Here is a 57624-nt window from a genome sequence, read left to right as displayed (position 1 = left end):
GCACCGCTAGGTCCCCCACCACCCCCTGCAGTATCCGAGGAAGAAAAGAATGCTTTCGAGAATCGGGCTAAAGTGTATTCTCAAGTTCAGTGTGCCATCCTATGCAGCCTAGAGGCAGAGCTCCAAAAACGTTTTGAGCTCCATGACCCTTTGTGATATGGTCAATGAGCTCAAAGTTTTCTTTGAAACTCATGCGGCTGTGGAGAGCTATGAGGCCTCGAAACAGTTCTTTGGCTGTATGATGGAAGAGGGCAGCTCCGTTAGTGAGCACGTGTTCGCTATGTCCGGACACGCGAAGAAGCTCAGTGACTTGGGGATTATCATCCCCAACAAGCTGGGTATTCATCGTGTTCTCCAATCACTGCCACCAAGTTACAAGAACTTCGTGATGAACTACAATATGCAGAACATGAACAAGGAGTTACCTGAACTCTTCTCCATGTTAAAATCTGCTGAGGTTGAGATACAGAAAGAGCACCAAGTGTTGATGGTCAACAAGACCACCAAGTTCAAGAAGCAGGGCAAACCTAAGAAGGACCTCAAGAAGGGCGGCAAGAAAGCTGCCGCGCCTCCTCCTGAGAAGCCTAAGGGTGGCCCTAAACCTGATACCGACTGCTATTACTGCAATGGGAAGGGGCACTGGAAGCGTAATTGCCGCAAGTACTTGGCTGATCTGAAGAGCGGCCTTGTCAAGAAGAAGAAAGGTATATCTGATATACATGTTATAGATGTTTATCTCACTGGTTCTCGTACTAGTGCCTGGGTATTTGATACTGGTTCGGTTGCTCACATTTGTAACTCGAAACAGGAACTACGGAATAAACGAAGCCTATCGAGGGATGAAGTGACGATGCGCATTGGAAATGGATCCAAGGTCGATGTGATCGCTGTCGGCACGCTCCCTCTACATATACCTTCGGGATTAGTTTTAAACCTCAATAATTGTTATTTAGTGCCTGCGTTGAGCATGAACATTATATCTGGATCTTGTTTAATGCAAGACGGTTATTCATTCAAGTCTGAGAATAATGGTTGTTCTATTTTTATGAATAATATATTTTATGGTCATGCGCCTGAGAAGAATGGTTTATTTCTATTAAGTCTCGATAGTAGTGATACACATGTTCATAACATTGATGCTAAGCGAATTAAATTGAATGATAATTCTACTTATATGTGGCATTGTCGTCTTGGTCATATTGGAGTGAAACGCATGAAGAAACTCCATTCCGATGGACTACTTGAGTCACTTGACAGATGCGAAGCATGTCTAATGGGAAAAATGACTAAGACTCCATTCTCTGGTATTATGGAGCGAGCTACAGACTTATTGGAAATCATACATACCGATGTGTGCGGACCAATGAGTGTAGCCTCGCGTGGTGGTTATCGTTATGTTCTAACCTTCACAGATGATCTGAGTAGATATGGGTATATCTATTTCATGAAGCATAAATCCGAAACTTTCCAGAACTTTCAGGAATTCCAAAGTGAAGTAGAAAATCAACGTAACAAGAAGATCAAGTTTCTGCGTTCTGATCGCGGAGGCGAATATCTGAGTTATGAGTTTGGCATGCATTTAAATAAATGCGAATACTTTCACAATTGACACCGCCGGGAACACCACAGCGCAATGGTGTGTCCGAACGTCGTAATCGAACTCTCTTAGATATGGTTCGTTCTATGATGTCTCTTACTGATTTGCCGTTATCGTTTTGGGGTTATGCATTAGAGACAACTGCATTCACTTTAAATAGGGCACCATCTAAATCCGTTATAACGACACCGTATGAATTATGGCTTAATAAGAAACCTAAGCTGTCGTTCCTTAAAGTTTGAGGTTGCGAAGCCTATGTAAAAAAGTTACAACCAGACAAGCTAGAACCCAAAGCGGAGAAATGCGTCTTCATAGGATACCCTAAGGAAACTATTGGGTATACTTTCTATCACAGATCCGAAGGCAAAATCTTTGTTGCCAAGAACGGAACCTTTTTGAGAAAGAATTTCTCACTAAAGAAGTGACTGGAAGAAAAGTAGAACTCGACGAGGTTACTGAACCTTCTCTCGTTGATCAGAGTAGCGCAGTACCGGAAGATGTTCCTGTACCGCCTACACTGGTAACAGAGGAAGCTAATGATAATGATCATGAAACTTCGAGCGAGGTAGCTACTGAACCTCGCAGATCGACAAGGGAACGTACCACTCCAGACTAGTATGATCCTTGTCTAAATGTCATGATTGTGGACAACAATGATGAGGACCCTGCGACGTATGAAGAAGCGATGATGAGCCCAGATTCCAATAAATGGCAAGAAGCCATGAAATCCGAAATGGGATCCATGTATGATAACAAAGTGTGGACTTTGGTAGACTTACCTGATAGCCGAAAGGCTGTCGAGAATAAATAGATCTTCAAGAGAAAAACAGATGCTGATGGTAATGTTACCGTCTATAAAGCTCGACTTGTCGCAAAGGATTTCCGACAAATTCAAGGTGTTGACTACGATGAGACTTTCTCACCTGTAGTGAAGCTAAAGTCTGTGAGGATTTTGTTAGCAATAGCTGCATTTTTCGATTATGAGATTTGGTAGATGGATGTCAAAACGGCGTTCCTTAATGGTGACATTGAGGAGGAGTTGTATATGGTACAACCCAAATGTTTTGTCGATCCTAAAAATGCTGACAAGGTATGCAAACTTCAACGTTCCATTTATGGACTGAAGCAAGCATCCATGAGTTGGAACCGACGCTTTGATAAGGTGATCAAAGACTTCGGGTTTATACAGTGCCATGGAGAGGCCTGTATTTACAAGAAAGTGAGTGGGAGCTCTGTAGCATTCTTGATATTATATGTAGATGACATATTATTAATTGGGAATGATATAGAACTATTAAGCAGTGTAAAAGGTTATTTGAATAAGTGTTTTTCAATGAAAGACCTTGGTGAAGCAGCGTACATTTTAGGCATCAAGATTTATAGAGATAGATCAAGACGCCTAATAGGGCTTTCACAGAGTACATACCTGGACAAGATTCTAAAGAAGTTTAGAATGGATGAAAGTAAGAAAGGATTCTTACCGATGTTGCCACGTAAGGTCTTGAGTAAGACTCAAGGTCCGGCTACGGCAGAAGAAAGAGAGAGGATGAATCAGATCCCCTATGCCTCGGCAGTAGGCTCTATCATGTATGCCATGCTGTGTACTAGACCGGATATAGCACATGCTGTTAGTTTGACTAGCAGATATCAAAGTGATCCAGGAATGGAACACTGGACAACGGTCAAGAATATCCTGAAGTACTTGAAAAGAACTAAGGATATGTTTCTTTGTTATGGCGGTGACCAAGAGCTCGTTGTAACCAGTTACATCGATGCAAGTTGGAACACTGATCCTGATGACTCTAAGTCTCAGTCTGGGTATGTGTTTATATTGAATGGTGCTGCAGTAAGCTGGTGCAGCTCAAAGCAGTGCACGGTGGCGAAGTCTTCAATAGAATCAGAATACATAGCGGCTTCGGAGGCTTCATCGGAAGCGGTATGGATGAAGAGGTTCATTGTTGAGCTTGGTGTGGTTCCTATTGCATTGGACCCACTAGTCATTTATTGTGACAACATGGGTGCCATCGCCAATGCACAAGAACCAAGGTCACACAAGAAGCTGAAGCATATCAAGCTGCGTTTTCATTCGATTCGCGAGTACATCGAAGATGGAGAAGTAAAGATTTGCAAAGTACACACTGATCTGAATGTAGCAGATCCGTTGACTAATGCTCTCCCTAGGGCAAAGCATGACCAACACCAGAATGCCATGGGTGTTAGGTACCTTACAATGTAATCTAGATTATTGACTCTAGTGCAAGTGGGAGACTGTTGGAGATATGCCCAAGAGGCAATAATAAATTGGTTATTATATATCTTTGTGTTTATGATAAATGTTTATATACCATGCTATAATTGTATTAACTGAAACATTGATACATGTGTGTTATGTAAACAACAATGAGTCCCTAGTAAGCCTCTTGTATAACTAGCTTGTTGATTAATATATGATCATAGTTTCGTGATCATGAACATTGGATGTTATTAATAACAAGGTTATGTCATTATGTGAATGCTGTAATGGACACACCCAATTAAGCGTAGCATAAGATCATGTCATTAAGTTCATTTGCTATAAGCTTTCGATACATAGTTACCTAGTCCTTTCGACCATGAGATCATGTAAATCACTTATGCTGGAAGGGTACTTTGATTACATCAAACGCCACTGCGTAAATGGGTGGTTATAAAGGTGGGATTAGGTATCCGGAAAGTATGAGTTGAGGCATATGGATCAACAGTGGGATTTGTCCATCCCGATGACGGATAGATATACTCTGGGCCCTCTCGGTGGAATGTCGTCTAATTAGTTTGCAAACATATGAATGGTTCATAAGAGACTACATACCACGGTACGAGTAAAGAGTACTTGTCATGAGACGAGGTTGAACGAGGTATAGAGATACCGATGATCAAACCTCGGACAAGTAAAATATCGCGTGACAAAGGGAATCAATATTGTATGTAAATGGTTCATTCGATCACTAAGTCATCGTTGAATATGTGTGAGCCATTATGGATCTCCAGATCCCGCTATTGGTTATTGGTCGGAGAGAAGTCTCAACCATGTCCGCATAGTTCGCGAACCGTAGGGTGACACACTTAAGGTTTGATGTCGTTTGAGTTGATATGGAATATGGAATGGAGTTCGATGTTTTGTCCGGAGTCTCGGATGGGATCCAGGACATCACGAGGAGTTCCGGAATGGTCCGGAGAATAAGATTCATATATAGGAAGTCATTTTACATGTTTGAAAATGATCCGGTGCATTTATGGAAGGTTCTGGAAGGTTCTAGAAGGTTCTAGAAAAGTTCGGAAGAAAGGCACTATGGAAGGTGGAGTCCCGGAGGGACTCCACAAGCTTGGCCGGCCAACCCTAAGGGGAGGAGTCCCAGGTGGGCTCCACCAAGGGTGGCCGGCCACCCCACCTCAAGGAAAGGTGGGAGTCCCACCTTGAGTAGGACTCCCCCCTTTAGTAAGTTTCCCACCAAAGGTAGGTTTTGGTGTTGGGGTCTTATTCGAAGACTTGGGAGACAAGACTTGGGGCTTCCACCTATATAAGGAGGAGCAAGGGGAGGGGGCCGGCCAACCTAAGACCACTAGTTGGCCGCACCCCCCTGGCCGGCGCCCCAAACCCTAGCGACTCCCCAAACCCTAGCCGCCTCCTCCTCCACCACAACTCCCGCAGCGCATAGGCGAAGCCCTGCCGGAGTTCTCCACCACCACCGCCACCACGCCGTCGTGCTACCGGGATTCCGAGGAGGATCTACTACTTCCGCTGCCCGCTGGAACGGGGAGAAGGACGTCGTCTTCATCAACACCGAACGTGTGACCGAGTACGGAGGTGCTGCCCGATTGTGACACCGTCAAGATCTTCTACGCGCTTTTGAAAGCGGCAAGTGATCATCTTCTGCAACAACGAGATCTAATCTCGTAGGCTTTGGAAATCTTCAAGGGTTAGTCTCGTGATCCCCTCGTTGCTACCGTCTTCTAGACTGAATCTTGGCTTGTGTTTCGTTCTTGCGGTAGGAAATTTTTTGTTTTCTATGCTACGAATCCCATCATTGATCCCCCATGATTCTTGCATTTTCTTGAGGGAAAAGAGAGAGGAGATCTAGATCTACATCTTCACCAATCAAATCCCTCTCTTTGTGAGGGGAACCCATTAGATCTAGATCTTCAAGAAATTTGGTGTTCTCCTCTTGTGTTGTTTCGCTCTTATTTCTCCGATAGCTTTAGTAGTTTTGGTTAAATTTGAGAATGAATTTTTGCCATTGCATTTGGTGCATCGGTTTGAGTTCTCCGCGGTGATACGCGGATGTGAAAGTTTGTGAGTATATCTCTTCGGGAGCTTGTTCCTCCTGGATCCTTGAACCCTATTCGGCTTGGTGATATTATTGGTGTTTTTGGGGCTTCCAATTAAGCTATAGAGATTCCTCAAGTGTGAGGCCTTTGTGGCGATTATTGGGAGCCTCCAATTAAGTTGTAAAGATTACCCCAAACTTTGTGCGGGTACGGTGACCACCCGTAAGGTTCCATAGTGGATTGATGACTTCCTTTTTGGTGGCAAGGCTTGAGGAGAATACATTGGGGCCTTGTGCCTCCACACTGCTTCAATTGAGAGTACCACTCGCAAGAGTGTGAACTTCGGGATACATCATCGTCTCCGTGTCACCTCGGTTATTTTTATATCCGAGCTCTTTACTTATGCACCTTAATTTGTGATAGCCTTCGTGCTTAAAGTTATATATCTTGCTATCACATAGTCACGTGTCTTGCTTAGCATAAGTTATTAGTGTACATAGGTAAATCCTAGTTATATATGTTTTGCGTTTGACAAATTAAACGTTGTTTTTTTTCGCATTTGTTCAAGCCATAATCGTAAAAGCTTTAAACTGTCTATTCACCCCCTCTAGGTAGCATCTATGTCCTTTCACTAACCCCACACAACTAAAAAAAATCCCAGTTGCAACCCTACTTGCAAGTTGCAACTATAATAAATAATGATAAAACTATCACATGTGCTCTGTGTAATAATCTGATCGGCGACGGAACCGGTAGACCTCAGGGTTCACAATTTACTGATCGAACCACTTGTTTGTCTGGTTCAAGGGCTGGTATTTAAAGCTACAAAAATAAGACAAGTTTTATAACTATCATATATGTACATGATACAGTACAAAAACTTTCCGTTTCTAGTTCTAGCACAAAGCAATACTGGTTCAGTTGGTTAATGTGTGAAGTCTGTGACGCTGCCTAGCGGCAGGTGCAGCCGTGCAGGGATTGAATCCCACCAGCGCGTGATATTTTTGGAACGTGGAAATTGACATGTGAACACGATATATATGTGTAACAGTTCAGATCCAGGTAAGGTCTAAATTAGTTGGAAAGCATTCAATTCCATAAATTACATACTGGATCAATTAAAATTGGCCAAAATTTCGCCTTAGCAATTGAAAGTACGGGCAGTACATGTTGAAACAGGGAGTAGCAAAAAGAAGGTAATTTGCTTTTTTTCCCCCTTTATGCGAACTACTACAATGCCAAAATGAAACAGTCAAACAATTGACATAGTAATTTCCAATGTTGCAGAACGAATTCCTTTTCTTATTTGTGACGCCCCGTTGTATTTTAATGTAGTTATGAGAAAACTAAAAAAAAATAGGTTCTTACTATCTTTATAATGAATTTTGCCATTCCCATCTCTATAACAAATAAATAAATAGGCAATATAATACTGAGACAAAAGGAAGACGAATGGAATTTGTTCTAGGCGTACGTGAACAGCTAAGTCCTCTTCCGATACGGGGATTTGTGGCTCATAATGTTTACCATTAATCCAGATTTTTATCCCTCCCCAGATGGAACCTTGACGAAAATAAGGCATCCATTCCTATTGTGAACAGATTCTCAAGCGGGATCAGTCCAAGCAACTACTCCCTTCGCTCAAAAAAGGAAGGTGTAAAAATTGAGTCAAAATTTAACATTTTCTAAGTTTGGCTAATATTATTGGCAAAAAAAAAAAAAATCAATAGTGGCGAACACCAAATAAATATCAATAAATTCACACTAAAATATATCCTCACAATGTATTGACTTAATATTATTAATGTTTTCTTCAATATATTTCGTCAAACTTAGTAAGCTTTAACTTTTAACTACATTTGTATGCCTTTTCGCTACTATAAATATGTCATGGTATTGGTTGTCAATTTGTTTTTTTAGAATGGAGCTATATTACTACCTTTTCTATGCTTTACTTGAAAAGAAGCAACCAAAATTCACATTTCTTTTTCTCGAGGAGTATAAGAGGCCACATCACTCTGCAAGGAAACTGAAAATCCTACACCAATAAAATCGGCTGCCGGGGACCAAAGATATTCCTGCCGTCTCTTTCCCTTCTTTCTTCCTATAAAATTTCTCTCTAACAAAGAGAATGGAGGAGAGAGGGAGGTAGAGAAGCAGAACCAAAACTAGGGGACAAACACAAGGCCGAGAGGCGGAGCTGTCAAGTGTCCACTGTCCCTGTCCTCCATCTCTCGCCGGCCGGAGAAACCCGAGGCCCTAGTCACGTTCGGCGCTCGTGGCAATGGAGATGATGAAGTTTCTCGGCGCGTGCTTGCTCGTGTTCCAGGCGGCGGCGGTGCTCGCGGACGACGGTGACAAGCAGGGCGCCGGCCTGCTGGACGCTGGGAGGCTGGAGAAGTTCGTGGACGAGCTGCCGGACATGCCGGTGCTGCGCGGCTACGGCGTGGGGGAGGGCGGCATGCTCGTCGCCGGCGAGCTCACCGTCGGCATGTACGACACCATGTGGGTACGTTCGTCTACGCGAGCCTTGTTTTATTTCCCTCTGCCTCTCCGTCTTCTTCGTCAGCGGCGCGACTTGGATTCTACTGTTGTGCATGTCAGTGTACAACGGCCGTGACGCGCGCCATTGTTCGATCGGTGTCCCATTCTTCAGACGTCTGGACTTTTAGCGTTTCTTCAGAGATATCCTACCGCCCTTTAGGGAAACTGCTAGTCAGTAGTACATGCATGTTCGGTCAAAAAAATAATGCATGCTCAGGTCATCAAATTATAGATTTGTAAAACAAGTTGGGAGTTGAGTTTCTTCAGGCATATCCTGCCTTTCACAAGGGCTCGGCAAGACTGCAAATACTGGTCACTCGTGTAGTGCATGCATGTTCAGTCAAAAAAATAATAATGCATGCATGCTCAGCTCAAATTCGTATTTATTTTTATAATACATAGTAGGACTTGTTTTTTTTTTTTGCTTAGAGTTTGTGAGCCTGATCATGCTTTAGCATAGTTTGTTGGCTTGATCACGTACACTTGCAGCAACCACCAACCTCACTAGTTTCCGAGATGCCGTCGCTGAAATAACAAAGGAACCAAATAATGTCTTTTTTGGGTCCTATACCAAAAAGCACACTGGTTTTTGTTCTTAAGCTTATCAGCTCATCACGAATTCAAAGCCGCTACTATTTATAAGTTTGCATCAAAGGGAAAGCAAGAAGCCCCTGCGCTGTTACACAAAGTGCAGAAGGGGACCTCTGTTCTATAGTGGGAACCCAAACTAAGAGCACCTCCAAGAGAGTTGCCTTTTCGAGTGTGTTTGGGGGTTTTGCCAATCCACCTTTGGATTGGCAAATATCCAAAATATAGCAAGCTTGCTAAATTTTGTTTCCTGGGAACCACATATAGCAATGCTTTTGGAGCAACATTATTTTTTAGCTCAGATTGCTAAAAATGCAGTCTTTAGGAATCTAGGTTAAATGTACCAATGCTCTTGGATACTCCCTAATCTGAGCTAAATCCATTGCTCAAAGAAAAGCCCAAGATGGTGAATTGGTGATGCCAAATTCAATTTCCATGTATAATACCACCACCAGTATCAGTTCGACTCATCCTCTGAACTATTCCACTTCAGGACTTGGCTTGATCTTGTTTCTCACACGAAATTCAGCATGTGTGTCCTAGTCCACGGATTCACATCTCAGTGGATCGCACTAGCATGCCACCCCTAGCAACGGCTGACCTCCAGTAGTAGCACTGCACTCATGTTGGGAAATGTGGGCAGTCTAGCTCATGGGCGGGGCCCGACCGACTACCTTATCGTCTTTGGAGCCGAATGGCAGACAATAATTCAGAGCTTTTTGGAGATACATTACAACTTGCTTTTGATTTCCGTAGCCAGCTTCAGCTGACTTTCTGGGCGGCAGCGTCACCACATACTAGGAATCAACATCGGCACCAGTCAGATCATCGCTCTGTGTGATCTCTGCATGGATTGAGGCAGCGACATCTAGCTAGGTTCTTCCTTTGTTTTTGATAAAGAATACATAGTAATACATACCAAGATGATAGCAAATACATTCACCATCTGCAACAATATAATATCTAGACATCAAAGATGCACATAGCTAAAAAAAAGAAGTAAAAAAGAAAAACCCCACCGAAGTGATGAGAGGCTCACGACAACATGACCAAACCATCACATCAACAACATCTGGACTTATGTTCCACAAAGCGACCCCTCTAGGAAGCGCAAGTGATGTTGTCGCCCTGTGACATTATGGGTTTTCACCTGAAGAGGTCCAATCTTCAGATAATGATTTTAACAAGGAAGTAACTATTGAGCCGCCACTGCTAGGTACAACCACGGAAGGTTAGGCCTAGGTTTTTTTTCCCCTGAAAACTAAGACCCGGAGCTCAAGGAGCACCACAAAGAATGAAGTCACCCTATGTTGGCGACCCCACATGCCGAGAAAACCATTGCAATTTGCCAATCGTACGGTTCACAATCTTCATGTGCAAGGTTTAAAGTGGCCATCGCCACAAAAATGAACATCATAGACAGGTACTCCCATGGACAACTGACAGTAAGTGATCTCGACTCGACATGTGCTTGCGAGATGATAACTTTGGAGCCTAACCAATCTTCGAACACGTTTGCTTTGATAATCCCCACGTCAAAACCTTCATAACCGTGGAAGTACCAATGCTGACGTATTGGAAGTGTCAACATTATGAGGTTGACCGATGCCACTTGCCCAAGCACACAACCTTCCATGGCATAGGCAACGTATCCACATTGAGACACGTGTGTGGAGAATCAGGGGCAAGAAGCAGCGTCCTCGCGGGCGCAAGCCATCCGAAACCATACACGGGAATCATAAGGCTGCGCCGACACACAACAGGTAGTCGGCAGAGCCGAGACAACCCAACATATGTCGAGATCCAAGAGATCCATGAACAATACATGGCCGCGCAATCTCGGTGTGGGTCACCGATGCGATCTAGGGTAGCAGGTCGAGGAAGAAGTAGCCAAGCCAAGCCGCCAATGCCGCTGCCCAAATGGCCACCACTAGTAGCCGCTTGCGACGCCGCCTCCTGTAAACCACCGCCCTTGGCCACCAACGTCCCACACGCAGCGGTTACCACCAGCAGAGGACCCCCACCCTTTGGCGACGGGTGGGGGTCGAGCGACGGATAATTTTGCTAAGCCAATGATATGGAGATTGTGCAATGGTGCTAAATTATCCTTTTTTTTTGTTAACTACTCTGTACTTGAGAAGGCATGATGGACACAGACCGGATCCTAACAGTCCACTGCCGCTAGGTTCTTCCTTGAACGAGTGATTACTATCTTACCACGTCCAAGAATCTTTGGAGCCGAATGGCAGACAATAATTCAGAGCTTTTGGGCGATCCATTTCCGTAGGCAGCTTTAGCTGACTTGGTGGGCAGCAGCGTCATCCGGCCCGTCGGCATCGCAGTGACCTCAATCTAGGAAACATGACCGTCACCATCAGCGCTAAAAGGAATTTGCGGTTAAATCTTGAGCTTGAATTGGGTAAGGCAGAATTAATTAAATGTAGTTGGAGCGAGGAGAAATCAAATGTTTTTTTAATTCACTATTCCCTCCATACCGGTTTACAGGACAATTATCTATTTTGAGAAAAATTTAACTACTGATTTGATCAAAAAAATATAAGATATATATCAAAAAAATTATAGTATTAGTTTTTTTTTTTGAATATGAATCTAATGGTATAATTTTATGACATATATCTTAGAAGTCGTTTGGTATCCATCATTTGGGTCTGGAATCCTGGAATTTCATAGGTGGGCTGTTTGCTGGTTGCCATAGAATTTGCCTGTCATTTCATTGAGGAAATCCAGCAAAATGATGCCATGGGTAAACACGATTCCGAGCTGAGACCTGTCATTCGCGTTTCTCTATGGAAGCCATTTACAAATTCAATATTGAATTCTGCTGTCATTTACAATTCCTGTGGCAACCAAACAAGTGTCCATTTTCGAAATTACAATATAAATAAAATTAATACATGTATTTATTTCAAAATGCTACAAATAAAAGGAAAGTCTGGCTTCCAAACGACTTCTTATATTTTATTGATCAAATTTATAGTTCTCGAAATTCGTATTGCCCTGTAATCCGTATGGAGGAAGTAGTTATAGTCTGAAATTTGACATTCTGAAATACTGCTTCTGAATTTGTAGTCTCCAAATTATGAACTTTTTTTTTTGCGGGTAACCAAATTATGAACTTGACCGACTGAATTCCCTCGATTTTTTGGACAGAAATTCCACCGCGATCTTCCGGCGACTCGGGTCTTCGCCTTTGGCACAAGCAAGGAGACGGCCACGGTGCCAGGCCCGACCATCTTCGCCACCCGCGGCGTCCCGACGCACATCACCTGGACCAACCACCTCCCGCCGCGCCACTTCCTGCCGTGGGACCGCTCCCTCGCCACGGCCCGCCCACGCACCGGCGTCCCCACCGTCGTCCACCTCCACGGCGGCGTGCAGCAGTCCACCTCCGACGGCCACTCCATGGCGTGGTTCACCTCGGGCTTCTCCTCCACCGGGCCGCATTTCTCGTCCCCGTCCTACTCGTATCCGAACGAGCAGCCGCCCGGCAACCTCTGGTACCACGACCACGCCATGGGCCTCACCCGCGTCAACATCCTCGCCGGCCTCCTCGGCGCCTACCGCGTCTCCGACCCGGCCGCCGAGGCCAGGCTCGGCATACCCTCTGCCGGCGGGGAGTTCGACCGGAACCTCGTGCTGTTCGACCGCGACTTCACGAGGGACGGAGCCCTGTTCATGAACGCCACCGGGAACAACCCCACGGTGCATCCGCAGTGGCAGCCGGAGTACTTTGGGTCCGTCGTGGTGGTTAACGGCAAGGCGTGGCCGTTCCTCCGCGTCAGGCGGCGGCGGTACCGGTTTCGGATACTCAACGCCAGCAACGCGCGCTTCTTTAAGCTCTCGCTCTCCGGCGGCCTCCGGTTCGTGCACGTGGGGTCGGATTCCGTGTACCTCGCGAAGCCGGTGGTTACCGACGAGTTCCTGCTCGCGCCCTCGGAGATCGCCGACGTCGTTGTGGATTTTGCTCAGACTGCTAAAACCAGCGGCGCGGTGGTGCTGCGGTCCGACGCGCCCGCGCCGTACCCCGGCGACCCGGGAGAGAAGGCCAACACGGTGGCGGTGATGAAGTTTGTTGTGGCGACGAAGCCGGAGGAGCACGACCCGTCTGCCGTCTCGGCAGTGCTGATGCCGCGCTACCCGATGCCGGACGTGCGGGAGGCGGTACGGACGCGGCGGATCGCCATGTACGAGTACACCAAGAACGGCACCGACGAGCCGACGCACCTGTACCTGAACGGGCGGGCGTACACGGACCCGGTGACGGAGACGCCGCGGGAGGGGACCTCGGAGCTGTGGGAGGTGATCAACCTCACCGACGACAACCACCCGCTGCACGTGCACCTGGCGGTCTTCGCCGCGCTGGAGCAGCGGTCGCTGCGCAGCGTCGACGAGTTCAGGGAGTGCATGCAGGGGAGCGCGAGCGGTGGCGCCGGCGGCCGGAACGACGCGGAGGCGTGCGGATTGCGGCGGCACCTCGCCGGGGGGAGGAGGCACGCCGTGCCGAGGCAGGAGCGCGGGTGGAAGAACGTGTTCAAGGTGCGGCCCAGCACGGTGACCACGCTGCTGGTGAGGTTCAGCCCGCTGGAGGAGGGCAGCGGCCGCTTCTCGTTTGACGTCACCGCCGGCCCGGGCTACGTCTACCATTGCCATGTAAGCATCAAGAAAATACGTACCTGCATTTTTCTCGACATGATCATTATGCGCGCGTCTATTATAAAACTTGTTAAAATTTTGTTGTACATTTGGGATGCAGATTTTGGACCATGAGGACAACGAGATGATGAGGCCGATGAGGATTGTGCGTTAGCTCCATCAAAGTGTGTGTGAAGTAGACTTTAATTGTGGCTTGCCAGGATATTCCATAGAAAAGTTCATCCCTTGCTTGAAGTACCTTAACTTTACTAATAATCAGTAACAAGGCAGTACGTAGGTTATGAATATTTGTCAGGTAATAAGTCGCTCTGATCTTCCAACTGGTGTAGCATTTCACTGCTGCAAGGCCTTTCAGTGTCCCTCTCACCTAGCATGTAACTGTAGCAGCAATAATCTACTTTTACAAATCAAATTTTGCATCATGTAGTGTTTAATATAGGAACTTGTCATTGATCATTTGAAAAAGGCATGCTTCGCTTACCAGGGAGCCTAGCTATTGATGATTATTAATAGATCGGTGGAATTTTCGCAAAAGTATAAACTGATGGAAGAATCCAATTGATACATTCCTTGGTTTGATTTACCTGGGCATCCCTTTATCACTTAAAATTTTACAGGATGCTAGGTAGTAGGTACCTATTGTATCAATGCTACACAAAGAACTTCAGTATCATTTTAGATGTGCTACCCCAGTTTAGCAGCATACCAGCCCCACAAACTGATACTATTAATAGAATCAAGCCGGGGGTGATGTTTTGGCATATGGGAGCGTATGCTCCCTTTATTTTGAAATACATGTTAGACATATTTTAAAATGTCAAAAAATTGAAACATTTGCACGTACCTCTTCATGTGCTACGCGCTGACAAAGTTGTTTCATGAAAAATCGACATGTCATGTGGCGTGTGTAAAAAAGACAAAATTCGGTGCTGAAACAAAGACTTATCAGAAGATAAATTTTTTATTTTTTGCTTAGACTAAAAAAAATATCATTTTTTCGTGAAACTTGACGAATACACATATATTATGAAGATGTACATGTAATTTTTTTGTCAAAATTTATTAACACTTAGAAATATGTTTTTATGGTAGAGGGATCATACGCACCCGGGAGCCGAATTGAGTTTCTGAATCAAGCCATCTTACATAATTGCAAACATCTACACATAAAAAACACACATATTAACTTGATAATTATAATCTGTACACGTACCCATATGCAAGGAGTAACTCTTGATTCACAACTGTAGGAAGTAGAAGATAAAACAAACTTCACAGGTTCTATGATGCACTCAGGCCTTCATATGGTTACGGAAGTTCAATTACAAGAATTTTCCATTGAACCAAAGAAGTGCAGAAAAGTTAGATACAGAAAACCATTAAAGAAAAATAGTTGCATCACGCTTCCTCCGCAAGGTTGTTTTTCGCTGCTGTTGAGCAGAAGAAGGGACATGAGTGTAACGCTCCCGTAGTCGCTCCGTGTCGCCCCCGCGGCGACAGGGGCGACCCCTCCTCCTCCCTGCCTCAGCCCTCCTCCCCCGCCCCTCCCCGCTGCCGCCGCCGGCGCGAGCCGCCGGGCAAAGCCCGCGCGGTGCCGGCGGCGGTGGCTCTTCTCGGCGCGACCTGCTGCGGGCCTCGCGGGCGGTTCGCAACGGCGTCGGCGCCCCTCCTCCTCCGGTCGGCGCGGGGTGTGCCTCCGGATCCCGGCATGGTGGCGGCGCAGCACGGCGGCCCAGCCACCGGTGTTGGCGCGCCCTTGACGCCGGGGCGGCCGTGGCCAGGGGTGGCGGCGGCGGGCCCAGGTCTGGGCCGGCGGGCCTAGGTCTGGGCCCCATCTGGGCCTTCGCGGGTTGGAGGGCCAGATGCGGCTGGAGCTGCTGGGTGTGGTCTCCTCCCTGGCTAGCTGTGCTGGTGGCCGGCGCTGGGGCTACCTCGGCGACCGGTGCGGTCCGAAGCCCTGTCTAGCTGCAGTTGTCCTTTGGCAGGGGCAGGGACATCTTGCACGGTTCTCTCGGGTTGCTCCGCTTGACAGAATCTGGGTTCGTTGGCTGTGTGGGTGGCGCTTCATCGAAGTGGCGGCAATTCTCGTCGCCACAAGTTGCTTGTTTCCCCGGCCAGTCGTGACGCTCATGGGGACGACGCGTCCCGGAGTTGCGCCTGAAGGACTGCTTGGTCCGCGAGGTTTGGCCTGCAGGGACGCTAGCGTGCGTGACGGTGTGTCCGCGAAAGCACCGCAAGGCTACGGCCATTGCCGGCCATGGCGACGTCTTTGGATGTCGTTCACCTTGTTGGAGGGTGGCCATGACACACGTCCTGCCGCTGGTTGCCTCCCCTGGGGCACTGTCTACGACCTTGCTGACATGCGTTCTCTCCGAGGTCCTCCTCGGAATACCTCTAGTCGATGCCCTGCGTCTTGCTGTCACTTGCTTCATATAGAGGGTGTTCCTCCGGTTTGCGCGGCCTCTCTCGTGCCTAGGGTGGCTGTCGGAGAGTGTGTCGTGGCACCGGGGGACAACGGTGGTTCTAAACAGCCGGTGGCTGTCCTGATGGCAGGTGCAAAGCCTTTGGCTTTCCTTGGGGTGGGGTTAAGACTTCCGCGAAAGCATTGCACGGCTCCCCCCGTGCCGACAACGGCGACGCTCGTGAGCGCCGTTCCCCTTCCTGGAGGCGTTGTCGTGAAGTTCTTTCCACCTTTGAACTCTGGAGGCTCGTATGCTCACTTGCGCCGTTAGGCCTTGTTTACTTGTCTGGTATTTTTGGGGTTGGGAGGGTAAAATATCGGCCCACGCTCGAATCCCGAAAGTTACCGGATGACCCGTTTACTTCTTTGGTTTTTTTGGTAACATTCCGGCCCATCCCAGATCTTCCCGACCCGGTAAGCTTCACCCTCCGGTTTTCTCAACCACGAGGTCGACCCCGTGTATTGGCTCGTGAAAAGGGGAGACGAGGCGAGGCAACGGCGGCGACGGCGGCGGGGAAAGGCGACGGCGGTGGGGAAAGAACGCACAAATCACAACGGCAGCGTCGAGGTACTCCTCTGGCGATTGGTCCCCGGTGAATCCTCGCGCCTCCTCCCCTTTTCCCCTCCTCCCTAGGTTTTCTTGGTGTCGCCGCCTCCGCGACGGAGCTCGAGGACGGAGGTGCGTGGACGCCGCGTGCGGTGGGAGGGAAGGGAGCAGCAGCGGCCGGTGCCGCGCCCGTGATTTTTCTGATTTGTGCAGTCCATAGCTCGATGCTGAGACGTAGTGCTTTCTCGGGATATTTTATGATTTGCCACACTTTTCTTGAAAGTGTCTATTATTTGCCACATGACCACCACATGCCAGTGACACATAAAATGGCAAATGATAGAAGTGCAAAGAAAAGTGTGGCAAATTATAAAATCCCCCTGCTTTCTCTTCGTGAATTCAAGATGTGCTGTTAGTTTTGCCTTGCTTGATTCTGGTGGGCAATGATTTAAGTTGGCAGGGAGTAGAGATTTTTTTTGATCCGTCTCCATGATTCTGCTATGCGTTCTACTCCAGAAGCTTAGGATTAGCTAGGCCTAAATTCCCATGGATTTCCTGGGAAATGAATAGAAGGATGATTGATTCTGTACGGAGTGAGATTGCAAATAAAATTTCTAGGTTAGGTTCGGTCTATGATTATTTTTTGGTGCAGCCTCCTTGCCAAATTTCTCCATAACCGAGCGTGTACCTGGATTTAGCATGCTTGGACTACATGAAGTTGTGTTCTGTAGTTTCTTCATGAGAGTACAGCAGTAAATCTTCTTGGGAAAAAAATGTGACAGTATGTATCTTCTGAACATTGTCAAGTAGTTCAATTCAGAGGCACCTTATCTAGAAATGCATCATCAAACACACGCTGTCGAAAGATGGTCTAACAGCTACGCCTCTATAAGACTACAACTTGAGGGTGTCTACACAGTTTCCTCAGCTAGGCTGCCGAGACACTGATTTTTACAGGAATGATTTTTCTATGTCACTAGCTACTTTTTAGTTTACTTGTTAGATAATAGATAGAGGTGTAAATGAAAGATGTTGCTCAGCAGCCTATGTATGCATGGCCCCCTGATTGTTTCTGTCAATGTTTTGTACCTGTACATATTTTAGCTAATCAACTTCTGTAGAGTTAAATTTAATGGATACCTGAAATTTACATGAATCCTGAATAGTAATGCACCAGTGCTATTCACCGTCTGTCTGTGCTAGTCTGTAGCTCCTGTCTGTAGTAGTATTCAGATAGGATAGGTTGGTTGGTTCGTTTGTTGCGGTTGAAAAATCTGTAGGCTAGAAAGCTAGTGTCTTAGCAATGAACGACAACTCTGATCAAAGATTAGTACCCATTCCACTTTTCTTGAGTAGCATGCTCTCACATGACCACTTGTTCCGTTCCACTGTTCTTTGTTTTATTTTACCTACCTTTTGCACATTATATCCAATTCTGCATATGTAACAGTAATCTTGGTTAGCTAGGCTTGATTGGCTTGTTTAATAGTAATGTGTTTGGGCTGGAACATGCGGCTTCCAAGTAGTACTAATTAGTACTAGTGCAGGAGGATCTGCCCAGCTAACAAAGGGTAAAGACTAAGGAGCATCTGTACATGATGGCGGTAGCATTGGATAAATTTTCAGTAGCATTTAACAGGATTTCATACTGCCTTCGTGTTCTTGCTGTTGGCTAATTGGTTTCCATTTTGAGTTTTAGTGCTATGCATATGTTGCAACTAGAACATTAAACCTGTTGTTTCTTTTCCCCAAAAAGAGCCTCAGCTTGTTGACCCAGCAGTTCATGTGACTGTTATGTGCAACTGATTAAGTAGCTTTTTCTTTTTTTGATAGATACCTGCACCTTGGCCTATTGTTGGATTGGATCAGCCACCTCCATCTTAGGAACTTGTGAGAACTCCTGTTTTTGGTATGAATCATATTTACTGCTTGTACTTGATGTGAAACCATGCAATCTAGCTTTTGTATTCTTATTGTCTGCCTTTAATTGCTATTATTTTAGTGCTATAATGAATACACAAAGACTAGAGCTTATTAGGAAGAGGAGAGAGGAAGACGACGAGGAGTTCATGTTCTTACATTTACCAATATTGCACTATCACAAAAGGAGTAGAAGAGGGAAAGTAGAGAGAACACAGCGGCATAGCTCCAGTGGGCACACCCAAGTTCAACTTGAAAAAAGCTGCTCTTGGTGTGAGAAAAACTCCACCGACCAATAAGAAAAGGAAATCTCCAAAAGGTACTATTTGTGTATGGCTATATTGTGATATAGAGCAGCAAATTCTTTGATGAATCATGTCAAGTTTTGACTAACACCTTACTAATTTTGTTCAGCAACGAAAGCAAGAGCCCAATGGAATTTGGGGCTTGAGAAATCTCTGATCGATCTACTTCATGAGCATAATAATGACTATTACAGAGCACAAAATGGATGGAGTGGGGACACTTGGAATCGAATGACGCAATTATTCCAGGAACGTAATCCGCATGTGAACTTCGTCAAATCCCAGCTACAAGATAAAGAAAAGGAACTCAAGAGAGAATACAAGATGCTCAAGGAAGCTCGGATGCAAAGTGGCGCTGGTTGGGATGAGAAGACCTGCATGATAGTTGCTTAGAAGGCTTTGTGGGATAATCTAGAAATCGTAAGCTTCCGTTTCTCCATTCTTATACTTGGTCACAAGCTTCATAATAAGCTTAGACTCATTGTTTCCTCTCACTATTCTTTTGTAGTCCTTTCCAAGAATTGGGAAATTCAAGAGAAATGGCTTTCCTATGTATGATTCTCTTGGAGATCTATATGATGGTTAGTGCACTGATGTTAACTTGTGCAATTGCTATCATATTCCTGTAATGCTCGGAGATCTGTATTATGGTTACTATACTGATGTTAACTTGTATACATAGGCCAAATAGCTGAGGGGAATCACAATTTCACTTCAAGCTCTAAGGCATCTCAACTTGATGAAGAGTTCGAAGATGAGAGAGTGCAAGAAGCTGTGTCTGAATTTGATGAGGACTTGCAAATTCTGGATGAAGACCCTACTGAAAAGAAAGATGAGGGCACGGGAAGTTCAGCCAGCCGAGGTAATTCCCTTCAGTCAAGACTAAATATATATAACAAATTGTATCAAGTGTATATTAACATTTGCAATTGCTGAATCTAGTGAATGTTGGTGAAAGAATGGAGAAGAAGGCAATTGCTGAATCTAGTTCCTTGTAACAATCCTGTAATAACATTAGCTCGTTTAGTGGACATGGCATGGCCGCATGGGATTGGCTGGCGTAGTTGTAGTTATGGTCCAAATTGTACTAAATCTGCAAATGAATAACTTCACCATGCCTCTCTGAAACTAAATCTGTTCACTTCGTTTACCTGCAATACTGCTTGCACTTTATGTTCCAGGCAAAGCATATCTTCAATGCAACTTCCAGTACTAAATTAGAATGGAGGCAACCTGTACATTTGAACTATCCAGTACTAAATTAGAATGGAGGCAACCCGTCGATACATGTAGTGATGGTTTTGTAGTATGTGTTATCACATTGCCAAATGTCAATATCACCACCTTTTTTTCTGACTGTATCATCCGTGTCATGGCAACACTATTGTCTTGTTGGTGGTTTACAAGTGGTGGTTCAGGCTTCAGCTTCAGTATTTTGGTTTTACTAGTATCATGGGTTTGAGGTCTGATCCTTGGGCTACTGCATTTCCAAAAGAATTTTATCTACCCAATGCACTACAAGTTCCAGTGAAGCGTACAAGAATGATACTCCTAGAACTAACTAGCAATCGATGTAGTACAATACTAGTATAATTTGTTGGTTGTTATTGGAAGTTATTCTAGCTCTCAAGAATGATACTACTATGTCTGTGTTTCCTGTGTTGATTTGCACACTCACTATAAGCTCTCTGTAGATTCAATTCATGCAAAAAATAGACGGTCTCTGCCTCCTGCTATGTCTGATCCAACTCGGGAAAAGGGTCAACCTGCTAGCTATAGCCGATCAACACCCTGTTGCTAGCTGTGGTTTATTTTATTTAGCTGCTTGCACTTTATTTGTAAAATAGTTGATAGCACCAACCTTACTAGATGCTTAACTATGATGCCACCACCCTGTATTGTTCTAGTAGTTAGTGCTTGTGGCTGTCGATTCCTTTGCTCATTAGTTGCAGATACTATACATTTGAACTATCCGTAAGCGATGTATCAGTACTAAATTTTACCTCTGCATGTATTTTACCTCTGCATGTATTTTTAGCACAGTGCGCCGCCCACCTCGCCGCCCCTTGTGTAACGGCCCATGTAGGACCCCTAATAGATTTTCTTGTTCTTTTTGTTTTATGCATCATCATGACATAATGCATGCATCACATTCATGTTTTAACCAAAGTAAAATTATTTTTATAAACCCTAGCTTGTTGCTTTCCCTCTTTTATATTTATTCTAAAAACCCCCTTCCTCTCTTATATTTTTCCAAAAATATTAAAGCCCTAATCTTCCCCTCCCATAATCTCTATTTTATAATTAATCTTGTTCAAAAATTAATTTTGGAATAAGATGGTGTTTTGTTTTGGGTTACATATAATATAAATACTTTTAAAACTAGTTTTGAATTCTTGCTCTCCTCCCTATTTCAAATTTAAAACTGAAAAAAGAGTTTGATTTCAAAATGTTTTAAATAAAAACAGAAAGAAAAAGAAAACCTTCCCTTCTCCCTAGGCTCTCTCCTCTCTCAGTTTTCTAGACCAGCCCACCTGAGCCTCTCTCTCTTCCTCCCCTTTCTTTTCTCTCCCTGGACACACCCCTCCTTCTTTCTTTCTCCACCGAGCAGCCCACTGATACGTCTCAAACATATCTATAATTTCTTATGTTCCATGCTACTTTATTGATGATACTCACATGTTTTATACACACTTTATGTCATATTTATGCATTATTCGGCACTAACCTATTGACAAGATGCCGAAGAGCCAGTTGCTGTTTTCTGCTGTTTTTGGTTTCAGAAATCCTACAAAGGAAATATTCTCGGAATTGGACGAAATCAACGCCCAGGGTCTTATTTTTCCACGAAGCTTCCAGAAGACCGAGAGGGATACGAAGTGGGGCGACGAGACGCCGCCACACTAGGGCCGCACGGCCTAGGGGGGCCCGCGGCTCCCTAGCGTGTGGGGCCCCCATCAGCCCCCGTCTCTGCCCCTTCGCCTATATAATCCTTCCGTCGCGAAAACCCTAGTACCGAGAGCTACGATACGAGAAAAGTTCCAGAGATGCCGCCGCCGTCAATCCCATCTCGGGGGATTCTGAAGATCGCCTCCGGCACCCTGTCGGAGAGGGGAATCATCACCGGAGGGCTCTACATCACCATGCTCGTCTCCGGATTGATGCGTGAGTAGTTCATCCTTGGACTATGGGTCTATAGCAGTAGCTAGATGGTTGTCTTCTCCTCTTGTGCTATCATGTTTAGATCTTGTGAGCTTCCTATCATGATCAAGATCAGCTTATTGTAATGCTACATGTTGTGTTTGTTGGGATCCGATGAATATGGAATACTATGTCAAGTTGATTATCGATCTATCATATATGTGTTGTTTATGATCTTGCATGCTCTCCGTTGCTAGTAGAGGCTCTGGCCAAGTTGATACTTGTAACTCCAAGAGGGAGTATCTATGCTCGATAGTGGGTTCATGCCTCCATTGAATCTGGGACATTGATAGAAAGTTCTAAGGTTATGGATGTGTTGTTGCCACTAGGGAATAGGGATAAAACATCAATGCTTTGTCTAAGGATATTTGTATTGTTTACATTACGCACAGTACTTAATGCAATTGTCTATTGTTTGCAACTTAATACTGGAAGGGGTGCGGATGCTAACCCGAATGTGGACTTTTTAGGCATAGATGCATGCTGGATAGCGGTCTATGTACTTTGTCGTAATGCCCAATTGAATTTCACACTACTCATCATGATATGTATGTGCATTGTTATGCCCTATTTATTTGTCAATTGCCCAACTGTAATTTGTTCACCCAACATGCTATTTATCTTATTGGAGAGACACCACTAGTAAACTGTGGACCCCGGTCCATTCTTTTACATCGAATACAATCTACTGCAATACTTGTTCTTACTGTTCTTCGCAAACATCATCTTCCACACTATACATTTAATCCTTTGTTACAGCAAGCCGGTGAGATTGACAACCTCACTGTTACGTTGGGGCAAAGTACTTTGATTGTGTTGTGCAGGTTCCACGTTGGCGCCAGAATCCCTGGTGTTGCGCCGCACTAACAACCTTCACGTGCTTCTTGACTCCTACTGGTTCGATAACCTTGGTTTCTTACTGAGGGAAAACCTGCTGTTGTACGCATCACACCTTCCTCTTGGGGTTCCCAACGGACGTGTGCCTCACGCGTATCAAGCACATTTTCTGGCGCCGTTGCCGGGGAGGTGAAGGAAATTACACCATAGAGATTTCTATCTCCCACGTCAACTACACGCCAGCAAAACATTTTCTGGCGCCGTTGCCGGGGAGATCAAGACACGCTGCAAGGGGAGTCTTCCACTTCCAATCTCTTTACTTTGTTTTTGTCTTGCTTTACTTTATTTATTTACTGCTTTGTTTGCTTTTATATCAAAAATACAAAAAAATTAGTTACTTGCTTTACTTTATTTATTATCTTGTTTGCGTTCTCCATATTAAAAACACAAAAAATTAGTTAATTGCATTTACTTTACTTTTTCATCATGTTTCCTCCTAAGTTCACTCTGAAGGATATACCGGTAGGACGAGAGTCTATCATTGGAAAAGATAATATAGAAGATTTTTTCACTCATATTAGTACGGTTGAAGATTTTGAAGATAGACACTTGGTAGAACTTGCTCCTACTTATGAAATTGCTGCTGCTTCTTTAGTACACATGTTAGAAGCTAGATTTGTTAATCTCAACCCCGTAATGCAAAATATGTTTCTTACACTCTGTGATATGGAAGAAGGAGAAAAGAAAGATTTTGTCTTAGAAACCCTTCTTAAAGAATTTGGTGATGTAGCAAGAGAAGCTAGAAAAGTCTTTACTAAATATAAGATGCTTGGCTCTTATACCAACTTTGCTAGTACCCTTGAAAAGATGGAAAAAGATAGACAAAAGTACACTAATAAAGTTAATTATGAGGGGGATATTAAAACATCAATACCTTGCAAGCTCTTAGGAATGTGCGAGACACTAGAAAAGAATTTTGATTGGATTGTTCCTGGAAATTTGTTTGATGAGAATAGCAAGCCTAAGAGTAATGAAAAAGGAGCCTCTGAAACTTACATAGATAAGATACAATGCATAGTTGAGAAAACTCCAAACCCCGATGTTGATGCTTCATCTCTTGATAATACTTGATTTACACTTTCTGCGCCTAGCTAAAAGGCGCTAAAGAAAAGCGCTTATGGGAGGCAACCCATTATTTTACTTCTGCACTTTTGTTTTATATCTGAGTCTTGGAAGTTTTTACTACTGTAGCAACCTCTCCTTATCTTAATTTTATTGCATTGTTGTGCCAAGTAAAGTCTTTGATAGTAAAGATAATACTAGATTTGGATTACTGCGCAGAAACAGATTTCTTTCTGTCACGAATTTGAGTAGTATTCTCTGTAGGTAACTCAGAAACATCTGCCAATTTACGTGAGTAATCCTCAGATATGTACGCAACTTTCATTCAATTTGAGCATTTTCATCTGAGCAAGTTAAGTGCTCCAGAAAAATTCGTCTTTACGGACTGTTCTGTTTTGACAGATTCTGCCTTTTATTTCGCATTGCCTGTTTTGCTATGTTTGATGGATTTGTTTGTTCCATTAACTTTCAGTAGCTTTGTGCAATGTCCAGAAGTGTTAAGAATGATTATTTGACCTCTGAACATGTGAATTTTTGATTATGCACTAACCCTCTAATGAGTTTGTTTTGAGTTTGGTGTGGAGGAAGTTTTCAAGGATCAAGAGAGGAGGATGATACAATATGATCAAGGAGAGTGAAAACTCTAAGCTTGGGGATGCCCCCGTGGTTCATCCCTGCATATTTAAAGAATACTCAAGCATCTAATCTTGGGGATGCCCAAGGCATCCCCTTCTTCATCGACAAATTATCTGGTCACCTCTAGTGAAATATATTTTTATTCCGTCACATCTTATGTGCTTTACTTGGAGCGTCTTTATGTTCTTGTTTTTGTTTTGTTTGAATAAAATTGGATCCTAGCATTCTTTATGTGGGAGAGAGACACGCTCCGCTGTTTCATATGAACACATATGTTCTTAGCTTTATTCTTAATGTTCATGGCGAAGGTTGAAACTGCTTCGTTAATTATTATATGGTTGGAAACAGAAAATGCTACATGTGGTAATTGGTATAATGTCTTGAATAATTTGATACTTGGCAATTGTTGTGCTCATTTTTAAGCTCTTGCATCATGTACTTTGCACCTATTAGTGAAGAAATACTGTAGAGCTTGTTGACATTTGGTTTGCATGATTGGTCTCTCTAAAGTCTAGATATTTTCTGGTGAGGGTTGAACAACAAGGAAGACAGTGTAGAGTCTTATAATGCTTGCAATCTGTTCTTATGTAAGTTTTGCTGTACCGGTTCATACTTGTGTTTGCTTCAAACAACCTTGCTAGCCTAAGCCTTGTATTGAGAGGGATTACTTCTCGTGCATCCAAATCCTTGAGCCAAAAACTATGCCATTTGTGTCCACCATACCTACCTACTACATGGTATTTTTCTGCCATTCCAAAGTAAATTGCTTGAGTGGTACCTTTAAAATTCCATTCTTTTGTCTTTGCAATATATCGCTCATGGGAAAAATAGCTTAAAAACTATTGTGGTATTGAATATGTACTTATGTATCTTATTTCTTAATAAGTTGCTTGTTGAGCGGTAGCCATGTTCCTGGGGATGCCATCAACTATTACACTTTGTTGAATATCATGTGAGTTGCTATGCATGTTCGTCTTGTCTGAAGTAAGGGTGATTTATCATGAGTTGAATGGTTTGAGTATGCATATTGTTAGAGAAGAACATTGGGCCGCTAACTAAAGCCATGATCCATGGTGAAAGTTTCAGTTTGGACAATAATCCTCAATCTCTTATGAGAATATTATCTGTTGTTGAATGCTTATGCATTAAAGAGGAGTCCATTATCTGTTGTCTATGTTGTCCCGGTATGGATGTCTAAGTTGAGAATAATCAAAAGCGAGAAATCCAATGCGAGCTTTCTCCTTAGACCTTTGTACAGGCGGCATAGAAGTACCCCTTTGTGACACTTGGTTAAAACATATGTTATGCAATGATAATCCATGTAAATCCAAGCTAATTAGGACAAGGTGCGGGCACTATTGGTAATCTATGCATGAGGCTTGCAACTTATAGGATATCTTATACATAACACATATGCTTTATTACTACCGTTGACAAAATTGATTCTATGTTTTCAAAATAAAAGCTCTAGCACAAATATAGCAATCCATGCTTCCCTTTGCTAAGGGTCATTCTTCTACTTTTATGTTGAGTCAGTTTACCTACTTCTTTCCATCTTAGAAGCAAACACTTGTGTTAACTGTGCATTGATTCTTACATACTTGCTTATTTGCATTCATCATATTACTTTGTGTTGACAATTATCCATGAGATAAACATGTTGAAGTTGAAACAACCGCTGAAACGTATATCTTCCTTTGTGTTGCTTCAAAACTTTCTACTAAGAATCTATTGCTTTATGAGTTAACTCCTATGCAAGTCTTATTGATGCTTGTCTTGAAAGTATTATTCATGAAAAATCTTTGTTATATGATTCAGTTGTTTACTCATTGTCTTTACCATTGATTCGAATCACTTCATTCATTACATATGCTTACAATAGTATTGATCAAGATTATGATAGCATGTCACTTCAAAAATTATCTTTGTTATTGTTTACCTACTCGAGGACGAGTAGGAACTAAGCTTGGGGATGCTTGATACGTATCAAATGTATCTATAATTTCTTATGTTCCATGCTACTTTATTGATGATACTCACATGTTTTATACACACTTTATGTCATATTTATGCATTTTCCGGCACTAACCTATTGACAAGATGCCGAAGAGCGCTTTGTCATTGTTTTTGGTTTCAGAAATCCTACAAAGGAAATATTCTCGGAATTGGACAAAATCAACGCCCAGGGTCTTATTTTTCCACGAAGCTTCCAGAAGACCGAGGGGGATACGAAGTGGGGCGACGAGGCGCCGCCACACTAGGGCCGCGCGGCCTAGGGGGGCCCGCGCCACCCTAGCGTGTAGGGCCCCCGTCAGCCCCCGACTCTGCCCTTCCGCCTATAAAAAGTCTTCGTCGAGAAAACCCCAGTACCGAGAGCCACGATACGGAAAACCTTCCAGAGACGCCGCTGCCGCCAATCCCATCTCGGGGGATTCAGGAGATCGCCTCCGGCACCCTGCCGGAGAGGGGAATCATCTCCCGGAGGACTCTTCATCGCCATGATCGCCTCCGGAGTGATGTGTGAGTAGTTCACCCCTGAACTATGGGTCCATAGCAGTAGCTAGATGGTTGTCTTCTCCTCATTGTGCTATCATTGTTAGATCTTGTGAGCTGCCTATCATGATCAAGATCATCTATTTGTAATGCTACATGTTGCGTTTGTTGGGATCCGATGAATATGGAATACTATGTTATGTTGATTATCAATCTATCATATATGTGTTGTTTAAGATCTTGCATGCTCTCCGTTGCTAGTAGAGGCTCTGGCCAAGTTGATACTTGTAACTCCAAGAGGGAGTATTTATGCTCGATAGTGGGTTCATGCCTCCATTTAATCTGGGACAGTGACAGAAAGTTCTAAGGTTGTGGATGTGCTGTTGCCACTAGGGATAAAACATCAATGCTTTGTCTAAGGATATTTGTGTTGATTACATTACACACCATACTTAATGCAATTGTCGGTTGTTGGCAACTTAATACTGGAAGGGGTGCGGATGCTAACCCGAAGGTGTACTTTTAGGCATAGATGCATGCTGGATAGCGGTCTATGTACTTTGTCATAATGCCCAATTGAATTTCACACTACTCATCATGATATGTATGTGCATTTTTATGCCCTATTTATTTGTCAATTGCCCAACTGTAATTTGTTCACCCAACATGCTATTTATCTTATTGGAGAGACACCACTAGTGAACTGTGGACCCCGGTCCATTCTTTTACATCGAATACAATCTACTGCAATACTTGTTCTTACTATTCTTCGCAAACATCATCTTCCACACTATACATTTAATCCTTTGTTACAGCAAGCCAGTGAGATTAACAACCTCACTGTTACGTTGGGGCAAAGTACTTTGATTGTGTTGTGCAGGTTCCACGTTGGCGCTAGAATCCCTGGTGTTGCGCCGCACTACACTCCGTCACCAACAACCTTCACGTGCTTCTTGACTCCTACTGGTTCGATAACCTTGGTTTCTTACTGAGGGAAAACTTGCTGTTGTACGCATCACACCTTCCTCTTGGGGTTCCCAACGGACGTGTGCCTCACGCGTATCAAGCACATTTTCTGGCGCCGTTGCCGGGGAGGTGAAGGAAATTACACCACAGAGATTTCTATCTCCCACGTCAACTACACGCCAGCACCCACCTCACCAGCCCAGTCCACCAGCCCGCATACCCCTTCGTGGGAAAAGAATCACGCCTCCCCCCTCGTTGTCGTCTTCTTCCACGAAGACGTCGTGACCCCTGTTGTCCACGCCACCGCACCGCACCACGCCGCGCCAACCACTCCCCCTCTTTCTTTTATCTCGACCTGTCAACACCCGGATTTTTAAGTCCGAATGCCTATTATGTCATACATCGCAATCCCAGGAATATTGTTGTTGCGAGGCATAATAGTTAAGTATCACAGTCATCATTCATTACAAACCATAAAGTCTTACAATTGGAATCACATCATCCATATTACACGAATAGTTGATCTATTGATCAACGAACACACAGAAGTTCATTGCGGAAGCGTAAGATACAAGGACTCTCTAGTCCACAGGCCAACGCTTGACGTCGGAAGACTCCTAGTTGTCGTAGGCGTCCTGCTGGTCATCTCCTTGTTCATCTTCATATTCTGGCCATTTGAATAGCCAGGGACAAAGCCGTGAGTATTTTAGGTACTCGCAAACTAATACTAAAGTAAGTGCTAGACAATTCTAGTAAGGCTTACTAAGCTCTAGTTTATTTGCGGAAAGCTAGTTTTAGTTCACAAACATTTTTGGTAAACAACTCTTCATGTGCTACTAACTCAAGTGGGAACATTAGTGTCATTCCCACCATTCAAGTGGTGATTTCAATTCAATTCCCCACAAGTCATTTCACCATCCTCTTTCAACATCTTTTTCAAAAGTATGACATTGGACCACTGTATGGCCTTTCCAACCGTCCATAACCGTGGACGCGGCTATTCGAATAGGTTTACACTCTGCAGAGGTTGCACACTTGTGCCACAACATTTGATTTCATCCGTCGGGATTTCCCCGAATCATCGTAACTCAGTACGCGGATCATCAACCATAACCTTTCACTTACATACCCTAGTATGAGCACCTCTCCCCATGAGCTTGGCCTCCCAGTGAAGACAGACAGTCAGCCTGGGAACTGCACAGGGCTTGGGCCGGACATTCACCTCATTCCACGTCATATCGTATCGTTTCTTTTGTTGTAGAGGCAGCTTTCGGCATAACCCCGATGACGTTTGTTTAGAGGGAACCCATACTAAGATGCATAAATTTCCAGTTACGCCCTACCCATAATCAGGTATTGTGGGGGTACTCAAAAATTGGAAAGGTATCGCATCCAAACCAACATCATGTTTTATCAAAAATCACCATCTTCTCTTGGTCATATTCACCTTCAAAAATCATTCAATGGAATGAATCATCATTCCAAGGTTTCAAATTCATTTCCAAAAGTCACCTTGTTCCCATCTAGAGTAGTCAAGTTTTATTTCATTAGCACTAGCTCTACATCATGAGGGGTGCTATCTTGCTTGGCTTGGAAGAGACCAACTTCACTACTCTAGTAACCAACTTGTACTTTGACCAAAGTTAACTATAAAAGTAACTCTTTAAGAAAACAAGTAAAAACTTGTAAGGTAATAAACTTGGGATAGGCTTATGTAAGAAAAGGAAAGACTATGGTGCCTTGCCCCAAGGGGCTTTGCACTTTGCAAGAATATTAGCTTGCCTTGGTAGTTCTCAAACTGTTCCTCCTCCTCCTCTTGGTAGTATCCTTCTTCTTCGGCGTACTCTCCGGTGCTACCGTCTATATTTGAATACGAGTATAATTACTCACTAATTCAATGGCTATTCCATACATCACATATAAACACAACTATTCTATGCACACAAACAAAGTAACTAGGTGCATGGGTTGTGTTGTTTGAGGAGAATTTACTCCTTTACTATTAATATGTAAATGATAGTTTCCTTAGGGTTTGTGAGGAATAATTTCCTCTCATTGAAGTCTTCTTAAGATTTAATCTCTCAAACCATCATAGATAAACTTATATTGACCTAAGTCAAATGTTCATCATCATCATTTGAGAGAATGATTTAAATGAGGTAAACTACCTCATGCCTTTTAAATAACACTACATTTGATTTAAATCTCAAGTAATTCATATAAGAGAGTTTGTACCTGAGGTACAAACATCCCATGAATTCATGTGAGACAAGTTTAAATGAAGTATAAGACTTCACACAATTTGGTTTAATAGTTTTGGACAATATCAACTAGTTAAACTAGTCAAATGATCCATTACTTAAACTATGGCATGATCAAGCAAAGTGACCACACCATTTTATGGCATAAACAATTAGTGTAAGTCAAATGTGAGCTATTAGAGTTGGAATTAACTTAAAACCTATTTTGGTTGATTTTTAAGAATTATTTGAATAGGGAAAAGTCCCTGTCTTGTTATTTTTATCACATTAATTCTACAAAGAATCTGGCCATGAGGCCAGTGGCATTGGAAAGATCTTTTCTCTAGCTTTCCAACAACATAAAATTCACTAAATTTGGTTTAGCCAATTTGAAATTATTCAAAATCCAAATTTGTACTGTGAGGAAAAGTCTGGAATTTGTTTAAAACGAATTTGAATTAAAAGGGCCGGCGGGAAAGCTAACTGGGCCTATTTGGATTAAAACAGCCCAAGGCCAGCCCAGCCACGGTCCAGTGCCGCGCGGGCTGCCTGACAGGTGGGCTCCACCCGTCAGCGACATTTAAAAGCCGAACCGGTATGGGTTAAAGAGGAGCGTCGGATTAGATTGGAGATCGACGGACGACAATCGTCGTCTTCTCCGGCGAGATCGTGCCACAGACGCGGCGAGGGCAGGGGTCAGGCGAGCTCACCGTTGCTCCAGCTAGGGTTGGCAATAGGCTCGAGGAAGATGTCGACGACGGCGGTCCTCCAGGTACTGGCTGCGTCTCCGGGGAGGGCTCCAATCGACGGCGAGCTTCCGCGGCGGCGCTCGGCAGTGATGGTGCAATTGGGAGGCTCCAGTGGCTAATGTTGATGGTGGAGTGGCTCAGGCGGTCGAGTGAGATGAGGGGAGTGTGCTGGTGTGCTCAGATCGACGAGTGGTGGCCTCCTTTTATAGGCGAGCGAGGGTTCTGCGGGGCAGTGGCAAGGTCGACACGCTCGCGGCGTCTCCGGCGAGCTAGGCGGCTAGGCAACGATGCTGTCGGGTTCTCCTCGTCCAGGCGAAGCTATAGGTAGCAATGGCACGGTCGGGCGGCGTCTGTAGGCGAGGCATCGCGTCCATGTCTGGCGGCGTCTGCGGCGGGATTCTGTCGTCGTCTCCGGCTCCGGCGGTCACGGGTTGGGGTCGAGGGCGTGTCTCACGGCGTCGTGGTGTCACGCAGATGCTCAAGGTGCTCGCAGGGGGTCCAGGGGCTGCGTGTGCTGGCGGGGTGGCGCGTGTACTGCGCGTGTCCGCGTCGTGCACGCGTGCGACGCGAGCGACATGCTGGGGCGATCTGGGCGCGCGATCTCTGGCGACTCCACGGCGGCTACGGCGAGCTGATCAGTGCTAGGTGGTCCAGTAGAGTGAGGTGGAGTGCTGGGGCGCCATGGCCAGGGTTGGGGATGAAGGGGAAGAGAGGGGGCTCGACATGGCCGGCATGGCCATGCCATGCAAGCTAGAGCTTGCCTCCCTAGGGTTCCTGTGGGCCATTTAGTGAGAGAGGGGACAAGGGGACCATGTAGGTTGGTGTAGAGCAGGTTAGGGTTGGTTAGGGTAGATTAGATCACTATTTGCAATAGTTGCAAATAGTGCCCAATTTTGTAAATTGCAAAAATAGCCAAATTTGAAAGGATTCAAAAGGTGAAAGTTTTTGAAATGTGAGTGCTGAGAAAAGTTGTATTTGACCAGAGGTGAATTGAGGTGGTGGTGGAAAAATTGGAATTAAAAAGGTGGCCAAAATGGCTAAGTGGGGAATGTTGCATATGTGAAAAAGTTGTGACTTTGGATGAGCATAGCTAGTGATCCAAGATGAATTTGGCATGATGGTCTTCACCAAAATTGTTCACCTTGATGTTGACTTTGAAATGGTGCAAAGAGTTAGCAAGAGTTGGTTTGGGAAAATTGAATGGCAAGGGCTCAAAGTGGTGATCAGACTAGAATTGTCAAACTTGACCATTATTCTATGTGAGTGGAATTTGTGTTTGAAAACCATTTGAAAAGTGAATCCTTGATTCCAAAAGTTGTAATGAGTACTAGAAACATTATTCAACTAATGGTGAAGACCAAATAGGTCTAGGGTCAAAATTTATAAAAATGCCATAAGGCATATGTGAGGTTTTTAGGGTTTTGCATTTTATGGATTTTCTTCCTCTTTGATTTATTTGGTTGGTGATCTTAATATGATCACACTAGGGTTGGAGAGCACATCAAATACAAGTGGTAACAATCATCATGGCAATTCACTCAAATGCACAAGTCCTATGCATGGTAGTATATGCAAATGAAAAAGTTTTTGTTGGTTTGAAAATTTTTGCTTTCTGGAATTCTCTAACTCTCTTTATATTGAAATTTGGGGTGTTACAAACCCTTCCCCCTTACAAAAGATCTCGTCCCGAGATCGAAAAGAAAGTTAGGTACTAAAGAGATCTGGGTACTCCTTCTTCATGAAGTCTTCGCGTTCCCATGTGGCATCATCCTCGGTATGGTTGCTCCATTGGATCTTCAGAAACTTGATGCTTCGGGTGCGGGTGGTTCGGTAAGCTTCTTCCAGAATGCGAATCGGCACTTCGCGGTAGGTCAGATCCTGGTTGATATCCACCGATCTGTGATCGATGTTCTTGAACACTTCGGTCTTCTCCGGGACGTCAAGGCACTTTCGGAGGAGTGAGATATGGAAAACGTCGTGCACAGCCGACATCTCCTCAGGCAACTCCAGTTGATAAGATACTTCACCTCGGCGGCTGAGGACTTGGAAAGGTCCGACATACCGGGGTGCAAGCTTTCCTTTCAGCTGGAATCTCTGCATTCCTTTCAAGGGGGATACCTTGAGATAGACAAAGTCTCCGATCTCGAAGGTCATCTCCCGACGTCTCTTGTCGGCGTAGCTCTTCTGTCTGGATTGTGCAGTCTTGAGGTACTCGCGAATCTTATGGACTTTCTCTTCGGCTTCACGAAGAACATCTGGGCCAAAGACTTGGCTCTCTCCTACTTCTGACCAGTTTAGGGGTGTGCAGCATTTTCTTCCGTACAAGGCTTCAAAGGGGGCCATCTGTAGGCTGGCTTGGTAACTATTGTTGTAAGAGAATTCTGCATACGGTAGGCAGTCTTCCCACTTGGATCCGTATTCCAGTACACATGCTCTAAGCATGTCCTCTAGTATCTGGTTTACTCTCTCAGTCTGTCCGTCGGTCTGAGGGTGATAGGCGGTGCTGAAATTCAGACGGGTTCCAAGTCCTTCGTGCACTTTCTGCCAGAATCTCGAGGTGAACTGTGATCCTCTATCTGACACTATCGATTTGGGGGTTCCGTGCATGGCGACTATTCTGGAGATGTAGAGTTCAGCTAACTTGGGACCTTGGTAAGTGGTTTTGACGGCGATGAAATGGGCGACTTTAGTCAATCTATCGACAACTACCCATATTGAATCATTGCCTTTGCTGGATTTGGGCAGTCCGGTGATGAAGTCCATTCCTACGGAGTCCCATTTCCATTCTGGAATCGGGAGTGGCTGCAACAGTCCGGCGGGTCGTTGATGTTCTGCCTTGACTCTCTGACAGATATCACACTTGGCTATGTAGCTACCGATCTCTCTCTTCATTCCATGCCACCAAAATTGTTCCTTCAGGTCTTGGTACATCTTGGTACCTCCGGGGTGGATTGAGTAAAGGGTGTCATGGGCTTCTTGCAGGATGACCTGTTTTAAGTCAGAGTCCGATGGTACGCAGAGACGTTCCTTGTACCAAAGAACTCCGGCTTCGTCTACGGTGAATCCGGGGGCTTTTCCTGCGGCTATCTGCTTCTTGATTCCGTCAATGCTAGCGTTGTCCTTCTGAGCTTCCTTGATTTGACTAACCAAGGTGGGTTGCAGTTCGATGCTGGCTAGGAATCCTTCACTAACAAGTTCGAGTCGGAACTGTTCAAACTCTTGGTATAGGCTGGGCTGTTCAGATGCGAGCATGGAGTTTAACTGGCACGGCAGTCGACTCAAAGCATCCGCTACCACATTGGCCTTGCCGGGGTGGTAGTGAATCTCCATGTCGTAGTCCTTGATCAATTCGATCCACCGGCGTTGTCTCATGTTTAGCTCCTTCTGAGTGAATATATATTTGAGGCTTTTGTGGTCGGAGTAGATCTCGCATCGATTACCCATGAGGTAATGACGCCAAACTTTCAAGGCTAGGACCACGGCTGCAAGCTCGAGGTCATGGGTTGGGTAGTTCTGCTCATGCTGCTTTAGCTGTCTTGAAAGGTAGGACACAACTTTACCTTCTTGCATAAGTACACATCCAAGGCCAACCTTGGAAGCGTCGCAATATACATCAAAGGGCTTGGTGATGTCAGGCATGATTAGGATTGGGGCTGTGGTCAGTCTACTCTTGAGCTGTTGAAAGCTCTCTTCACATTTGTCGGTCCACTCAAACTTCTTGTCCTTCTTCAGTAGTTGGGTCATTGGTCGGGCGATGCTCGAAAAACCTTCTACAAACCTGCGGTAATATCCGGCTAATCCAAGAAAAGCGCGGACCTCGGTTTGGGTGGTTGGGGCTTGCCATTCCATAACAGTTTTGATTTTGGCGGGATCTACGGCAATTCCTCCTGCAGACAAGATGTGTCCCAGGAATCCAACTTCTTCCAACCAAAACTCACACTTGCTAAACTTAGCATACAACTGGTGCTGTCTAAGGGTTTCCAAGACGATCTCCAAATGCTGTTCATGTTCCTCTTCTGACTTGGAGTAGACGAGAATGTCGTCGATGAAGACAACGACAAATTTGTCCAAAAAGTTCATGAAGATCTTATTCATGAGATTCATGAAATAAGCGGGGGCATTGGTCAGTCCAAACGACATGACGTTGTACTCATACAACCCATATCTGGTGGTAAAGGCAGTTTTTGGAATGTCGGTGGCTCGGATTTTCAGTTGGTGGTATCCAGTTCTAAGGTCTATTTTGGAGAAAACTCTGGCTCCGGTGAGTTGATCAAACAAGTCTTCTATCTTGGGTAAGGGGTATTTGTTTTTGATGGTGACATCGTTAAGTTTACGATAGTCCGTGCACAAACGATTTGCACCATCTTTCTTGTCCACAAACAAGACGGGGGATCTCCAGGGGGATGCACTAGGTCGAATCAGACCTTTGGCCAACATATCATCTATCTGTTTCTTCAACTCCACAAGCTCGGTTGCGTTCATGCTGTAGGCTCTCTGGGCTATGGGTCCAGTTCCGGGGATTAACTCGATGATAAACTCGATATCCCTATCCGGGGGCATACCAGGTAGATCATCCGGAAATACATCAGGGTAGCGACAAACGACCCTAATTTGATCCAGAGTTGGCTTGGATACACTTTGGTTGCAGGTAAATTTTCTGGGTAGTTTTTCAGAGACGTGCTCTACTACGATACCGGTGCTGCTAGTCATGGTTATAGCTTTCTTGGCACAGTCGATCAATCCATTGTGCTTGGACATCCAGTCCATTCCTAGGACAACTTCCAAACCTTTGGTTCCAAGTATGATCAGATTGGCAAAGAAGTCTACATCGTGGATTTTGATGGGTACATTTTTGCAAAATTTTCTGGCTTTGGTGGTTGATCCTGGGATTTGGACTATCATAACATGCTTCAAACTGAGCGGTTGGATTTTACTTGTTGATGCAAAGTCTTCGGTGACAAAAGAATGAGATGCTCCGGAATCAAACAACACTCTGGCAGGGATGTGGTTGACAGAAAACATACCCAGTACCACATCTGGTGCTTCCTGGGCTTCTTCAGCGTTCATGTGGTAGAGGCGGCCGTTGCGGTTGTTGGGGTTGTTGGGGACGAACTTTTTGCCGGTGGAGACACGGCGTTGCTGCTGAGCAGGTGCAGCGGTATTGCCGGCGAGCTTGGCGAGACGCTTGGGACACTCGTTGGAGTAGTGCCCCACTACACCACACTCATAGCAAGTGATGGTGGACTTGTCCTTAGGGGTAACGGGGATGGCATTGCTTCCGGTTCTGGGGGTGGTGTTGGTGTTGTTGCTGTTGTTGTTGGGGACTCGGGGCGGAGCGCGGTTGTAGTTGTTGTTGTTGGTGTAGCCTCCTGGCTTGGAGTTTCCTCCACTCCGGTTCTGAAAACCGGGGCGCGAGTTCTGCATCGGGGGCCTATTGTTTCTTGGAGTGAAACCTCCGCTTGAGCTAGGGCGAAACTTCTGGGGGTGGCTTGATCCACTTTGATTCGCCATGCGGCGCTTGCGGTTCTCATTGGCTTGGTTTAACTTGCCCTCCATCTGGATGGCAGAGTCGACAAGGGCTTTAAGGTCGGCGAAGGGGATGTTGACGAGGACAGTCTGCATCTCGTCATGCAGTCCGTTCAGGAATCTCTCCTTCCTCTTCTCAACGGTGTCGGTCTCATCAGGGGCATACCTTGACAGTGTGAGAAACTTGTCGCGGTATTCAACCACCGTCATGCGACCTTGCTTCAATTCACGGAATTCATCCCTCATCTTTTTGATAAGACCCGGGGGTACATGGTACTTGCTAAACTTCAGCTTGAAATCCTCCCACGTCATGAATTGACCTCCGTTCATGGCACGGGTGCTTGTCCACCAAGCGCGGGCTGGTCCAGCGAGATAGTGAGTGGCGAACAAGACTTTCTCGTTGGCCTCCACTCCGGCTACCTCCAGATTGTTCTCCATAGTCTGGAGCCAATCGTCGGCGTCGAGAGGTTCTTCGGTCTTGCTAAACACTGGGGGATTGGTGTTCTGGAAGTTCATGAGTTTGGATCCAGGGTTATCATGGTTTCCATGTCCTTGGTTGGCAAGGTTCTGCAAGGCTGCGATGTTGGCTTGGCGTTCAGCTCTCTCTGTCTCCCGGTCAGCTAGCAAGGTTTGCAGCAGTTGCATCATGGCGTCGTTGTGGCGGTTGGGAGGGGCCATCTGAACATAGAGAAGATCATGAGATAAGAGGGAACATTCTATGGTTCATTTTGGTTAAGTTTGCAAAACATTTGAAAACTTGCAATCTTTTCATGACAAACACCACATTCATTCATTCATTCAACACACATTACAATCTAACTCTTAACACTTCCAATGGTTTTAAGAACCATTTTCCTGCTACGATACAAAGGACGGGATACAACTCACTCCTACTATAGGTGAAACTAGTGCAACTACTCCTCATCGTCGACATCGATCGGGACGTAGTCGTCGGGTCCTGCCTCCAGAAACTCGTAGTCCTCCTCCTCGGTGTTCTCGTCCTCCTCAAAGTCGTCGTCATCGCTCAGGAAGGCGTCTCCTCCCTGAATGTCGATGCCTCCGTCGTCATCCTCCAGCTGACGAATCTGATCCTCCTGGGCCTTGACAGTGGCCTCAAGCGACGCGATCCGGGCGCGAAGGCGGCGAATCGTAGCGTCCTTCTTGGCACGCTGCTGGCGAAGGCTCCTGCGGTCATTGTTGAGTAGCTTGATCGCCTCACCCTGCTCGGTGACGTGAGCGTGGGTCTGGTTCGCGTAAGCGCGGGAGGCGTCGAGGTCCTGCTGAGTCTGGTAGAGCATGAAGTCCAGGTGCTCAGCGTGGTGCCTCAGCTCGGGGTGGGACTGTAGCTCCATGGGCACTCCCATGGCATCACGCCTCACAAGATGTGCGAAGCGCGACGCGAGAATGCGCACCACGTTCTGTCCACAGAGACGCGCAAGTGCCTCCTGAAGGCCACGTGCGAGTCCGTCGAGCCAGTTGCTCTCACGGAAGGAGAAGAGGATCCTCTCTGAGGTGGGAGGCTCCATCTTGCCCCTCAAGTCAGCGGTGATAATCCACTGCAACTCTCCTCCAGGAGTGTCGTCCACCTGAATCCCGTGGAACTCAGGGTGCGGGCGCTCGAGGAAGTCCGAGAGGGCGTTGAGGTCGTGCTCAAAGATCAGGCTCCCTCCGTTCCCAAGCTGGTAAAACTTGGTGTTGATGGGTTCATTCGGCTCCATCTGAAAGAGAATTTGGATGAGTAAGTTAGAGAGTGCAAAAGTATGGCAAAATTTTAAGTTGATTCAAATAAGATAGAACATGAGTCACAACTTTTGAAAAAGTCTCCAAGACAAGAGTGTAAGTAAATTTTCACGAATATTCTTTTCATTTGATTTCAAAGTTAAGTTTTTCAGAACGCCCATTCTAACTAAGGTCTTCTAAAGTCAAACAATGGCTCTGATACCAACTTGTCAACACCCGGATTTTTAAGTCCGAATGCCTATTATGTCATACATCGCAATCCCAGGAATATTGTTGTTGCGAGGCATAATAGTTAAGTATCACAGTCATCATTCATTACAAACCATAAAGTCTTACAATTGGAATCACATCATCCATATTACACGAATAGTTGATCTATTGATCAACGAACACACAGAAGTTCATTGCGGAAGCGTAAGATACAAGGACTCTCTAGTCCACAGGCCAACGCTTGACGTCGGAAAACTCCTAGTTGTCGTAGGCGTCCTGCTGGTCATCTCCTTGTTCATCTTCATATTCTGGCCATTTGAATAGCCAGGGACAAAGCCGTGAGTATTTTAGGTACTCGCAAACTAATACTAAAGTAAGTGCTAGACAATTCTAGTAAGGCTTACTAAGCTCTAGTTTATTTGCGGAAAGCTAGTTTTAGTTCACAAACATTTTTGGTAAACAACTCTTCATGTGCTACTAACTCAAGTGGGAACATTAGTGTCATTCCCACCATTCAAGTGGTGATTTCAATTCAATTCCCCACAAGTCATTTCACCATCCTCTTTCAACATCTTTTTCAAAAGTATGACATTGGACCACTGTATGGCCTTTCCAACCGTCCGTAACCGTGGACGCGGCTATTCGAATAGGTTTACACTCTGCAGAGGTTGCACACTTGTGCCACAACATTTGATTTCATCCGTCGGGATTTCCCCGAATCATCGTAACTCAGTACGCGGATCATCAACCATAACCTTTCACTTACTTACCCTAGTATGAGCACCTCTCCCCATGAGCTTGGCCTCCCAGTGAAGACAGACAGTCAGCCTGGGAACTGCACAGGGCTTGGGCCGGACATTCACCTCATTCCACATCATATCGTATCGTTTCTTTTGTTGTAGAGGCAGCTTTCGGCATAACCCCGATGACGCTTGTTTAGAGGGAACCCATACTAAGATGCATAAATTTCCAGTTACGCCCTACCCATAATCAGGTATTGTGGGGGTACTCAAAAATTGGAAAGGTATCGCATCCAAACCAACATCATGTTTTATCAAAAATCACCATCTTCTCTTGGTCATATTCACCTTCAAAAATCATTCAATGGAATGAATCATCATTCCAAGGTTTCAAATTCATTTCCAAAAGTCACCTTGTTCCCATCTAGAGTAGTCAAGTTTTATTTCATTAGCACTAGCTCTACATCATGAGGGGTGCTATCTTGCTTGGCTTGGAAGAGACCAACTTCACTACTCTAGTAACCAACTTGTACTTTGACCAAAGTTAACTATAAAAGTAACTCTTTAAGAAAACAAGTAAAAACTTGTAAGGTAATAAACTTGGGATAGGCTTATGTAAGAAAAGGAAAGACTATGGTGCCTTGCCCCAAGGGGCTTTGCACTTTGCAAGAATATTAGCTTGCCTTGGTAGTTCTCAAACTGTTCCTCCTCCTCCTCTTGGTAGTATCCTTCTTCTTCGGCGTACTCTCCGGTGCTACCGTCTATATTTGAATACGAGTATAATTACTCACTAATTCAATGGCTATTCCATACATCACATATAAACACAACTATTCTATGCACACAAACAAAGTAACTAGGTGCATGGGTTGTGTTGTTTGAGGAGAATTTACTCCTTTACTATTAATATGTAAATGATAGTTTCCTTAGGGTTTGTGAGGAATAATTTCCTCTCATTGAAGTCTTCTTAAGATTTAATCTCTCAAACCATCATAGATAAACTTATATTGACCTAAGTCAAATGTTCATCATCATCATTTGAGAGAATGATTTAAATGAGGTAAACTACCTCATGCCTTTTAAATAACACTACATTTGATTTAAATCTCAAGTAATTCATATAAGAGAGTTTGGACCTGAGGTACAAACATCCCATGAATTCATGTGAGACAAGTTTAAATGAAGTATAAGACTTCACACAATTTGGTTTAATAGTTTTGGACAATATCAACTAGTTAAACTAGTCAAATGATCCATTACTTAAACTATGGCATGATCAAGCAAAGTGACCACACCATTTTATGGCATAAACAATTAGTGTAAGTCAAATGTGAGCTATTAGAGTTGGAATTAACTTAAAACCTATTTTGGTTGATTTTTAAGAATTATTTGAATAGGGAAAAGTCCCTGTCTTGTTATTTTTATCACATTAATTCTACAAAGAATCTGGCCATGAGGCCAGTGGCATTGGAAAGATCTTTTCTCTAGCTTTCCAACAACATAAAATTCACTAAATTTGGTTTAGCCAATTTGAAATTATTCAAAATCCAAATTTGTACTGTGAGGAAAAGTCTGGAATTTGTTTAAAACGAATTTGAATTAAAAGGGCCGGCGGGAAAGCTAACTGGGCCTATTTGGATTAAAACGGCCCAAGGCCAGCCCAGCCACGGTCCAGTGCCGCGCGGGCTGCCTGACAGGTGGGCTCCACCCGTCAGCGACATTTAAAAGCCGAACCGGTATGGGTTAAAGAGGAGCGTCGGATTAGATTGGAGATCGACGGACGACAATCGTCGTCTTCTCCGGCGAGATCGTGCCACAGACGCGGCGAGGGCAGGGGTCAGGCGAGCTCACCGTTGCTCCAGCTAGGGTTGGCAATAGGCTCGAGGAAGATGTCGACGACGGCGGTCCTCCAGGTACTGGCGGCGTCTCCGGGGAGGGCTCCAATCGACGGCGAGCTTCCGCGGCGGCGCTCGGCAGTGATGGTGCAATTGGGAGGCTCCAGTGGCTAATGTTGATGGTGGAGTGGCTCAGGCGGTCGAGTGAGATGAGGGGAGTGTGCTGGTGTGCTCAGATCAACGAGTGGTGGCCTCCTTTTATAGGCGAGGGAGGGTTCTGCGGGGCAGTGGCAAGGTCGACACGCTCGCGGCGTCTCCGGCGAGCTAGGCGGCTAGGCGACGATGCTGTCGGGTTCTCCTCGTCCAGGCGAAGCTATAGGTAGCAATGGCACGGTCGGGCGGCGTCTGTAGGCGAGGCATCGCGTCCATGTCTGGCGGCGTCTGCGGCGGGATTCTGTCGTCGTCTCCGGCTCCGGCGGTCACGGGTTGGGGTCGAGGGCGTGTCTCACGGCGTCGTGGTGTCACGCAGATGCTCAAGGTGCTCGCAGGGGGTCCAGGGGCTGCGTGTGCTGGCGGGGTGGCGCGTGTACTGCGCGTGTCCGCGTCGTGCACGCGTGCGACGCGAGCGGCATGCTGGGGCGATCTGGGCGCGCGATCTCCGGCGACTCCACGGCGGCTACGGCGAGCTGATCAGTGCTAGGTGGTCCAGTAGAGTGAGGTGGAGTGCTGGGGCGCCATGGCCAGGGTTGGGGATGAAGGGGAAGAGAGGGGGCTCGACATGGCCGGCATGGCCATGCCATGCAAGCTAGAGCTTGCCTCCCTAGGGTTCCTGTGGGCCATTTAGTGAGAGAGGGGACAAGGGGACCATGTAGGTTGGTGTAGAGCAGGTTAGGGTTGGTTAGGGTAGATTAGATCACTATTTGCAATAGTTGCAAATAGTGCCCAATTTTGTAAATTGCAAAAATAGCCAAATTTGAAAGGATTCAAAAGGTGAAAGTTTTTGAAATGTGAGTGCTGAGAAAAGTTGTATTTGACCAGAGGTGAATTGAGGTGGTGGTGGAAAAATTGGAATTAAAAAGGTGGCCAAAATGGCTAAGTGGGGAATGTTGCATATGTGAAAAAGTTGTGACTTTGGATGAGCATAGCTAGTGATCCAAGATGAATTTGGCATGATGGTCTTCACCAAAATTGTTCACCTTGATGTTGACTTTGAAATGGTGCAAAGAGTTAGCAAGAGTTGGTTTGGGAAAATTGAATGGCAAGGGCTCAAAGTGGTGATCAGACTAGAATTGTCAAACTTGACCATTATTCTATGTGAGTGGAATTTGTGTTTGAAAACCATTTGAAAAGTGAATCCTTGATTCCAAAAGTTGTAATGAGTACTAGAAACATTATTCAACTAATGGTGAAGACCAAATAGGTCTAGGGTCAAAATTTATAAAAATGCCATAAGGCATATGTGAGGTTTTTAGGGTTTTGCATTTTATGGATTTTCTTCCTCTTTGATTTATTTGGTTGGTGATCTTAATATGATCACACTAGGGTTGGAGAGCACATCAAATACAAGTGGTAACAATCATCATGGCAATTCACTCAAATGCACAAGTCCTATGCATGGTAGTATATGCAAATGAAAAAGTTTTTGTTGGTTTGAAAATTTTTGCTTTCTGGAATTCTCTAACTCTCTTTATATTGAAATTTGGGGTGTTACACGACCCCAGAAACCCTAGCCCCCTCTCCTCCCTCAAGCCACCGCCACCCTCTCCTTCTCCCTTTTTCTTTTCTTCTTTGCTGCAAACCACCCCGGCAACCACCCCCTCACCATGGCACCGCGGCTCTAGCCGCTCCCTCGAAGAGATGAGGCCACCTCCGGCACCGCCTCGTCGTCCTCAATCTTTTGGTAGCCTCAATCGAGCCAGGGGCGCTCCCAAGCGACGGCAAATTCACCGTTCTTCTCCATCCCCGGCAGGAGAAAACCTTCGATTCCGGCGCCGCCCTCCCCCCTCTGCCTCCGCCGTCAACATGTTGAGTTCCAGGGTAACGTCGCACATCCCCTGGACACCCTCTTCTCCCATTTAACCCCATGTTCTGCCTTGTTCCGTGGTGACCGCCGTCTTCCGCCGCAGGGCCTCACCGCCGCCGCTCTCCGATGACCTCCAGCCGGTGGCGCCGCCACCAGAAGATCCGCGCTGACGAGATGAAGTCGCCGAGTCCACGCTCGCTTCCTGGAACGTGCCTTGTCGCCCACGCGCGCGCCGTGCCACCGCGATGATCACCTCCCTGGAACTCCCGCGGCACGCGCCGCATCGAGCACCTGGTGGGCGTGCAGGGAAGCTCCGCCAGTGTGGCCACCACGTCGACCCCCTGGGCCCCACCCGTCAGCGTCTGGGGTAGGAAACTGTTGGAGATATGCCCATGAGGCAATAATAAAAGTGGTTATTATATATCTTTATGTTTATGATAAATGTTTATATACCATGCTATAATTGTATTAACTGAAACATTGATACATGTGTGATATGTAAACAACAAAGAGTCCCTAGTATGCCTCTTAACTAGCTTGTTGATTAATGGATGATTAGTTTCATAATCATGAACATTGGATGTTATTAATAACAAGGTTATATCATTGTATGAATGATGTAATGGACACACCCAATTAAGCGTAGCATAAGATCTCGTCATTAAGTTATTTGCTATAAGCTTTCGATACATAGTTACCTAGTCCTTATGACCATGAGATCATGTAAATCACTTATACCGGAAAGGTACTTTGATTACGTCAAACGCCACTGCGTAAATGGGTGGTTATAAAGGTGGGATTAAGTATCCGGAAAGTATGAGTTGAGGCATATGGATCAACAGTGGGATTTGTCCATCCCGATGACGGATAGATATACTCTGGGCCCTCTCGGTGGAATGTCATCTAATGTCTTGCAAGCATATGAATAAGTTCATAAGAGACCACATACCACGGTACGAGTAAAGAGTACTTGTCAGGAGACGAGGTTGAACAAGGTATAGAGTGATACCGAAGATCAAACCTCGGACAAGTAAAATATCGCGTGACAAAGGGAATTGGTATCGTATGTGAATGGTTCATTCGATCACTAAAGTCATCGTTGAATATGTGGGAGCCATTATGGATCTCCAGATCCCGCTATTGGTTATTGGTCGGAATGAGTACTCAACCATGTCCGCATAGTTCGCGAACCGTAGGGTGACATACTTAAAGTTGGATGTTGAAATGGTAGAACTTGAATATGGAATGGAGTTCGAATATTTGTTCGGAGTCCCGGATGAGATCCCGGACATCACGAGGAGTTCCGGAATGGTCCGGAGAATAAGATTCATATATAGGATGTCATTTTATGTGAATTAAATTGACGCGGAAGGTTCTATGGAAGGTTCTAGAAGGTTCTAGAAAAGTCCGGAAGAAACCACCAAGGAAGGTGGAGTCCACATGGGACTCCACCTCCATGGCCGGCCAACCCTAGTGGGGGAGGAGTCCCAAGTGGACTCCCCCTTAGGGGCCGGCCAACCCCCCCATATGGGAGGTGGAACTCCCACCTCTAGTGGGAGTCCTAGCTTGGCTAGGTTTCCCCACCATATGGAAGGTTTTTGGTTCGGGTCTTATTCGAAGACTTGGACACCAACTCTTGGGGCTTCCACCTATATAATGAGGGGCCAAGGGGAGGGGGCCGGCCACCCCAAGACCACAGCCTGGCCGACCCCCTTGAGTGGCCGGCCACCCCCTCCCAAACCCTAGCCGCCCCGCTCCTCCACTTACCGCACGCTTAGCGAAGCTCCGCCGGATTTCTCCACCACCACCAACACCACGCCGTCGTGCTGTCGGATTCAAGAGGAGCTACTACTTCCGCTGCCCGCTGGAACGGGGAGGTGGACGTCGTCTTCATCAACAACCGAACGTGTGACCGAGTACGGAGGTGCTGCCCGTTCGTGGCGCCGGAACCGATCGTGATCAAGATCTTCTACGCGCTTTTGCAAGCGGCAAGTGTACATCTACCGCAGCAACAAGAGCCTCATCTTGTAGGCTTTGGAATCTCTTCAAGGGTGAGACTCGATAATCCCCTCGTTGCTACCGTCTTCTAGATTGCATCTTGGCTTGGATTTCGTGTTCGCGGTAGGAAATTTTTTGTTTTCTATGCAACGTTATCCTACAAAGTGGTATCGCAGCCGTGTCTATGCATAGATGGTTGCACGAGTAGAACACAATGGTTTGTGGGCGTTGATGCTCTTGTTATCTTTAGTTTGAGTACTTTGCATCTTTGTGGCATAGTGGGATGAAGCGGCTCGGACTAACTTTACATGACCGCGTTCATGAGACTTGTTCCTCGTTCGACATGCAACTTGTATTGCATAAGAGGCTTTGCGGGTGTCTGTCTCTCCTACTATAGTGAAGATTCAATTTACTCTTCTATTGACAACATTAGTATCAACGTTGTGGTTCATGTTCGTAGGTAGATTAGATCTTTCTCGAAAACCCTAAACCACGTAAAATATGCAAACCAAATTAGAGACGTCTAACTTGTTTTTGCAGGGTTTGGTGATGTGATATGGCCATAATATGATGATGAATATGTATGAGATGATCATTATTGTATTGTGGCAACCGGCAGGAGCCTTATGGTTGTCTTTAAATTTCATGTTGAGTAGTATTTCAAAGTAGTTGTAATAGTTGCTACATGGAGAACAATCATGAAGACGGCGCCATTGACCTTGACGCTACGACGATGATGGAGATCATGCCCGAAGATGATGGAGATCATGTCCGTGCTTTGGAGATGAAGATCAAAGGCGCAAAGACAAAAGGGCCATATCATATCACATATGAACTGCATGTGATGTTAATCCTTTTATGCATCTTATTTTGCTTAGATCGCGACGGTAGCATTATAAGATGATCCCTCACTAAAATCTCAAGATAATAAAGTGTTCATCCTTAGTAGCACTGTTGCCAAGACTTGTCGTTTCGAAGCATCTCGTGATGATCGGGTGTGATAGAATCAACAAGTGCATACAACGGGTGCAAGACAGTTTTGCACATGCGGATACTAAGGTGGCCTTGACGAGCCTAGCATGTACAGACATGGTCTCGGAACACGTGATACCGAAAGGTAGAGCATGAATCATATGGATGATATGATGAACACTTTGAGTGTTCGCCATTGAAATCACACCTTGTCTCGTGATGATCGGGCTTAGGTGCGGTGGATTTGGTTCGTGTGATCACTAAGACAATGCGAGGGATATTGTTTTGAGTGGGAGTTCACCTAGATTTTTAATTATGTTGAATTAAAATTTGAACTCAATTTGTCATAAACTTAGTCTAAACTATTGCAAATATATGTTGTAGATATGGCGTCCCCAATCAATTTTAACCAATTCCTAGAGAAAGAAAAGCTTAAGACCAACGGTAGCAACTTCACCGACTGGTTCCGTCATGTGAGGATCTTCCTCTCTGGCGGAAATCTGCAATATGTGCTTGATGCACCGCTAGGTGACCCTCCTGCAGAAACTGAAACTGATGAAGTAAAGAATGTTTACGCGACTCGGAAAACTCGGTACTCTCAAGTTCAGTGTGCCATCCTATGCAGTCTGGAATCCGATCTTCAAAAACGTTTTGAGCACCACGATCCTCATGAGTTGATGAAAGAGTTAAAGACTATTTTTGAAACTCATGCGGCCGTGGAATGCTATGAAGCATCAAAACAATTTTTCAGCTGCATGATGGAAGAAGGTAGCTCCGTTAGTGAGCACATGCTCGCCATATACGGGCATGCGAAGAAACTCAGTGACTTGGAAATAGTTATTCCTAACAGACTAGGGATTAATCGTATCCTTCAATCACTGCCACCTAGTTACAAGAACTTTGTGATGAACTACAATATGCAGAACATGAACAAAGAGTTACCTGAACTCTTCGCCATGCTTAAAGCTGCTGAGATTGAGATCAAGAAAGAGCACCAAGTGTTGATGGTCAACAAGACCACCAGTTTCAAGAAACAGGGCAAGTCTAAGGGAAAATTCAAGAAGGGTGGCAAAAAAGCTGCCACACCTCCTATGAAACCTAAGAACGGCCCTAAGCCTGATGCTGAGTGCTATTACTGCAAGGAGAAGGGACACTGGAAGCGTAATTGCTCCAAGTATTTGGCGGATCTGAAGAGCGGCCTTGTCAAGAAGAAGAAAGAAGGTATATCTGATATACATGTTATAGATGTTTATCTCACTGGTTCTCGTACTAGTACCTGGGTATTTGATACTGGTTCGGTTGCTCATATTTGTAACTCGAAACAGGAACTAAAGAATAAACGAAGACTACTGAAAGATGAAGTGACGATGCGCGTTGGAAATGGATCCAAAGTCGATGTGATCGCTGTCGGCACACTTCCTCTACATCTACCTTCGGGATTAGTTTTAAGCCTAAATAATTGTTATTTTGTACCCGCGTTGAGCATGAACATTATATCTGGATCTTGTTTAATGCAAGACGGTTATTCATTCAAGTCTGAGAATAATGGTTGTTCTATTTTTATGAATAATATCTTTTATGGTCGAGCACCTGAAAAGAATGGCTTATTTCTGTTAGATCTCGATAGTAGTGATACACATATACATAACATTGATGCTAAGCGAATTAAATTGAATGATAATTCTACTTATATGTGGCACTGCTGCCTTGGTCATATTGGAGTGAAACGCATGAAGAAACTCCGTACTGATGGATTACTTGAATCACTTGACTTTGAGTCACTTGATAGATGCGAAGCATGTCTAATGGGAAAAATGACTAAGACTCCATTTTCTGGTATGATGGAGCGAGCTACTGACTTATTGGAAATCATACATACCGATGTGTGCGGACCAATGAGCGTAGCATCGCGCGGTGGTTATCGTTATGTTCTAACCTTCACAGATGATCTGAGTAGATATGGGTATATCTATTTCATGAAACATAAATCCGAAACTTTCGAGAAGTTTAAGGAATTCCAAAGTGAAGTAGAAAATCAACGTAACAAGAAGATCAAATTTCTACGATCTGATCGCGGAGGTGAATATCTGAGTTATGAGTTTGGCATGCATTTAAAGAAATGCGGAATACTTTCACAATTGACTCCGCCAGGAACACCTCAACGAAACGGTGTGTCCGAACGTCGTAATCGAACTCTCTTAGATATGGTTCGTTCTATGATGTCTCTTACTGATTTGCCGTTATCATTTTGGAGTTATGCATTAGAGACAGCCGCATTCACTTTAAATAGAGCACCATCAAAATCCGTTGAAACGACACCGTATGAATTATGGTTTAATAAGAAACCTAAGCTGTCGTTCCTAAAAGTTTGGGGTTGCGAAGCCTATGTAAAGAAGTTACAACCGGACAAGCAAGAACCCAAAGCGGAGAAATGCGTCTTCATAGGATACCCTAAGGAAACTATAGGGTACACTTTCTATCACAGATCCGAAGGCAAAATCTTTGTTGCTAAGAACGGAACCTTTCTTGAGAAAGAATTTCTCACTAAAGAAGTGACTGGAAGAAAAGTAGAACTCGATGAGATTGATGAATCTATACTCGTTGATCAGAGTAGCGCAGTACCGGAAGTTGTACCTGTGCCGCCTACACCGGCAACAGAGGAAGCTAATGATAATGATCATGAAACTTCGAACGAGGAAACTACTGAACCTCGCAGATCGACAAGGGAACGTGCCACTCCTGATTGGTATGATCCTTGTCTAAATGTCATGATTGTAGATAACAATGATGAGGACCCTGCGACGTATGAAGAAGCGATGATGAGCCCAGATTCCAACAAATGGCAAGAAGCCATGAAATCCGAAATGGGATCCATGTATGATAACAAAGTATGGACTTTGGTAGACTTACCTGATAGCCGAAAGGCTGTCGAGAATAAATGGATCTTCAAGAGAAAAACAGATGCTGATGGTAATATTACTGTCTATAAAGCTCGACTTGTCGCAAAGGGTTTCCGACAAATTCAAGGAGTTGACTACGATGAGACTTTCTCACCTGTAGCGAAGCTAAAATCTGTGAGGATTTTGTTAGCAATAGCTGCATTTTTCGATTATGAGATTTGGCAGATGGATGTCAAAACAGCGTTCCTTAATGGAGACATTGAGGAAGAGTTGTATATGGTACAACCCAAAGGTTTTGTCGATCCTAAAAATGCTGACAAAGTATGCAAACTTCAGCGTTCAATCTATGGACTGAAGCAAGCATCAAGAAGTTGGAACCGACGTTTTGATAAGGTGATCAAAGACTTCGGGTTTATACAGTGTCATGGAGAGGCCTGTATTTACAAGAAAGTGAGTGGGAGCTCAGAGCATTCCTGATATTATATGTAGATGACATATTATTGATCGGGAATGATATAGAACTATTAAGCAATGTTAAAGGTTATTTGAATAATAGTTTTTCAATGAAAGACCTTGGTGAAGCATCGTACATATTAGGCATCAAGATTTATAGAGATAGATCAAGACGCCTAATAGGGCTATCACAGAGTACATACATGGACAAGATTCTAAAGAAGTTTAGAATGGACGAAAGTAAGAAAGGCTTCTTACCTATGTTACCAGGCAAGGTCTTGAGTAAGACTCAAGGTCCGGCTACGGCAGAAGAAAGAGAAAGGATGAGTCAGATCCCCTATGCCTCGGCAGTAGGCTCTATCATGTATGCCATGCTATGTACTAGACCGGATATAGCACATGCCGTTAGTTTGACTAGCGTATATCAAAGTGATCCAGGAATGGAACACTGGACAGCGGTCAAGAATATCCTGAAGTACTTGAAAAGAACTAAGGATATGTTTCTTTGTTATGGAGGTGACCAAGAGCTCGTTGTAACAAGTTACACCGATGCAAGTTGGAACACTGATCCTGATGACTCTAAGTCACAGTCTGGGTACGTGTTTATATTGAATGGTGCTGCGATGGCTGGGCAAGCTCGAAGCGGTGCACGGTGGCGAAGTCTTCAACAGAATCGAGTACATAGCGGCTTTGTGAGGCTTCATCGAAGCGGTATGGATGAAGAGGTTCATTGTAGAGCTCGGTGTGATTCCTAGTGCATTGGACCCATTAATCATTTACTGTGATAACATGGGTGCCATCGCCAATGCACAAGAGCCAAGGTCACACAAGAGGCTGAAGCATATCAAGCTGCGTTACCACTCGATTCGCGAGTACATCAAAGATGGAGAAGTAAAGATTTGCAAAGTACACACTGATCTGAATGTAGCAGATCCATTGACTAAAGCTCTCCCTAGGGCAAAGCATGACCAACACCAGAATGCCATGGGTGTTAGGTACCTTACAATGTAATCTAGATTATTGACTCTAGTGCAAGTGGGAGACTGTTGGAGATATGCCCAAGAGGCAATAATAAAAGTGGTTATTATATATCTTTATGTTTATGATAAATGTTTATATACCATGCTATAATTGTATTAACCGAAACATTGATACATGTGTGATATGTAAACAACAAAGAGTCCCTAGTATGCCTCTTAACTAGCTTGTTGATTAATGGATGATTAGTTTCATAATCATGAACATTGGATGTTATTAATAACAAGGTTATATCATTGTATGAATGATGTAATGGACACACCCAATTAAGCGTAGCATAAGATCTCGTCATTAAGTTATTTGCTATAAGCTTTCGATACATAGTTACCTAGTCCTTATGACCATGAGATCATGTAAATCACTTATACCGGAAAGGTACTTTGATTACATCAAACGCCACTGCGTAAATGGGTGGTTATAAAGGTGGGATTAAGTATCCGGAAAGTATGAGTTGAGGCATATGGATCAACAGTGGGATTTGTCCATCCCGATGACGGATAGATATACTCTGGGCCCTCTCGGTGGAATGTCGTCTAATGTCTTGCAAGCATATGAATAAGTTCATAAGAGACCACATACCACGGTACGAGTAAAGAGTACTTGTCAGGAGACGAGGTTGAACAAGGTATAGAGTGATACCGAAGATCAAACCTCGGACAAGTAAAATATCGCGTGACAAAGGGAATTGGTATCGTATGTGAATGGTTCATTCGATCACTAAAGTCATCGTTGAATATGTGGGAGCCATTATGGATCTCCAGATCCCGCTATTGGTTATTGGTCGGAATGAGTACTCAACCATGTCCGCATAGTTCGCGAACCGTAGGGTGACACACTTAAAGTTGGATGTTGAAATGGTAGAACTTGAATATGGAATGGAGTTCGAATATTTGTTCGGAGTCCCGGATGAGATCCCGGACATCACGAGGAGTTCCGGAATGGTCCGGAGAATAAGATTCATATATAGGATGTCATTTTATGTGAATTAAATTGACGCGGAAGGTTCTATGGAAGGTTCTAGAAGGTTCTAGAAAAGTCCGGAAGAAACCACCAAGGAAGGTGGAGTCCACATGGGACTCCACCTCCATGGCCGGCCAACCCTATTTGGGGAGGAGTCCAAAGTGGACTCCCACTTAGTTGCCGGCCAACCCACCCATATGGGAGGTGGAACTCCCACCTCTAGTGGGAGTCCTAGCTTGGCTAGGTTTCCCCACCATATGGAAGGTTTTTGGTTCGGGTCTTATTCGAAGACTTGGACACCAACTCTTGGGGCTTCCACCTATATAATGAGGGGCCAAGGGGAGGGGGCCGGCCACCCCAAGACCACAGCCTGGCCGACCCCCTTGAGTGGCCGGCCACCCCCTGCCAAACCCTAGCCGCCCCGCTCCTCCACTTCCCGCACGCTTAGCGAAGCTCCGCCGGATTTCTCCACCACCACCAACACCACGCCGTCGTGCTGTCGGATTCAAGAGGAGCTACTACTTCCGCTGCCCGCTGGAACGGGGAGGTGGACGTCGTCTTCATCAACAACCGAACGTGTGACCGAGTACGGAGGTGCTGCCCGTTCGTGGCGCCGGAACCGATCGTGATCAAGATCTTCTACGCGCTTTTGCAAGCGGCAAGTGTACATCTACCGCAGCAACAAGAGCCTCATCTTGTAGGCTTTGGAATCTCTTCAAGGGTGAGACTCGATAATCCCCTCGTTGCTACCGTCTTCTAGATTGCATCTTGGCTTGGATTTCGTGTTCGCGGTAGGAAATTTTTTGTTTTCTATGCAACGTTATCCTACAGAATCCGCTCGGTAAGAAACCCCGCACCGATCCAGATCTGTGCCGTTTTGCATAGAGCCCCTGGCTTCTTTTGGTTACCAACCCGCGGTCCTTGCCGCTGTGGGTTTTAAAGGGACCCCCCTGAAAAGATTACAAATTAACCCGGGGCCCTCCCCCCTGATACGTCTCAAACGTATCTATAATTTCTTATGTTCCATGCTAGTTTTATGACAATACTCACATGTTTTATATACACTTTATATCATTTTGATGCATTTTCCGGTACTAACCTATTAACAAGATGCCGAAGCGCCAGTTCCTGTTTTCTGCTGTTTTTGGTTTCAGAAATCCTACACAGGAAATATTCTCGGAATTGGACGAAACAAAAGCCCACGGTCTTATTTTCCACGGAGCCTTCCAGAACACCGAATAGGAGACGAAGAGGGGATGCGAGGCGGCCACACCATAGGGGGGCGCGGCCCCACCCCTGGCCGCGCCACCTTATGGGGTGGGCCCCTCGAGCATCCCCCGACTCTGCCCCTTCGCCTATATAATCCTTCCGTCGCGAAAACCCTAGTACCGAGAGCCACGATACGAGAAAAGTTCCAGAGACGCCGCCGCCGTCAATCCCATCTCGGGGGATTCTGAAGATCGCCTCCGGCACCCTGCCGGAGAGGGGAATCATCACCGGAGGGCTCTACATCACCATGCCCGCCTCCGGACTGATGCGTGAGTAGTTCATCCTTGGACTATGGGTCCATAGCAGTAGCTAAATGGTTGTCTTCTCCTCTTGTGCTATCATGTTTAGATCTTGTGAGCTGCCTATCATGATCAAGATCATCTTATTGTAATGCTACATGTTGTGTTTGTTGGGATCCGATGAATATGGAACACTATGTCAAGTTGATTATCGATCTATCATATATGTGTTGTTTATGATCTTGCATGCTCTCCGTTGCTAGTAGAGGCTCTGGCCAAGTTGATACTTGTAACTCCAAGAGGGAGTATTTATGCTCGATAGTGGGTTCATGCCTCCATTGAATCTGGGACAATGACATAAAGTTCTAATTTTATGGATGTGTTGTTGCCACTAGGGATAAAACATCAATGCTTTGTCTAAGGATATTTGTATTGTTTACATTACGCACAGTACTTAATGCAATTGTCTGTTGTTTGCAACTTAATACTGAAAGGGGTGCGGATGCTAACCCGAAGGTGGACTTTTTAGGCATAGATGCATGCTGGATAGCGGTCTATGTTCTTTGTCGTAATGCCCTAAGTAAAACTCATAGTAGTCATCATGATATGTATGTGCATTGTTATGCCCTCTCTATTTGTTAATTGTCCAACTGTAATTTGTTCACCCAACATGCTATTTATCTTATTGGAGAGACACCACTAGTGAACTGTGGACCCTGATCCATTCTTTTACATCTGAAATACAACCTACTGCAATCATTGTTCTTTGTTGTTCTTTGCAAACAAACATCATTCTCCACACCATACGTTTAATCCTTTGTTTACAGTAAGCCGGTGAGATTGACAACATCACTGTTAAGTTGGAGCAAAGTATTTTGATTGTGTTGTGCAGGTTCTATGTTGGCGCCGGAATCCCTGGTGTTGCGCCGCACTACACTCCTTCACCAACAACCTTCACGTGGCCTTCATCTCCTACTGGTTGGATAACCTTGGTTTCTTACTGAGGGAAAAACTTGCTGATGTGCGCATCACACCTTCCTCTTGGGGTTCCCAACGGACGTGTGCATCACGCGCCATCACCCCCCGTATGATAATTATTTCCGAGTCCTTTTCTATTAAAATAAAACCTGTTTTATCTATTTTAAATAAGAAAACCCATTTTGTTAATAACTTTTAATTGGTAACTCCAAATTAAAAGTGTTCAATATGGTTTTTGATAAGAAAAATGAGAGGAACATGAATATGCCATCCATGCTTGCTTTTGCATAATGCATCATACAATCTCGTGATAGTTATGTATGTTCACCTAACATAACACCGGAGTATTTTGGATTTCCACCTAGGTTTTCTCCACTCCATTTAAAATTGAAGTAGCTCACCCCTGCCATGGTGTGCCATGCTAATCAACACTGAACTTTGTCGGTAGAAATGCAACTCCAATCTAATTTGATTGTCCGGGGTTCCGACTCCGCTTAAATGGATAAGTTGCATCGCATCATATCTGCCATGTCATGCATGCCCGCATCTTGCTCATGCCAGTTCTTTATTCGTAGTAGTAAGACTTGCATCCGTTGTTTGTCCAGTATTTTCTTCTTCCCGGATAGGATCACGAAGTGTTGATGTGAGATACGACGGGTTCTTCGACAAGTTCTTCTGCAACTTTTCACAGGCGAGCCCTCCCTCTTCACCTATTTTATATTTTGCTGTCTCTCGCACTGCTATCGTTATGTTGCGATTCTTTATCGAGTCACGTGTCCTATTCCACTTGTTACCATAATAATCCTATATGAATCATTCCTTACCCATAGACGTTGCTTGATGTTTGAGCCTTGCGAGTCGTAGGCGTGTTTAGGATCTGTTGTTTATCTCGATCTATTATCGGGATATGTTGGGTTGTTGGGAGGTTATCACATGCTATATTAGTTGTAGAAGATACTCATGATTTACTTTAATGTTAACAACTAAAATTGTAACCAGAGGCATCTGTGAGCCCCTTTGCGAAAGCATCGGAACTTTGACTCGCTAATGTCCCCTAGGACCCGAGTTCTTGTTATCTATTCCGAGATTGAGCGCTCTACCCGTACGTGGGGATGATTATCGGGACCCCCCTAACCCATTACCTTTTCTCAAGTCAGTTGAAAAGGGGGCCACAACCTTGGTTTTATTTGGCGCATGCATGTTTATATACTGTTGCATTCGGGTGTTTACTTCCTGTTGCCTTTGGGTGTTTATATTCTGTATTGTACCCCGCAGAACGTTTAGCAAAGCGTGTGGTTTGCACGCCTAGCCGTTAATGCAAACCCTGAGTCCGCTTCGGAGTACGGCCAGACTTCGTCACGGGTAGCTTAGTCGGGTGGCCCCCTAGACTTTCTTGTTGAACTGGGAACGGTCTTGTTGTGAGACATCCACCTGTCGTAAGTGGGTCGAGCATGCGCATGGTTACATTTGGGCAACCCCTGCAGGGTGTAGATCTTATCGATAAGCCGTGTCCGCGGTTATGGACGACTTGGAATTGTATAGCTTGATCATAGAAAAACTTACACCGTTATCTTGTTGCTAATAATCTGTTAATAACTTCCGTAGTAATATAGCATTACTACAACCGATAACTAATAAAACTTATCAACCGTTGAGTGCCTTTTACATTGCCTCTTCGCTTTGTTGAAGGGGATATGTGTAATCGGCTGGGTTATGTTTGTGTAGTATTTATCTGTTACCTTATGCGCTCTCTTATCTACTCTGATTAGACGGATGTTGTAGCGTGTCTCTATTGGTTATAGTTTTGCTGCCGCTAAACCTACCATATAGCCCCAGGTGATATATTCGCCCGGCGAGCATAGCCATTTCTAGTCTCGCTAAGTACGTGTCGGAGTTCGTTCCTTGGTACTTACCCTCGCCTTTTCTCTTTCTCTTTTGCTTCCTCCCTTTTGTCGGCAACCGATGGCCCGACTTCGACAGGTACAAGATGTCGACGTTAGCATGGTTACCCTTTCGGCTTGGCCTGGGCAGGGTTATGGGCGCCACTGGTTATCTTTAGGACTCTTAGTCCAATTTGTATCTTGTCCGTACTTGGACGTATTTGATCTTTTGTATGAATTGGATCTTTGTATTGTATATTTGTACCTTGACTCGTTGGAGTCTTTGTTGTAATATATGTTTCTTGTGGGCTCTATTGTAATCCTGTAATAATGTTACTGCTCGTGGTAATTCCTCTGGCATCACGTGTGTGATTCGTCGCGCACGTCGTGTCGGAGGGCGTGTCTGAATCGATATCGTGCGGATTTTGGCGGGATCGCTGGAATCCTCATGGTACCGGTTTGGGGGCGTCACACCCTCCGTATACGCGCGGTTTGTTTTGTTTTTTTAGGCGAGAGAGGAGAGACATAAACACACCGACCCCGCGCGTATACGGAGGGGGTAGCGAGGGGTAGTCGGTGTTTCTCTCTCTCCTCTCTCTTGATCCCTATGTGTTGTACTCGGCACCGCCACCGCCACCGCTCCCCTTCCGCCACCACGCGTACGCGCGCGCATCCTCTCACGCGCCACACTAATGTTTCTTTACTTAATTAGTTTTTACTACATGTCTTCAGGAGTGACATATGTCAGACGACAGAGACCCGATTCTGGAAAGCTATGATCCGGATGCCGAAGCACATATAACTGCCATCATAAACGACGATATTGAGTATGTGCCGGAAGAAGATGAAGAATATGTCTCTTCTTATCTGAACCTTGACGGTGAAGGTGAAGGTCGACAAGGTGATGACGAAGGAAGAATGGAAATTATTGAAACGTTTGCCTCTAGAGGGCAAACGACAAACGACGATCTCGAATTTGCAACCACCTCCGGCGAGGTATATATATATACATTGAGCCTCTGGTGATACAAATTTATTGATTTGAATAAATATGTATTAACGCGACTCTCTTTCTTTTTTTAGCCCTCGGCCGGATCATCGAAAAAATCGAGTACGACAAAGCCTGGCAAAACCAAGACGACGAGACAAGGAGAAACATATACCATCGATGTTGTCAGTGAACACGGCAAGCCGCTGGAGCCCCAAAAGCACTACACAAAGTTTATCAACCAATGCGGAGTTGTTGTTAGAGACAACGTCCCGATCACCGTCCAGGAATGGATTGAGCCAAAGAATGCACACCTTGGTTTCAGTTTTGTCGACAAGAGAACAAAAAAGGATTGCTGGAGAAATCTTATGAAACATTTAATTCTACCTCCGGAATTCAACAAACGCGATGAACATGGTAACGAGATTCTGGGTGGACGTGAAAGGAGGAGGCTAGTCAAAGAGTTCGCTCTTCAGAAGATGGCCGAAGCATTCGAGAACTTCAAGAATATTTAGCCCGTGATTATGTCAACCAGAACAAGACTCCGGATTTCAATGGACAATATGAGAAGCTGAAAGATGATTGTCCGAATTTGTGAGGCAAAATAAATCGGAGCATTTCAAGGCCATATCAGAAAAAATAAGGAAAATGCGGCTAAGAAAACGTACAATCATATTATGGGGCCAGGAG

At 45.0% G+C, this 57624-nt stretch overlaps 1 protein-coding gene across 1 annotated transcript; it reads left to right on the top strand.

Annotated features, from left to right (window-relative positions):
* The first annotated feature begins 7982 nt into the window (after positions 1-7982).
* Positions 7983-14081, top strand: LOC127340994 (multicopper oxidase LPR1 homolog 2). The gene is made up of 3 exons (XM_051366761.2): positions 7983-8411; positions 12206-13705; positions 13809-14081. The coding sequence occupies exons 1-3, from the start codon at positions 8187-8189 to the stop codon at positions 13860-13862; spliced, it is 1779 nt and encodes a 592-aa protein (XP_051222721.1). The 5' UTR covers positions 7983-8186; the 3' UTR covers positions 13863-14081.
* Positions 14082-57624: the final 43543 nt, after the last annotated feature.

This window comes from Lolium perenne, chromosome 3 (assembly GCF_019359855.2).
Source record: "Lolium perenne isolate Kyuss_39 chromosome 3, Kyuss_2.0, whole genome shotgun sequence".
Lineage (NCBI taxonomy): Eukaryota > Viridiplantae > Streptophyta > Magnoliopsida > Poales > Poaceae > Lolium > Lolium perenne.
The sequence above is the reverse complement of the archived record's forward strand: the minus strand, read 5'-3'. Positions and strand labels throughout refer to the sequence as shown.

Coding starts and splice junctions, on each gene's coding strand:
- LOC127340994 (XM_051366761.2), top strand. CDS start 8,187: ATGGAGATGATGAAGTTTCTCGGCGCGTGCTTGCTCGTGTTCCAGGCG. Junction 8,412..12,205: donor GCATGTACGACACCATGTGG/GTACGTTCGTCT, acceptor TTTTTTGGACAG/AAATTCCACCGCGATCTTCC. Junction 13,706..13,808: donor GCTACGTCTACCATTGCCAT/GTAAGCATCAAG, acceptor TTTGGGATGCAG/ATTTTGGACCATGAGGACAA.